The 72,089-nt window shown below is 34.6% G+C and overlaps 1 protein-coding gene across 1 annotated transcript; it reads left to right on the top strand.

Moving 5' to 3' along the window:
- The first annotated feature begins 29,536 nt into the window (after positions 1-29,536).
- LOC102803374 (cilia- and flagella-associated protein 337-like) lies at positions 29,537-68,468 on the top strand. Its single transcript, XM_085505343.1, has 31 exons — positions 29,537-30,052; positions 32,355-32,451; positions 33,700-33,795; positions 34,792-34,845; positions 35,003-35,068; positions 37,187-37,221; positions 38,769-38,892; positions 41,817-41,919; positions 42,926-43,013; positions 44,091-44,221; positions 45,204-45,302; positions 45,399-45,501; positions 46,512-46,576; positions 47,400-47,464; positions 47,813-47,896; positions 49,101-49,334; positions 50,164-50,328; positions 50,486-50,601; positions 51,641-51,713; positions 52,364-52,546; positions 53,211-53,402; positions 54,161-54,458; positions 55,082-55,233; positions 55,385-55,447; positions 55,668-55,733; positions 57,612-57,638; positions 58,291-58,408; positions 59,452-59,570; positions 60,764-60,796; positions 61,297-61,429; positions 68,209-68,468. The coding sequence occupies exons 1-31, from the start codon at positions 29,967-29,969 to the stop codon at positions 68,466-68,468; spliced, it is 3,528 nt and encodes a 1,175-aa protein (XP_085361469.1). The 5' UTR covers positions 29,537-29,966.
- The last annotated feature ends 3,621 nt before the right edge of the window (positions 68,469-72,089 follow it).

The following is a 72,089-nucleotide window of genomic DNA, read 5'->3' as shown; positions in this document are numbered from 1 at the left end:
CACTAATTATGTATGCAACTAATAAGTATTCTAATTATATAACCCACAGCTCACCAGAATTACACTAATTATGTATGCAACTAATAAGTATTCTAATTAAAAACCCACAGCTAACCACAATTACACTAATTATGTATGCAACTAATAAGTATTCTAATTATATAACCCACAGCTCACCAGAATTACACTAATTATGTATGCAACTAATAAGTATTCTAATTATATGACCCACACCTAACCAGAATTACACTAATTATGTATGCAACTGATAAGTATTCTAATTATATAACCCACAGCTAACCAGAATTACACTAATTATGTATGCAACTAATAAGTATTCTAATTAAAAACCCACAGCTAACCAGAATTACACTAATTATGTATGCAACTGATAAGTATTCTAATTATATAACCCACAGCTCACCAGAATTACACTATGTATGCAACTAATAAGTATTCTAATTATATGACCCACACCTAACCAGAATTACACTAATTATGTATGCAACTGATAAGTATTCTAATTATATAACCCACAGCTAACCAGAATTACACTAATTATGTATGCAACTGATAAGTATTCTAATTATATAACCCATAGCTCACCAGAATTACACTAATTATGTATGCAACTAATAAGTATTTTAATTATATAACCCACAGCTTATTAGTAGTATAATAAGTATTTTAATTATATAACAGAAGTACACTAATTATGTATGCAACTAACGAGTATACTAATTATACACCCCAGTGACGAACAAACATATTCTAATCATAATTCCTATGAACTTATTATATGACCTAGGAACTGAAATTAAGGAAGTTAACAATCATATGCCAAATGTATTTTGTCCGTAATTTTGAATGAGAAATTTTCAAGTCTAACTTGAAAAATAAACCAATAAAAATGTGCATGCCTTGATTGCTACAAATTTGAAATATTCCAATGTATGCCAACATTTTATGTATAGCATTGTAAAAATTTGAAACATACCAGTCAAAAACCACTGAAAAATATTGAGAACAATTTTTCGTTAATGTTATACCAAGTTTATACATTAACGAAAAATTGTTCTCAATATTTTTGCAATATATATATATATTATGTATATATTGCAATATATTGCAGTATATATTGCAATATGATTGTTATTGCATCAAATTATAATTGTATATGCGCCAAATCAAGATAATTTGTTTGCGAATTTGAGATACTACTAAATGTGAATGCATTGTATTTTAACATGCCAGACAAAATACAGCAATTTCAATACATACCAAATCAATGTTAATTTGTTTGCGAATTTGTTTGTGAATTTGCGATATTACCAAATGGGAATGAATTACATTTTAACATGCCAGACAAAATAGGGCAAATTCAATACATACCAAATCAATGTCAACATTTTAAAATGCCAAACAAAACATGACAGCTTCAATATATACCAAATCAATGTTAATTTGTTTGTGAATTTGAGATATTACCAAATGTGAATGCATTATATTTTAACACGCCAAACAAAATAGGGCAAATTCAATACATACCAAATCAATGTCAACCCAAAGAAAAAGAAAGAGAAAGTAATAATTGTTTATGACTTTGTATGTTTTACCAAATGTGTTAAATTGCAATATATTTGTATATGCGCCAAATCAAGATAATTCGTTTGCGAATTTGAGATATTACCAAATGTGAATGCATTATATTTTAACATGCCAAACAAAACATGACAGCTTCAATACATACCAAATTATTGTTAATTTGTTTGCGAATTTGAGATATTACCAAATGTGAATGCATTACATTTTAACATGCCAGACAAAATACAGCAATTTCCATACATACCAAATCAATGTTAATTTGTATTTGAATTTGAGATATTACCAAATGTGAATGCATTATATTTTAACATGCCAGACAAATGAAACAAAAATACACTGATCATTGGCGACCAAACATAAGGAAAGATGATAGCAAATTACGTACATACTCAAAATTTAAGAAAGATTTTGGTTATGAACAATATTTATCAAATGTTGTAAATATAAAACAAAGAATCATTCTAACAAAATTTAGGATAAGCAATCATGACCTTGGTATAGAAGCAGGCAGATACACACGCCCCAAAACAACATTACAAGATAGAATTTGTCTACATTGTGATTCACATAATGTAGAAGATAAAGAACATTTATTAATAGTTTGTCCAAGATTTGTTCTCGCATATAATATTCCCAAAAGAAATCAAAACTAATAATTTATAATGTCAATAAAAGACAAAACGTCAATTAAGCATGTTGCACAATTTATCTTCATGGCATTCCAACAATGCACAAAAACATGTGATTTTGAACTTATTACATTTTATTTACTTTTTAAAATTCTTACTAACTTGTTATATTTTATTTTATTTTTCTGTATTGATTAAATATTCCTATTTAATGCTATTTAATGAAAGAAATGTATATTTCTAAAGATGCAATAAACAATTATTATTATTATAATTCCAACAATGATGTACAAAGGCCAGAGAACAAAGAAGATTCATGCTTCAACCATTGCCGAAGCCTCTTCATACATAGGTAAAACCAAGAATCACAGCCAAGTGAATTTATTGGTATTACATGTTGGCACCAATGATATCGCAAAGAGCAATGCTTAACGAAGTAGTAAGCAGTTAATCCTGTTACTTGATAACACCAAGAACAAGTTTACCAATGCAAGGATTGTAATATCAAGCCTATTACCATGCCATGACAGTGAAAAAAATGTGAACACAAAATGAAATTAACCAAAGCATGAAAGATAATGTGAAACAGCTGACTGTACCTATGTAGAACATAGAAAACTAAGTCACACTAAAGACATGTATACAAGTGATGGGGACTATTTGTTGCTGATATCAAACGTACAGTGAGAAATATTCACTTCTATCAAGCAAGAAATAGTTCCACACATGGACAAAATATTAATAGACAACCTGAGCGCAGTAACTACACGGGGCAACACAGAAACAGCAATGATAGTCATAGACACAGCGACAGATTCACCAAGAATTCTGAACAACCAAAAAGACAGCAAAACATATTAAAAAGGAAGTTTTCCACTCTTCCGTCAATGCCCGATATCAAAATAATCAAAATCATCACCACAATCAACGTGAATACCAAGGTGGACGTTATGCGAATCATACAAGCAATACCCTCATTGGTTAAATCAAAAGGAAGAAGCTGGATGATATCCTAGTGAACATTACAATGACATTCAGCATCCAAATAGATATTATAATGACAGATACAGTGACAATAATGATAACAAACATTCTCATTTGTATCAAGATAGCTGGTATAAATGGGAACCAATATATCATAGTCAACCGTGGTATCAACAGGAATGGTAATGTATAAACAAGCAGCCTGTCGGCTGAGATAGCTCCGCTGTTAGCAATGCACATTACAATTAAAGAACTGAAGATATTAGAAAGTAAACAATATGTATAGTATCAAAGCAATCACACTTGCTGTTTTCAACAAGAATTCGAAAATATCACTTTTCACCAAAAATGACGAAAATAATCATCAAAATTAGAAAATTATCGATATCATCACAAAATTATCAAATCTTAGAGAATTCCAGATGTACTGGATTCTGCCGTAAATTTGCCCATTCGAAAAAATCACCCTGAGCAGTTTCACGATTGGTGGGCTCATTTCTGATTTTCAACGTTTTTCAATGCTGGCAAATACAATAATTATTATTTTGTTTCATTTTATTAGTAACAAAAGTATATTCTAAAAAAAGTTTCAAATCAAAGAAAGCTTAGAAAGAACTCCTGTGTGCTGAGAGTATTGGAGACACATTACAAATTAATTCAAAATTAATTAACTTGTACTTGAGATATTGATGGTAAAGCTGAAAATTATGCAAATCAGATAACTAATATGAACAGATTTGAGTGTAATACTAAGGTCTGCGCAAGGTAAAACTAATAAGGTCTGCGTAATGTAATATCTATGTATCAAGTTTCATTGGAATGTGATTAGAACCAAAAAAATATGAATTGTTATGCTAATTAGAGAATTATAAATATAAACAGATTTTAACTCAAAATCAATTAGGCCTGTCTATTGTCCTAGAGAATTTTATTCAAATGTGATGATCAGTAATTAAGATATCAGTGTTAATTAATTATGTTAATTAGGTGATTAATAAGCATAAATATTTACCAAAAACTAATTGGGTCTCTGCATAGTCTTAGGTTCATTGAAATGTGATGATGAGTACTCTTTAAAAGTTTCATTAAAATCCAATGAGTGGTTCTTTATATATCAGTGAAACAGTCATGGAACAGCAAAAAATTAACTAATTATGCAAATAAGGTAATTAATACGCACAATTATTTATCCTAAAACTACCCTGAAAACTATTGGTGAAATAATTGGTGTTGGAAATCTGACATGTTTTTAGAGTGCAAAACTAAGATGCATTTTCGAACGGTCAAATTTTTCAGAATAGAAATCAGCAAATGAAAAAAATGGGGATGATAGACAGTGTGCTTCGTTAGTTTTAAAAAAATGGAATGTCCGTCAAATTGACGTAAACTTTCACGGTAAAAGCAAAGGTCGTAGCTGAGTTGTAGGTTAAACAACTCAAAATCAAAACAAAGTCATCAATCAGTAAGTATTATGCCAAGGAAAACAAAACATCAAGACGCAGAGAAAAGGTTAGCACAAAACTAATAGGTCAAAAGAGTTGTTAATGTATTGGCGATCCGCTCCGCTAGGATTGCCCTTATAATCACTTTTGTCGTTTTGTGTGTGTGTGTGTGTGTCTGTGTGTGTAAATTTCCAGTCTTTTCACGTATGATTTCTTCTGTGATTTTTTTGGCTAGGCCGGTTTCTTTCAAACTTGGCAGGTAGGTCACACCTTCACCCTAGTTATTAGGAAAAATCTGAAAAAAAATTTTGGCCCACCATTGCCATAGCAACAGCCAAAAAACTGATTTTTGGATAGCTTTGCGCCAAATGTATCTCCTCCTACAAATTTGGGATAAAACACTTCAGACATAGCTCATTCTACTCAGCTTGAGTGTGGGCACAAAGTTATTATTTGAATTTTTGATATCTGTTTTCATTACCGAGAAATTTGACCCCAAAGTTAGGGTAACTTTTCACCAGCAACGGCTTTTAACTCCTCTGATTTTTTCGGCTCCACTGGTTTTGTTCATACTTCACAAGTAGGTCGTGCCGTCACTAATTGGAAAAAAATCCTGGCCCACCACTGCCATTGCAACATCCAAAAACTGATTTTTGAATACTTTCGTCCCAAATGTATTACCTCCTACCAGTTTTGTACACATTCAGCTGGCATCGGTGTCGCTGGGTGTATATGATGAAGGGAAGTTGTCCAACCAAATTTGACGAGTTTGCAGTTTTTCGCCAATAAAAAAATAACTAATGCAACAACTCACGGTTTTTCAGCATTTTTGTAATAAAGACATTATTCTCTATCAATAATCCACCCAAAACAGGAACATTTCTACTAATTCTTGTGTTTTTTCGACGTTTTTCGAAAAAACTGCGATTAGGCTGCGAAAGTAGAACATTCCGGAGGGGGCAAAACGGAAGAGCCAAATTTAACGCGTAAAAATAGAACGAGTATTTTGACCTCTATGCGGTCGTTGCCAAAGAGCCCTGTGTCCATCGCCTGGCGATGCTCTTCCGTTTTACCAGTTGCGTTTTTTTGACTAAAATTTGGGCAGTACTGTCAGTCACGAAAATTGATGAATAAATTAATACACATAAAATATGAATCACGGGCTAATTCAATGGTCACCGAACACTCCACTACTAAACAATCTGTGGCAAGATAGTAGTGTATCGTATATTTGACTCAGATTTGACAAGCGTGGTACAGTTTTTTGCGCGTGTCCGTAATAACGCGCACAAAGGATTTGGCATTCTTGACTTTTGACTGCAGTTCTTTTTTATATTTTAGAGTAAATGCTTCTGATATGCTCTTAGGTTGCTTAATATTCGTCTGAAATTCTGGACTGTGGTCATATTTTTCGATTAGGAGTCGTATATTTAAATAACTCACCATGACTAGTGTTTTGCATTATGATGTATATTATTATGAAGGTCAACACACTGTACTTTAAGTAAATATTTACCATTTCGTTAATTCATTATTTCGCTTTCCAGCATTTACAGGAAACGCTTCATTTAGTCCAGTGGATATGTGCTGAAAAACATCAAAACTGTTCAGTTTATGTTAAAAGGATGAAACTTTGTGTCAAGGTACTATGACTTCTGCTGATCATTTTAAGATTTGGAGCCACTTCTAAAAATCGATTTTGACGTCACAATGACGTCATCAATACCGAATTGAATTTTGTCCTTTAAACAGCAGAAAAGCTACATGTATTGCTGTTAGTGATTACTGTAGTATTGTCTGCTCATTTGCGACACATATTGCAACAAAATATAGCGGGAAAAGTCAATAATTTGTTTGCGCATGCGCCAATTTTTACCACTTATGAGAGTCGTATAATGCTGAAAAATATTATTTTCTTCTTCATTTTAGATTATTGGAATTGATTTTATTACAACATTTTGGGATTCACAAATCTTTTAATTTAGCTGAGTAGTGTTCTAGTCTGACGTCATACTATCGGTTGCCATAGTAACAAAATGGTGGATGACCAAGAAATCAGCAGAAACATGTCATGCATTTGAATGGTAAGCTCATCCATGGATTTTATTAATTTGTATTAACTTCATAGATCGTCTTATATTTAAATTAAGTTTTTGAAGAGTATGATCATTCATTAGTGGACAATTCACAGATTTCAACACAAACAATTGAATCTTATTTATAGGTGACAGGAAGTACATTCGATTGAAATCTGTTATTGTGGAATGAACAAAAACTGCTAAATTATGGAGTTGCAGCCTTTTGATTTAAGTCATATTGATTGGACATTGTGTGTTATTTGCCAAGAAACAACTAAAGAGAAACTTCAATGCCCCACTAAAGAGTCTTATCGTCGCTTGGACATTGGAAGCGGGTATGCTTCACTAGCAAAAAACCTTATGGCATTTAGTAAACTTGGGGTTAAGACTTCACTAACAAGAAATTACCAAGAAAATCTTGAGGAAATTTTAATATCCGGTGAAGGAAAATGGCACAAATCATGTCAACTGCGATACAATGCAACAAAGCTTAATAGAGCACGCAAAAGAACACGTGCTCAAGATGATGATTCAGAAACAAAGAGAAAGTCCACAAGAGCAAGTTCATCAGATGGATCAAGAAAAGAAGCTGTTAAGACCCAATGTTTCTTTTGTGAAAAAGGTGCCAATTTAAAAGAGCCCTTACACGAAGTAACTATGCTTCAAGTTGATCACCGAGTGAGGCGAATTGCTACAGAAACTCAAGACACACGCATTTTGGCAAAATTGAGTGAGGGTGACATGATAGCTATTGATGCTGTTTATCATTCAATATGTCTTAGCTCATACTATAACAAAGAACGATTCTCTAACAGATGCGATGGCTCAAAATCTGATAGTGTACTTAAAGGAGTTGCACTTGCAGAGGTTGTATCATATATAGAGGAAGAAATAGCAGATAAAAGAAATGCTGTATTCAAGATGACAGATTTAATTAGATTGTATACGAATCGTCTTGAACAACTGGGCATCATAGTGGATACTCGTGTAAACAGCACGCATCTCAAGGATCGAATTCTTGCTCTTTCACCAGACCTGATAGCTGAAATGAAAGGACGTGATATGTATATAAGTTGTCGAGAAAGAATAGGTGAAATGCTCCAAATGGCTTATGCAGATTGTGGTGATGATGAAGGAACATATCTCGCAAAAGCGGCAAGCATCATACGAAGGGATATTTTTACCACTGCAACCAAATTTGATGGTACATTTAGCAAAGATGCTCAGATGGAATCTGTTCCTAAAACGTTGCTCACTCTGATGAGCATGATTTTAAATGGGTCTGATCTTACAGCAAAGAATAAGCATGATATGTTATCTCAAAACCAAGCATGTCTCTCTGTTTCACAGATGGTCATATTCAATTCCTGTAAGCGTCGACGAGACTTGAATAATACGATGTATGATCGTCATAGCAAAGACCGAGAACCACCACTCCCTGTACATGTTGGCCTCAGTATTTATTCACAAACTCGTCAGGCCAAGTTAGTTGATGAGATGTTTCAACTCGGCCTATCAATTTCCTATGACAGAGTTCTGGAAATTGAAAACACTATAGTACGTTCATTGTGCACAAAATTCGATGAGGAAGGGGTTGTCTGTCCTGAAAACCTTGTAAAATATGTGTTTACCACATCAGCTTATGACAATCTGGACCATGACCCTACCTCAACGACTACAAAGGAAGCTTTCCATGGAACAGGAATTTCCATATTCCAGCATCCTGATGAGCATAACACTGGTCAGGCTCGTGACGATGCTTATTACAAAGATGATGGTTTGAGAAAACAAAGAGCCAATTTGCCAGAAGAGTATTCGACAATCACACCAATAATGATGAAAAACAAGACTCCTCCTATTCCTAAAAACACATCCTGGAAATTAAATGTTGGTTCTCTGAGTGAAGTTATGAAATATGGGAAGACATGGCTTGAGTTTGTAAGGTTGCGAAAGATGGAATGTCCCCCACCCATGTTATCTTGGTCGGCCTACCACGCCAGCCAACATAATGACCTAGTAATGTTAAAAACCATCTCATCAATGCTTCCACTTTTCAAAGAAGATTCCCATTCCGTAGCTTTGATGTGCCATAGCATGAAGTTATTAAAAAAAGTGACAGCTTTTCTCAACCCAGGACAGACATCTGTTATGACATATGATCAGCCGCTCTATGCCATCGCAAAGACAGTTCAATGGACATGGCCTGAGACGTTTGGAGAGAATAAGCTACAAGTAATGTTAGGTGGGTTACATATTGAAATGGCGTTTATTAGCCTGATCGGATCCTGGCTTAAAGACAGTGGGTGGATTCAAGCTCTAGAAGAAGCCAGAATTACAACAAGTGGAAGAGCTGCAGCAATACTGCAATGTAGTCATGTAAAAAGAAGTCGATATGCACATGAAGTTAGTGCTGCTGCACTATATTCACTACTTAAAGATGCTCATTCCCTTCACGAAGATGTAGATTTTGAAGTCTTCTACCAGCAGTCTAAAAACATTCCTCAGTTCAGATACTGGTCAACTGCGTTAGAATTGGAAATATTACTGCTCACATTTGTAAAATCACTCAGAGAAGGGAATTTTCAATTGTATATTGAAACACTTTGCCTGATGGGACCTTGGTTTTTTGCAATGGACAAGGTCAACTATTCTCGATGGCTTCCTGTTCACTTAAGGGACATGTTGAGTTTAAGCGAACATCATCCTGAAGTTTATCAACATTTTGTAGATGGGAAATTTGTAGTTCACAATTCAGAAAATAGGTTTTCAGGAATATCGATTGATCATGCCCACGAACAAAACAATAAGAAAGTGAAAGGGCAAGGTGGAATAATTGGCATCACAAGCAATGAGAATGCCATGCATCGCTGGCTCATATCAGGTCCCCAAATATCTGCATTGACAGAGGCATTCAAGAGCAGCATTCCCAAAAAACAGGATGGAGAAGATGCAAAGAAGCACCATGAAGAAACAGCATCATTCCAAAAGAGATTTTCTGCAGATGTTTGTAACTTGCATAGCACAATAACTGAATTTGGGAATCCATTTTTAGAGGAGTCGACAGATTCATTGATTGTCTTACACACTGGGAATATACACCAAGGACTTGCAGTATCAAATCTAGGCAAGGTTGAAGAAGTGGGTCAAAAACAGTTTGAGGGATTCATCACTAAAAGGCTGCTTGAGAAGACGGACTCCTTGTCTGAGACTATCACGAGAAATAAATTGAGCATCTTCAACTCACCAAAAGGGCAAACAAAGCAACAAAAGCGCATGACATCTTTGAAGAATGACGTTTCATTGTTTTCCCGTCTCTTTATTGCATGTCAGAATAGGGATGGCAATATAGAAGAGTTTTTCCGGCATGAAAATCAGAGCACACCTCCGTCAATCTCACAAAACAGTGAATTGAGATCAGGCAACAAAGCAGAGCTGCTGAAACAGCTCGAGAGCATGGATTACTCGATTTCTAGCTGTGATCCTCCAGAAACAGAAGTGATAGTCCTTGATGGAGCAGCACTGATAAATGGATTGAAGCCAGAGACCAATATGACGTTTGAAGATTATGCCTCCAAGACAGTTCTTCCACGATTGAGAAAATTGTCAACCAATGCATTGAGAATCGATGTGATATTCGATGTCTACCTGGAGAGGTCACTAAAGAATTCTGCCAGAGTTCATCGTGGTCTGGGATCTCGTCAGCGTGTGAAAAGTAATTTACAAGTTCCTACGGATTGGAAGTCTTTTCTGCGCCATAGTGATAATAAGACTGAACTATTTTCGTACCTTGCACAGTTCATACACGAAAATCTGAGACTCGAAGAGAAGACCATCATAGTGACAATTGGGGAGAATGTGCTATGCTGGCCTCAAAGAGACACATCCCTGATCAACCCATGTAACCACGAGGAGGCTGACACCAGGATTTTTGTACATATAAAGGATGCTCAACAAGGACAGGGAATGAATCGCACAGTCATTCACACAGTTGATACTGATGTTGTAGTTCTCGGAGTCGCTGCTGTAGTAAGACTTAAAAACTTACAGCTGACAATTGCGTTTGGATCACGGCAATACTTTAGATACATCAATGTCAACAAGATAGCACAACTACTTGGTGAAGAAAACGCCCGTGCATTGCCAATGTTTCATTCATTTACCGGCTGTGATACAGTTTCCTTTTTTGCAGGGAAAGGAAAGAAATCTGCAATGAAAACCTGGAAAATTGCTACTAATGTCACACAGTCTTTCCTTTCTGTTATGCAAAATCCATCTGTGATAACTGATGAAGACATGGCTATTATAGAGCAATTTGTTGTATATCTATATGATCCCACAAGTGAATCATCATCTGTGAATACTGTTCGACTGGAGCTTTTTGCAAAAAAGAATCGAAGCATTGAAAATATTCCACCAACTAATGTTGCATTAATATACCACACCCATAGAGCTGCCTTGCAAGCCAATTGTTGGGAACAAATGTTGGAACCTGTCCAGTCATTGGTTAGCCCAGAACAATGCGGGTGGATTTACAATGAAGGTGTTTGGCAACCAAGGTGGACAGATTTACCCGAAGTTGCTGCTGCTCTTCGTATTCTAGTTAAATGTGGTTGTAAGAAAGGTTGCAAAAATCCTTGTAAGTGCAAAAAAGCAGGACTAGAATGCACCGCACTTTGCTTCTGTAGTGGTTACTGTAACTAGGATTCAGGGCGTCATAATATGAATATTTTAGTGGATACATTCATGTGTTAATTTCCAATCAAGCTGATCATTGAATGCTGATTGGAGAAGTTCGCACATTGTCTTATTTGGTAAACTGTGCTCAGTCATTCAAATGCATTTATATTTGTTCATTTTCATAGTTATGATTTTCAAAGCAAATTCGTCCTGGCGTTGCGTATCTAATGAAATTGTTCATTTAGATAAGAACTAATTATAGATAAATAAAGAAGACATTAAATAAAATTGGTATGATTATTTATTCTTTCTAAAGGTAGCTTATTGATGTTCAATGTACATTTAAAATACTGAAGATTGCCTAATTATTCTAGTATATTTTTTCCAGCCAATCAGCCAAATGACACTGTGCCACGGTCTGAATGTTCTTATTAAAGTTGTTAAAAATACTCCCGCTGCAATAATATTCAGTACACGAAACTTCCTAATAAACTTACCCATTGACTTCCCCAGATACTTTCCTAACATAACACAAGTAATGCCATTGATGTACATATTTTTGTTGATTTGATTTATGGTCAACAAGCTGAGGAAAGTGCCAAGGAACAGTGCAAAGGTCGTAGGAAAGTTCCCAGATGATGAGTGGGTATAGTGATAGCAATACTTTTGTTTCGGAAGTAACAACATTTTGAACCCGTCTGCTGATTCTCTGTGATTAATCTCCAAGGTCAGATAAATATTTAACACTTTTTTGTCATTTTTGCTCACGTGAATGTTATTTTCAGTCATACATATGCGCCCTTGTGGGATATATGAAACTTCTTAGGGCTTCGGCAATTTTTTTCGATAGTATGACGTCATAATGACGTCATCAATGTGTTTTCTGAGGTGGCTCCAAATCTTAAATTGATCAGCATATAAAACTGTATATGTTTGCCAAGTGTCATGCTTTTAACACAAACTGAACAATTTCAGCACATATCCACTGGACTAATTCTAGAAAATCCTATCGCAAAACAGTTGGAAATAATAAATGTAACAGCAGAATACGTCCTAGCACAGTCATTCTACTAGTAGAGTGACTGTGGTCTTAGTAATAAACTAAGTGACTTCTAAAGACTGAATGGTGTTTGCAAACTTCGTATTAGTTATAAACCGACGTTAGCGTCACGTTTATGTCACCATGGAAACAGTCAAAAACATATTGCTTGTTTTTGAGCGGAGCGGATCGCCAACCAGCCTACCGGCTTGTCAAGTTACCTCTTATTTTTCGTGGAAATTATTTGCTTGTTTTCAATTAATTTTAGGGTACCTCTGCAATTTATTTTAGCATTGACAGTTGTTTGCTTCATTGAATTAAACAGAGTTCGTCCGGTTACGAACAAAGCTGTCTCACACCACCTAGAAAAACTTGCGAATGTCGGAAGTACAGGTACCCATTGGACAAAAGATACATGGAAATTTAGCAACTGGGACAGTTTGTATCTTCCCGGCCCAGTGGAATATATCCGGTTACAATCAAAGCTCATGTGTTCTTATTTGAGGGACCAGATTCTGCAGTAAATTCGCGCTTGGCTGTTAAACGGCAGTTTGGATTAAAAAAATAAAATGGGATTTAAACAAAAATAAAATAGGACTTTTAAGGTGTATTTTGGCATCAATTTTAGAACATTTCAATCTTTCCTGATGCCTAAAATAGAGTAAGTTTTACTGTAGTCATTGACACCTATTCAAGAGTGTGATGTTTATTGTGATTAATGCTTCAATAAATAACACAAGACACAAGGTTTTGGCAAAAGTGGAAGGGGGAGCGAATTGCAGACGCAGGCGTCGCAGCGAACAGCTCCATGATGCGACTCGCCTGTGAATTGCATCATGACGCCGAGCGCGTGGTACCTGGTTGCAACCTTCCACCAGCAGAGACTGTACAGGCGGGCGTCATGGCTGGCGTCCCCCTGGCGGGAGCCTGCAGATAGACTCACAACCCCAGGGGGATGGACAGCGTGGGTACCCGTGTAAAGTCTGCTTGGTCTGTGGTGGAAACCCCCTTTCCTGTTTATTGCTAAGGTTGTTCATGAGCAGATAAACATGAGTTACACTTGAGTGAGATCGGTAATGGTATAGAAATTGATATATAGAGACCTTTGCATGAATGGGTGGGTGGGAGGTCTGCTGAGACGATGTGTATCGTACGCTGCGGCAAAATGAACTGATGCTTGAAGAGGATGCGAGCACGGATAAGCGAATGAACAGTCTGGTGTTAATTAATGTAAATCCGACTGAAGGACGAAATGTGAGCAAATATTGCATGAAGTACAATGTGGCATGGGAGGTGTCAAAATATGAAAGGGGGATGTCAGCTTGGTCAATGCATGTCATAATTGAGCATTAACACAGATTATAAATTATATTCATAATCATACTATTAATGCTTCAATAAATGACACAAGACACAAGGTTTTGGCAAAAGTGGAAGGGGGAGCGAATTGCAGACGCAGGCGTCGCAGCGAACAGCTCCATGATGCGACTCGCCTGTGAATTGCATCATGACGCCGAGCGCGTGGTACCTGGTTGCAACCATCCACCAGCAGAGACTGTACAGGCGGGCGTCATGACTGGCGTCCCCCTGGCGGGAGCCTGCAGACAGACTCACAACCCCAGGGGGATGGACAGCGTGGGTACCCGTGTAAAGTCTGCTTGGTCTGTGGTGGAAACCCCCAAATTTAAAGGCAGGATGATGTGTTACAAAGTCTATCGCGATAGGATAAAACAAAGCATGGTTAGACCGATAAAACATTAAACTAAATACACTGCAAATACATGTAACGAAAACGAAATGAAATCTCAAGACAAATGACGAAATTACAGTTAAGGAAGAGCAAGTGACAAGTGACCCGGAACTGAGCGGATGATGCTGGGGTGTGTGCGAATGTACGTCTGGTAGGCGTCGCTGCGCCACCTGCCCAGTGCCTTGATCAACCAGTCCGGAAGATTTGCGTCGGCAGCTGTCGTGGCTGCACCACTGCGGAAACTGTGAGTAGTGTAACGGTTAACATCTGGTACAGATGCGCGAGTGAGAAGGTCTCAAATGTGGTTGCTAACAGCTTGCCGCGTGAGGAAATTACTGTTGGCGAACTGGAATGCGGGTAGGTGAGCGACGGAACTATGTAGTGCTTTGTACGCCTGGTATGCCTGCACAGCGCAGACCGATGACTGTGAGGGTGCGATGATGATGTTACATCCCCGGCGGAATGGGTCTGTCTTAGACGCCTTGAGCGCAATGACGAGGTCTGTGTTGCACGTGATGTCTGCCGTCAGTAAAGTGCGTTGTGGATCGAAGGTCATTGACGCGGGTGCGACAAATTCGCTGACTCTCAAGAAGCCGAAGAACGCCAGTGTAAAGGCAGACCACAACATAGCTTTGTCATGGTCGCAAATAGTGGGATGGTTTGCGACGGTGTTCTTAAGCATTCGCATTAGTGCAATGGTGATTGGGAGTTTTACACGATTTGGCACGCCGTGATGTCTTTTAATGCCTTGCATAGTGAAGTGAAGCAGGAGGTCGTCGCGTATTGATGAGGTGAAGCCAGCTTCGATGTGTGCACGGATGATAGCTGCGAGGTAAACTTTTAGCGTGCCATAGGTAAGTGACGATGTTGCGAGATGTGTCATAAACAGAATCGTTGAGCGTTGCGTTAGTGGATAAGGATTCATTCCATACATGCGACAGAAGAGAAGATAGCGAGTTTGGCCCGCATGATATGTCCGTCGTGTACCTGGTGCAATGCTCAGGTTGATGTAGTGGCAGGCTTGTTGTGTGAGGTTGACGGGACTACGTCGCACATCGGAGCCGTTAAGAGGGTGCACAGGTCCGGAGTTTTGGTTGGGACCCTGTCTGCCTGAGGTGCCAGTCGTTGAAGGTCCCCTGGGTCACAGGTCAACTCGCACCAAAACCAACTCGCACCAGACCAACTCGCACCAATGCTAACTCGCACCAATGCCAACTCGCACCAAACCAATAATAATAAACCAAACCACTAATGTATTGGGCGATTTAAGATTTAACTATTCTAAATACCTTAACTGGAAGCAAAATTACATAAGATTTCCCACCAGGGTCGATAAAATCGACAATTTCCAATGTCAACCGAAAACATACGCCGCCATCTTGTTCTTGGCGTAAAACTAGTTCCAGTATTGTAGGTTCAAAAAAAGGTATTTGTGTTGAAAACTGCAGAACACCATAAATTTGTAGGCGGGTGTCGAATCCTCGGTCTATGCGACTTTTCAGGACTGTGGGAACCGAATGAACAGCGGAAGGAGGCCAACCTACAGGACTGTACTCGGGGCTATCGCTATATAAATGCTAAAACTACGTAATCCTTGTGTAAGTGGCGCATTACCAAAATTGCAGTTTCAAATACCGACATATTATTTCGCCGTTAATAATTTCAAGAACTCCGATGTTATGTAATTTCTATCGTATATTATTTCGCCGTTAATAATTTCAAGAACTCCGATGTTATGTAATTTCTATCGTATATTATTTCGCCATTAATAATTTCAAGAACTCCGATGTTATGTAATTTCTATCGTATATTATTTCGCCCGTTAAGACACATACATTGAATAAACATGTTACTAGTTTTTGAATGTACTACAGTAGTCTTCCATTGTCTGTCGTCGACCCCCGCCACCACGCACTCCATCAGCGCCCCGATGGCGGACTTCTTGTCGGGTTTCAGTCAGTTTCACTTTTGATCGTGATTAATTCGATATAAATGCAGTTCTTTACCGGAAATCGCCAGTCCGTTTTCTTTGAGTTTAAAAATGACCTACAGTAGGGTCGGCATGGTTGGTCAGTCGCCGGTACCTTCGCCTCTCACTCATAGACGGTTGTACCGGTTGCCGCTGATTAACTAAGCAGACCCTACTTTAGGTAATTTTTTATTATCCAAGAAACGTCCCTAGCAACAAAGGGACAAAGCGAACCACACAAATGCTTAGAAATACGATCGTGGTGCGAGTTGGTTTGGTGCGAGTTGGCATTGGTGCGAGTTAGCATTGGTGCGAGTTGGTATGGTGCGAGTTCGTTTTGGTGCGAGTTGGATCGAAATCGTCGTTGAAACCGCAATATCTGTTGCCGAGAGTGTGATGTTTATTGTGACTAGCATGAATCACGGCACGAATGGGTTTCGACAATGAGCTGTTGTCACTGTAAACAATGTTTAAGTATTCTTCAAATGCTCAGTTTATTTTTTGAAAACAACAAATTATTTGATTTAAAAAAAAAATCATGCCATTTTCCCTTTAAAATCCAAGTCAAAAGATCAGACTACAACATCAGCAAGTCTCTCTCGTGTTGCGTTCAATAACATTAACATATTTAAATGAGCTATATGGTAATTTGAACACGTTGACATCATCCAGTTTTTTGATTGGTTAATTAGCGATTTGACATGACAGAAAGAGAACATGGCGGATCCTACAGCATCAAGCATTTTTGCGGTAATCAGGTCTCTGCATAGTCCTAGAAGATCTATGTCGCAAGTCTCATTGAAATGTGATGATTAGTACTTGAGATATCAGTGGAAAAGCTGAAAATTAACTAATTATGCTAATAAATATGCACAAATATTTACCTCAAAACTAATCAGGTCTCTGCACAGTCATTAAGTAACTATGTACCAAGTTTCATTGAAATGTGATGATTACAACTAGAAATATCAAAAGCTGAAAATTAATTAAATATGCAAATTAGGTAATTAATATGTACTGATATTACCCTAAAACAGGTCTGTGTAGTGTCTTATGACATCTATGTACCAAGTTTTATTAAAATGTGATGATCAGTACTTGAGATATCAGTGAAAAAGCCGAAAATTGATTAATGATTATGCAAATTAGGTAATTAATATGCTTTGATTTTTACCAAAACCAGATCAAATTTGCGCATTGGCCCAGAACATCTATGCACCAAGTTTCATCAAAAATCAATGTATGATTCTTGAGATATCAATGGAACAGACGGATACACAATGAATATCCCATGACTGAACATAAAAATGTTTGCGAAGCCAAACCATACCTTCCCCCGATACTAAACCTAAGCTTTGCAAACTTGACTTAAATTTGATTAAATATTAATATAAATTATGAAGATAGTCAGGGTCGTCACAATGTAGGTCCTGTCGTCACAAGTCTTTGTAAATTTAAATAATAATAACTTTATTGCCTCCGTGTAAAAAGATTTACATAGGATACATGTAAGTACAGCATAAAAGAGTTTTAAAATAGTAACAAGATGTATGTAAGAATTGTAAAAAAAACAATACAAAAGAACTTATTACTAGTATTTAAATGTTAAATACATCTTTGTGTTATGTAAATATAATTGGCAAGTTCTATAATTATGCCAGGATCTTTGCTTGAGAGTATATATGTAAACTGTATATTTTTATTTTTGGATGAAAGTAGTGTCATAATTTGTTGGATGAAGTTTTCCCTGTGTGTGTTATATTTTGGAAAATTCAATAGAAAATGTTCTTCATCTTCAATTAAATTTGTGTCACAGTTATTGCATATTATTTTGTTTATAGGTTTCTTAGGAAATGAATATCTATAAATGATGTCATTGTATTAGAACTTCGCTCAGAAAATGGAACAGGTAAAACACCAGGAAACGGTCTTACTATTAGTAATTTGCGATGGACTTCGTGGTATTTACTGATTTTTCCCCTACATCTTGCATGCATGGAAATACATTTATTTGTACATTTCTCTCAAAGAAATGTGGGCACTACGCATGCATCTGAAGTTGGCGATGACGAGTAGTTCGCTTTACGGGAGTATCCAACAAGTTATCGGGAATACGTTCTACAGTGACATCTTATTGTACTCGTTAGACCTGAAGAAAATGGCTACCGCCGGAGCTACGTGTGGTCCGAGCAATAAATCCCGGGAAAATTTTAATAAACATATTATCGATTTGCGATGTCATCTGGGATCGCACGTTTGTGTTGCGCAAGTCTATATTATTATTATTATTATTATTATTATTATTATTATTATTATTATTATTATTATTATTATTATTATTATTATTATTATAACTAATTTAATGATAAAAAATATCAGAAATGCCTAAAAAACCATCACAAAGAAGAGCTATGGACCCACAGCTAAGAAAAACCAAGCAATCATATTGTCAAGTTTGGAAGTTGAAAAAAACTCACAAGGAAAAAAGGCGAGAAAAAAATTACTGTCAGTCAAACAATTGCCATGTTAGTGTGCAGAAAACGAACAGGCGGTGACAATTGAAATATTTCACTATAGTTATTCAACAGTGAAACATTTGTTTTAAGACCTGATATTGGTTGATGATGCATATAGATGCCTTTAGGGTTAGGGTGCAAATGTTTCAATTGGGTGGCAGTTGGAATTTCAAATTTTCTCGCCGTCAACAGAAATTTCAATCATCGGAGCTAAAAAGAAACGCTCAGTTTTGTGTGTGTGTGTGTGTTTAATGCAGTTAATATAGTATACGGGTAGGGTAATTGCGTATATTGTAGGGTGATTGTTGAGTGATCGTTGAGTAATCGTTTCTCGATCTCTCAAAGACGGACTGACTAAATAGCGTTACCGCCGAAAAACAGACTAGAGTAAAACTATGAATGCAGCTTATGTTTTCAACAAACTAAATTACGACAGAGGCTGATCAAATAGAAACAGTTTGTCATTCAAGCCGAGGAACCACGAAAAAACACGTCTTTCACTTACCAGATAATTCGTGTAAGGGAACGACGCATGCGCGGTTATGTGTTATATAACCTTGTATACTGTGAATCAAATGCCTGGACGCAGATTTGAGTCCGGTCGATAAGCCTGCGACTAATTGCAACAGAAAAACTTATCTAAGTAACAGTTGCGAAATATCCCCTTAACCACCTTACCAAGTCGGGAAAGTTTGTTAAATAAAATCGTGTTGTATATTCACTATTTGCTTCAACGTTACTTACGGATTTTTCTCGTCAGTGGTTATGTAACAGTCTTTAACATAGCAATGAGAGCACCTGTGCGGACAACTTGCATAAGAAATGGCATCTTACTGCGTTCTCTGTTCAGATACACAGATATTTAGAATTATAATTTACTTGTACCTTTATCATACTTTTCAACAAAACTAGAAATGTATTGTTTCTACGGTAGTAGTAATGAAGAATTATCTTATCTTATCTTACACAGTCGTCAGTTAATGATGGCGGAGTCGCAGGGACTGCTTTTGGAATTGTGCTCACAGTATATGCAGTATTTTATAACTAAAAACTATCTATGTCACTTACAAAAGTCAGTGTTAATATTACTTTAAACTTGGTTCATATGCCTCAGCCAATAAGTACATATTTGGGTTCCTGACGTTATCACGACAAATTTGAAAAAAGAAATAATCAAAAAAAAAAGTGTTCTTGAAGCAAAAATAAAAAAATGCGAACAAGATGGACAGTTAGATATTACCTAGTTTTCTACGCATGTTAAGCTCCGGCGTGTCTGTAATCCATTTAAGATAATGTATATGTCCACATGTGTATCTAGTACGCCGACTACGAGTAACTTGCGTCACGTTACTAACGCCAGTTCAATTTCCAAACTGAGTCGGAGATACAACCAAGTACAACTTATCTGCGTACCTACTGTGCCAAACATACACCCAGACCATGGACCATGTCCAGACTAACGTGTGTGTCTGCGTAAAAGAACACTGATACTTGTTTGCAATGTGTTGTTCCCTGGGTATGTACATGAACATATCTGTAGAGACGAGCAAACAGTTGTGTCATTATATACTGACAGTAATGCCTTTTTTGAAAGAAATAAGAAAATTGTAATGCCGGAATGTGTTGATGCGACTTGATGCGAAATCACCTCAAACTGATTTGACAGGTGAATATAAAACAATAATCGAATAAATTTGAGAATGAAAATGTAATTTATTGTTAATCACTACTAGTAAATGTATTTTTAAATTTGGATGAACATTTAGTGTGGAATGATACAGGTCTGCCTTGTGTACTGATAAACCTTTCGTATAATTTAGGATCTCAGAACAGGAAATGTTTATTTAAAAGTACATTTAATCGTGTTTGTGTTTGTTTTTTATTGAATCTCCGCGATAACATCCGGGACAAAAAAGTGATTCATTTTGTTTTGAATTAAATTTCCCAAAATACCGTAAAAGAACTCTATATAGTTACTGGTCGTCATCTTTCCAAAATGTTCTGCGTAATCTGTGATATGTTTTAAAATAAATATACAGGTTCAAGTATAGATGCAAATGGACTTCACGCCGGAGTAATTATAAGTGTGTATTGTTATTGTATTTATCAGGATGTTGTCTTCGTCTGCCAAATTTGTAAATAGCGCCACCAAGTGTCAACCATTGATGAATACTTTGATTAAGTTTGACAAGTTACACCCCTTACCATGCTTCCAACAAAAACACCTACATATTTATGCCTTGTAATGTAGAAGGGACAGTTATGTAAAGAGTGTTATACTTAGATTTCAAATTTGCTTTATTTCTAAATAAGGGTACAATGATTTAGTATTGAAGACCATAATAGTTTTATATTGGTTATTGTAAATATCGCCACCAAGTGACAAATATGAATACCGCAATCGTTGAATCGTTTTATATTGTAAATGTCGCCACCAAGTGACAAATATGAATACCGCACTTTGAATCGTTTTGATTGTTTTAGATTGTAAATGTCGCCACCAAGTGACAAATATGAATACCGCAATCGTTGAATCGTTTTATATTGTAAATATCGCCACCAAGTGACAGATATGAATACCGCACTTTGAATCGTTTTGATTGTTTTAGATTGTAAATTTCGCCACCAAGTGACAAATATGAATACCGCAATCGTTGAATCGTTTTATATTGTAAATATCGCCACCAAGTGACAAATATCGATGCCTACTTCGATTAAGATTGCGTTTGATAGTTACTTGTATTACGTTTCAATGCTTGCATACCTTTGTTTTTTCTACATTGACGCATCTTGGATTGTCATGTTGTAACGTAACTGTAACTATTGAATTTGTGTTTGTCTTTTTTGTTTTTAAATTACCAAAACATGCATGAAATATTTTGGACTTATTTCTATTTTTGTTCGGATTATTTGACCATCATGATTTTAATCCTAGTTAGCAATAAATCATTAAAATATTGTCTGAGTTTGATGACGCAAGAATATTAGATCTCAGAAGAATTGGATACATAATTAATGAGAAAGTTATGAATTTTCTATGCTGTGTAGATCCGTGGTACCGTGACGAGGATGACCTACAATGTACACTTTTATAGTTGTGTGGAAAGACGAAAAATAGTTGTAATGAGGGGGAGATTAGCTGGAAAGTCGAAAATGTTAACCATCATTATAAAAAAATAAAAACATTACATACTACATTACATACTACATTTTAATAAACGAGGTGTACTCTGGGAATACCGCCATATTGTTGATCTCCGTTCATGCAGTAGTGTTTAGTTTTACATTAAATTACAGCTGGGTGGCACCCTAACTATTCTGCGTGGGATTTATACACTCGTTTGAATTCTTGGATACTACTTGTCTGAGAAATAGTTTTCTCTTTGCACAAAGGTGAGTTCTTTTCGATAGAATTTCTAACGGCGGAGAGCAGGAGGTAAGTTTATTACACAACAGTTTTATTATTATTTTATTATTGCATCGCCTCACTTCTAGAACATAGAATTAAACGTGCTTTGTATTTGATGGTATTTAGTTTGATTTGTATGGCAATCGGGCTAGTATTAATGTTTTCTACGCCGTATTATTAATTATCAGGAAGCTTTAAAGCGCGGTGGTCGTCGCGCAGCGCGTGTTCGAATATCATGTAAATAAACAATGTATTTTACACGCGTTATATACGTCGCTATGAGTCCCATATCGAACAGGACGCGGCACGACGACTGCCGCCCTTTAAACAAGAATCTGTCTAGCTTGTTAACCACACTCTTCAATTATACCAAGATTACATCCAGGGACGTTACTATACGCATTTCCACACATGACAAGCTTAATATTGTGAATATTATGGTCCATAGAACTTTAATTTCATGCAAAATATGTTTCCGTTTTTTCTAAAACCTGACAACAAAATATCTAGTTACAGAGACCGAATACTGATTGAGGGTGATTGTTGGTGACATGGCAACAAACACGATCCTCTCGATTGGTCAGACTCTCTGGATCGGGTACAATCTTATAAGTGGCTTCGCATTGACTTCAAATGTGAGCTTCTCGCAATCTTACAATGGTGGTCGTTTGTTTTCAAAAATGACAATTACTGAGAACTTGTTTTCGAAATTTTATACATGGCTTTTTAACCCGTATTTAAACTATTCTCTTAAAAATATATCATTGCCTAACAACTTATGTGTATTTGTTTTTCCGATATAAATAATCTTTAGTAAATTTGATGTGCACTAATCTAATACATTACTTAGTAATCTGTCCAAGACATGCTGTGGTTACTTGACGTTCTGGCTTGAATAAAAAACTACTTGATGTAGTCGCATATGGTCCAAGTTCTGAATTTTGTTTACATTTTCAATGACTTCACCAGCAACAGTTGTCAAGCTTTTCGATTCCATGAGTATGTTTTCATTGAAAGCATTAGTCTACAATTAGTGTGACAAATCTAAAGAACCACTTGAAGCCCAGACACTTGTTCTAGAAGCGTTATATCAGGCGCCTATTCTGACTATTGGATAATTTTAATAACACTCATTCAATTGTGTGGTTTCTTGGATGACATAGCGCTGATATTCCAATTACATAACTTATTCTGATTCTACAACAATCTAACAATTTGAGATTAATTTCACTTGCAACTAATGCAGATGATTTATTGCTTCTTTCAACAAGTAGGAGACTGCAAAAAGGTATCGATGCCATCAAAAAATACTGCGACAATTGGAAACTAAAAGTTAATATTAATAAATCTTATTAATAAAGTTATTGTTTTCAATGGAAAGGGTAAAAATCGTAACGCCCGGGAATACTACACAAACACAAGGTGGAAGATTTGAATGCAAAATTATGTTCTTTTATTTATGGACTCCTCACAGTAAAATTGTTTATTAAATCTTAGCATTACATTATCAAAATAATAAAACCACAACAATATGGCACTTTACAACGTCAGGAAAAACATATCACAGAAAAATATCAGAATTAACAAAAGCCGTCACAAGAGGGCACTGTGCTCAATTCCATGTCTCACACATACTTTTCAATTTCATTTAAAGGAAATTAAACTAGAATGTGTTAATTCATTTAATCATTTTGGCTGTTTTTATCCAAACAAATGACAAATTTAATTTGGCTATTTCAAGTTTATGACAAGTCTCAGAAGGCAATATGCCTGGGGTGAACTTGGCTGTTATTCACATGTGGTTGATTATTATTATGAGGTTATTACGAGGAAACCGAAAAGTATGAACGAAGACAGTACAGGAGAAGTATCGACCGAAACGCAGCGGCGGTCATTGCAACGGCGTACTGTATGAGTGCATACTTTTCAGTATCCTTGTAATAACCTTATCATTATATATATTTAGAACAGATTGAGCGATTGTTTTGTGTGGGGTCGGGTCAAACTCTAGGAGCTGCCATGTTTGTGTTTTTATTATTAGAGGACACTTACGCGCGTAATCGATCGATATTTTTGGAATTCATATTTAACTAGTGACAGGTGTATAATAACCTCATATTATCAACAGTTACTATTAAACTAATAAAACAACACTGTAGTTTTGTATGCAACTTTTGAAAATTGAAAAAACTCAAAATTGGATAATTTGTACAGTTTTCTTATAAATCTCTTACAAGTTACACAACTCACTAATTGGAATTTAATAATAATAACTTTAATGAATTATTCAAATCTATCAGGATGAACGGCAAAAAAAACATTAAAAAGAACACAGAAATAAAGTGAATTATTAAAAGAAAATGGTATAATGAGATTCATTTGGATAATACTAAAAATATAGAATGGGATTAACAACATTTCAGTGAGTATCTGTCCTTCACATGAAGGAGTAGTAGCGCCCTCGCTGGCCGAACGGCATCAGACCGCGTGTGTGAGAAGTGTTGGGATTGGAGCACTGCGGGGGCGCAACTCACGCGACTCGTCAGGCTGGTCCATCACGTGCTTCCAATTGAACAATGCTGGTACAATGGCACAAAGAGACACAATGGATTTTGTAACCTGTATAACTGCAATACGATTCGAGATGAAACTCTTCACATTTTTGTACTGTAACTAGTAGCTTCCGGATGAGTTGCTTTCACAGTGAGTGGCTTTCGCAGTAACTGATCCTTTTATCGGAGTTGAGAATTGATGTTGCATGTGTCTTTAACAACTGGTGCTATTCTGGAAATACCACCTTAGGAACTGTTAATTTGCCCTTATGATTTGTGCAGTTGCTCTGACAGGAGTTCCTAAACAAGGCCCATGTTTTGATATTATCACCTAGTTTCTAACTTCGACCAAGAAACATTTGACCATTTACAGTGTGGGTTTTGCATCATGTATTCTTGTTATACTGCTTATTGACATGCTGTAAGTAATTATCTTATTGGTGTTGCAGAAGGATAGTTGATTACTGAAATAATAATTACTGATAGTTTATTGAAATAAATAATCCCCAGAACAATTTTGCAATATAGATAAATTACAGAACGAAAGAAATGTATAACTTATTCTCAGTAATGAAATAAAGGAATGTATATATATTTTAATTATTAATAATGTATTGCAATACAACCGATTAAAATTGAAGGAAATTATAATATGAAATATTCTATCAGTGACACTTCTCGATGGGTGTATTTTGCAGTGTTAAAATAGTTGTTCACAGTCTTATAAACTGGCTTGGCAATGTCCACTACCATTAAGATATGTGTACATATTTTAATACATACATGTACTCTCACGAATTTATTATATAACCTTAACAAAGAAAATCATTATTTGTCAAACTTCGTGTGGTAATCCTAATAAATTAGATTTAAAGTTCACAACTGACGGTTTAGCCATATTGTCAATTTGTCCGTGGTGGCTGCAGGATTTGAAGAAAAAAATGAAATGATTGAAAATTGTATTTACTGATATTTATTTGGTAGTAACATTTGTATGTACATGTATACCATGGGGACCATAGTATATATTTTTTATTGATTTGACAAAACTATGTACTTGTGTTCTGTGTTATCCAGCATAAATATCGGAATGTTCGGAAGCATAAAATTGTAATATGAATTTCCTTCATCAATACTGTATGTTGACGCTATCTTCCGGGCATACCTGTTATTCAGAGTCCCGTATTGAGGGGGGGGGGACAAGGGGTAGCTGAAAATCAAATGGAAGTTCCATTTACAGTTAGGTTTTTACACTTTACAGATAAAGCTAATTCAAAATTACGGGCGAATAAAATAGCTGATTACATTTTATTCATTTAAATTACATTATTATGAAAATAAAAACAATTGATTACAGTTTACGAAAATAACCCATGCCGACCCTCCATCCTCTATCATGTCTTGGACCGTTTATTTACTTGTCAGTGTCTGACTGGTATATGCATAATGTGAAAACGTCAAAGTAGTAAAAAAAGAAAGCTAAAAGTCAGTTGCCAGTGCCGAGAGAGCCATAGAACCAAAACAATATGACTGTCGTCGATATGATTTTACACATTCTGGACAACATTTTCTGTGCATTTAAGCTGTTGTTTTTAATTTGCATAACTAAACACACGCTATTTACCCCAATCAGATAACCAGGGTTGTTCATCAGATAGATAAACATTGACAAAGCAAATAAACCAATGCATATACAGAGATGTTATATAATGCCTGCTGTCCTATATGCCCGTACTTCATACAGCGTGAACACTATACTTATATCTGTAGGGACGAGTAAACAGTTGTGTCACTATATAACAGTAATACCCTTTTGAAAGAAATATGATAACTTATTTAGCACTGTGTTGCCGGAATGTGTTGATGTGACTTTTAATTTGTAAACTTTTGAAAATCATCTCAAACTGGTGGCCTTGATGTACTAGCTATAACACATTGAAGACATCAAATGCCGAATTAGGAGTAATAGCGCCACCAAGTGACAGTTTTAGCGTGTATTCATTTTCATGTTTTCAAGTCAAGTAATCGGAGAAGGTAGTGCCATGGAAGGTAGAATGTCCGAGTACCTTCTATGGTAGTGAAAAAAAAATGTTGGAGTTACAATGGGTCTACTAACTGGTAATGTATGACTTTATTCCTGTATTCCTGCCTTGCGCCTCAAATGTACAAATAATAATAATAATAATGTTTTTTGTATTTCTTTGTATTTATGTTCCTTGCCATTCAAAACCCCTCTGAAAGTTTTAGTAGTGTAATAAAGTTATTATAATATATATTGGAGAGACGTAGTTGTGGAAATGTACCGTTAAAATGTAGAAAAAAGTTTCGTTCTTGAACTATGCTTATGCTTAACTCGGCAAGTTCGAGTTACTGTTAAACAAAACAAAAGAATATATGTTGCCCGTAACTCAAAGTTTGGTTAACTTTTATTTAAAGTTCGAGTTACTGAATGTGGACGTTGAACAAAGAACAAAATGTATGTTACCCGTAACTCGAAGTTATGTTAACTATTAATTGAACATCGAGTTACAATTTGGGTATGGTTTCACAAAAGTGGGCGTGGTTTCAAAAATATGGGCGTGGTCATTTCTGTAACTCGAACAATTCAGCAAATCAATTGAAACAGTTTTTGAACTAACCATGAATCACGTGACCGATTCTAGACAAAAGCTAATGTTTAACAGAGATTAAATATCGTTCGATATGGAGTCGTTACGACCACGAAACTGACTTCTTTTTTCACCTCCATGGATAAACGGAGTTTCGCGTGTCGCACTAAACGAAGTCCGCTTCTGATTCATACTACGATCTAAACTACCGTTGTTTGTAACAGGGAAAATTGAAAAGAGGTATTTCACAAAGTGTAGAACAAAATTCATCACCAAACAAATATTTTTTTACATTTTTTTGCCACCAATCGCCCTTAGTTACCCCTTAGTTACGCATACATGGAATGAAATAACCATCGAACAGCCTCAAAACTAACGACATTCAAATTATTACATAAATAAATTAAATTAGTGGAATACATTAAGTTAACAAACAACAGAGAAGGTATTGTTCTAATGTCAAGACCAAAAATTAAGGTCATGCTCAGATAGTTCACATATAAAAAAAAGCAAAACGCGAGCAATGTAATTATAGATAAAGAAAAACTAAAAAAAAAATTAAAAAAAAATTGTAAACAGATTATAGACAATGATAACAAAGGAAAAAATATCACAAAAATAAATTGCGCACTTACAGCGAACTGAAAACATACTTTGGCTTTGAAAACTACTTACACGTAGTCAAAAATACTCATCACAGGTCATCAATGACAAAATTGAGGATTAGTGTTCACATACTACAAATAGAGACTGGAAGATACAACAACACAGATATATCTGACAGAAAATGTCTATGTTGTGAAAAGAACGCCTAGGACGAAAAACATGGGAGAAAATAAACTTTATCAGCTGTTATCACCCCCACATTTAGCAAAAACTAAAGAATAACTAAAATATGTTTTAAATAATCAAGATGAGAAAACAATAATACAAATAGCAAAATACACAGAGAACTGTTTCAAAACAAGAGAGGAAAAACTGAAAACAATATAGTCAGCTAACTCAAGATAAGGTCATATATATAAACATTAGTAAACCAAATATTCACCAACACAAATATGGAAAACTATCCTATTTACTTTACCATTATTATTTTTTCTACTTTTATTTGTTTTATTTTCTTGTGTGTATTTTTATTCTCACTTTAATTGTTTTGTTTGTTCTTCTTCGCATCTGTATTCCATTTTATTCAAAATCCTAAAAGGGATACGAACGCAATAAAGATAATTATTATCATTATTAAATTGGCAGAAATTAAAATTCGAATATTGATATTTGTGGCACGTGACCAAATCTAGGACGCAATACGCTCATTACTACGCGTGAAAACTATAAAACAGAAAGACAAGAGTTGGATGAGAAAGTGTGTGAGAAAGTTTGTCCAGAATTATGAAATCAATAAACAAATAATGTTCAAGTTGTCGCCAATCGCTTTCATTAAATCATAAGTTCTATGCTTAAATTATTTTTTCCAGGCGTAACCAATTACAGATAGGTCGATTATTAGTCAATTCTCATACCAATTCTATTTAGTTTATGTTTTCCCGTATTATTTTTGTTTCTATTCCTCTGTAAACATTTTTTTACCAGAATAAAAACCGTGTTTTCTAAATGGATGAAATAAAATATACCATTCATTCGTATGATTGATATTTTAGTTACTAGTAACGCTAATTCAAACAAGTGGGTTCAAGGTCTAAGTTAAATATTAAGTTACATCTCGCCCCTGGTACGAATCTTATACTGACACCATATTGCAAAGGGTGTCTTGTTTGCCAGTTACCGTGAATGGTGCGTTACCGCGAAATCCGTCGTTCGCCTTTTATATATCTTTATACACATTCACATAATATTTTTAAGAGACTGTATGCAAGTCTAACACCACACAGAAATGTTACGCTAATACAATCCGGGTCTGTCCCGGACTATTAGTCTGCATTTAAAAAAAATAATGATAATTATTCTAAATTTCATATTGTCTCATAAATATATAATATTTTCGAATATATTTTTGTTTGACTTGTAGCTATTTCTTTGTTTTATGAATCATCCGTATAAGCTTTTTCAATTTCATTCTCAACTGTTTTAGAATGCACATAGCAAATACTAGTATTTGCTGTTGTTGTTTTTTTTGCCACCAAATGTAATTCTAATAAGGATCGGACTGTGATATCTCATAGCACACCATGAGGCCCGGACGCGGTGACTGGGGTCACCAACCTTTTATTCAACGTGTAAACAGTAACCAGGCAACAGTACGCACTAATTTGCATACTTGCTGGAGCTGCTGGTGTGTAATGGCGGCTTCGTTGGCTGGCTGAGTTTCTCTTCAATTATTCATATCGCTGTTAATGCTTTATTTCGTGCTCCAATTGTTTTAATGACGAGATTTTACGCTTTGATGTGATTACCTGACAGAACCGTGGGTGCGTTTGCGGTTTCAGAAGCCGACTGTATTGAGATTGGTATGCTGTAATAGGATTTTACACCGATCAAATCAGCGCTGTTCACGGGGTTTGTTGATATTGTTTTCTAACGGGTGAAATCATCGTACCTTAATCGCTCGTTATAAGTCTAAGTACTACCAGACATGATATTATTAGACTGCCCCAACTGTTGAGACATATATGCTGATTTGACAACTTTGGTTTTGTCAATTTTGTTGACGACGATTTGACAGGCTCGGCCAATCTGCTTGATTAATGTTATGGCATCGAGTGCTAAAATGAGTAGTCCGTCCAGAGCTAGTCTGAAGGAGAGAGATGACGACAAAGAAAGAAAGAACGCAGACAAGTAAGTTTGCACTTGACTTTTATAATTCTGCAAACATTTTGTATGACGGGGAGACACCTTCTTTCCGACGTACGATTGTTGTACCACTATACTAACCCATTCTCGGTGCATGGGCCCATGTATCACAAATTACAAACAGCCTGGTAAACTCGAGTTATTGTAGACTTGAAATAGAACATATTAATTAATTAATTATGAAACATTATTTGTCAAGTTATATTATTGTACACTTTCAACGTCTAGGTATTATATATACATATACTCAGACAATAAATTTATTAGTTATCTGAGATATTTATTAAGATTATTACTACGCTGGTATTTATAGTTTACATTTAAAGGCTCATGTCAAGTGACCTGCTCGTAACCTTGCTTATTTGTGGTGTGTTTGTGTATTTTGACTTTTTGATGACGAAATCTCCACATGGACAATTATGTTTATATTTTTAGCCTAAAATAGTTACTGTACTATTCATAATTTCATATATCCAATTTTGGGGTATGTATAGTGACTATAAATTTAACAAAAACTATTTGACCGAAACATGATGGGAGATGTATTAACAGCTACAGTGTAGAATTGAAAGGAACTGAATTGCATTGTTAGGTTCTAGTTGTAAACTTTATATGTCTAATTGTCACATATCTAATAAGGGGAATGATATGGGCCTTTAATAACTAAATAACCTTTATTACATCTTTTAGAAATACATGATTCTACAGAAACTTAAAGGCCGCAAACCAAATAATTGATTTATTAGGAAAAATATTAATAATAAATAGTAATGATTGATTCATGTTGATTGTGGCAGTTGATAACTGTTCGATCAATCACAGAAACTGTGACTTTGATATCACTGGTGAAGATGAATATTATTTAGAATGACCTTAGCCTCATGCAATCAGCCTTGCACAAAGAGGGCAGTACATATCAAAAATCACAACCTCTTGTTTGAATTCAAATCAACATTTGTAAAAATTTCCAATTAACAACATCCATGGGTATTGAATCCGAAATAAGAATATCTAAGTGTATAGTAACAGTTGACAAACTGAAGTAATCATAATTATGTGAAGTGTCAGATTGTTTATTATATTTGAGCATATCATATTTACATAACAAACCCAACATGTGCGAGATATATGGGTCTCATATAAACGAAGATAGCGACTTTGACTGGTGCGCAGATCAACGAGTACGAACTGAGACGTTTCCAAGCTTTAATTAGGCAATTTTCATGTGATTGGAAGGTATCGAAGAAGTCACCGTCGATAATCAGTGCAAGTCGCGACCAGGTCAAACCTCATACTTGTGATTTCCATTTGAAGAATGCATTGGATTGTGGGAAAATCAATGTTTATCAACACCGCGCTTTAATGATTCTTGGCTAGACAAGGATATAACACAACTTCCAAATACATGTACTCACTAATTCAAGATCTTACTAATTAAAAATAAAGTATATTCTAGCAAAGAGATCGTTGACACTTCAGCTAAATTTGTTATTTCATTTAGCTATTTCAACATGTTTTATAGTATATTGCAGCTTGCTATTCTTATTTCGGGTTGTAACTATAGAAACTCATGATAAAACAGACAGTGCATTGCATAAATTAAAACAGGGTTTCCTGCAATCACAGTAATGTATTCACGCCACTGATACACTGGTATAATATGACTTAGTGTGAATTGCAAATGAATAATTCTTGTTATTCGGTCTGAAACTCTTGCTTCGATAAACATGTTACTGTCACATGATTTGTTTTCCCCATGTACCAGTACTGATTGAATACTACTTAAAGCTTAATTATTAGCATAAAATGATGGTCTATCATGAAATACAGTAATTTAATAATTAAAGGTTATTTCATGACAAGCCCTGTCATATTTCATCATACTGAGTCGTTTTTTGTGAATATTAAAACTGTGCAATATTACAGGATTGACATCTAATAACCTCTTAGACATGGCTGTGAAACAAATAAGCCAGTTTTGATTGAATGATAAATGATTGTGTACTGCAAAATGGTTACGGGGTAATTATTCACTGGGTTTTAAGTTTGCTTATTTCGCTTACTGGAAAATGCGCTAAATTAAAATACAGTGAATATTTATGTAAAATTTAGCATAGAAAATATTATCTAAATGATAAAACCGTGAGTTTAAAACCTACTGAATATGCCTGAAATGCTAAATCAGTGAAATTTAAACCCAGTGAAATTTAGTCATTTTATAGTATTTACTTGTAAATTTAATGTTTACATTGAATTATTCTTATAACTTGATGTTGTTTATTTGCAGGAAATCCGTTGGTGGTACATCTGTGATGTCATTTTATGTCAAATTAGAAAATCGTTTAAATATGAGAGACTTGCAAGATTTACAAGTAGCATTCATGGTAAGATATGTGTAGGACATCTCAGTCCAGACATGTACATGTAACTTATAAGTGGTCTAATGGATTGCTAGTTTATGTACATTAATACTTCTATACACATTATTTCTGGAAGAAAATGATGATATAATAGTATCAATACATGATCACATACAGAAAAAAAGTGACATACAGTATATAGTATATATTTATATATATAAAGTGCTTCTTGGAACCTTGGAATCCTATAATTGCTGTATTCTGGTCATCTCATGACCTGACAACCATCACTGGTAAAAAACAAAAGCCCCAAACTCTCAATACGCAGTATTTTGTGCTAGTTGTTGAGACCCTCTACATGTGCAACATATAAGTTTGCTTATTCGGGACTGTCACCTAGTTGAGTTTTTGCTGTTTTCTCTGGATCCTACTGAAGTTCCACAGCAGCTTGCACCGAGCCATAGAAATACATTGTACAGTAGTGCGCGTCTTAGCAACATAGAATAATCTGTGACGTAGCTCCATCCCCAAGAAAAGGATTTAATTTTCACTTTTAATTTTTTAAGTTTCAACATTTTCACTGTTGCACAAAATTTACCAATGTTTGTCTATCACAAAATTGCAGCAACAATTTGCACTCCAAAAGATGAAATGTTCGTGAAAACTTATGATAAATATGTGAAAAATATACAAATATAGATTCTTATTGTTTTGGATACTCTCATTTGGAATTACCTCTAGATGTGGTCTACGGTTACCGTATTATTCTCCCAAGAAAAATATTATGAATTAATTTGCATAACATTATAGTATGTTAATTATCTCTATTGTATTCATGGTTATGCTAAATTGGCTTAATTGTTTATATTTCCTAAATGTCCAATCAGCAATTCAAAAAAAGATTGCCCTAATAAAGAATCACAACCTTTTTTTAACTCCGCTGTCATCAAATATGACAGAGTGGAACTGTTCATATAGGTGATTGTTCATTGTCCATCCATCAACAATTCTATAAAAAACTTGTACATTTGATACTTGGTATCTCATTGTACAAAACATTATCCACTTTGTTTTAAGGAAGACACTCTACAAAGACAGCGGAGGTATTTTGACTGTTAGGTTGTTTACTTAATACTTGCTCACTAAAATCTGAATTTAGAAATACTTTCAAAAATTACTGTTAACAAAATCTATTGGTTATATTCCAAAATGAGACTATCATATGGTAGTGAAAATTTAATGAATACTAAGTGTGTATTTCTGTATTTGCAGGCTGAGGGAGATGGCTATGATAATAAACTAAGTCTGACCAGAGATCAGTTTGTTGAAGCTTTGGCACTTATATTGACAAAAGGATCCAAAGAAGAGGTAAGATATTAGTCACACTATTGACACTTAAAAACACTTGTACTGTCTATGCATTCTGTGATGAAAACCCAAATGTTGTGCCTGCTTTAAAAAACTGTTTGTTATTCTCATGAATAATTTACTTTTCATCACCCAGTACAGACCATTTTCAAGTATCTTGACAAAAGCAAACTGTGTGAATAAGTTAAATTTTTTACTCCATCAACTATCACAAACATCTTGTTAATTTCATCCAGTCACTTCAACCTTTTCACCACCAGTTCCCTCTTTTCATCACAAATTCACAAAATAGTCCTGTTTATTGTCTGCACTTTTCTTCAGAAGATTGGAATGAAAATAGTCACATTTTTGGAGTAAAAATCAAAAATCAACTCTAATTATGCCTGTTGGCTTCAAAATTAGGGTTCATTTCCAGAAATATTGAAGAATATAGAAAAAAAGTGCAGAAACAATTTGGGCAAGAAAGTCTGGTGGTGAAAAGGTTATTCTGCGTTCACTACACGCTATTTGAAGTTGTCTTTTTTTTGGGGGGGGGAGTGCATTAAAGCATAGCAGAGAACGCATCTGTTTACAGTGGTGAGACACATTTACCATAGTTGTGAGGGTTTATATGTGTCATTTATATTACTCAACTCTTTGAATCACATTTCTTACATTAACCTGAACATTCAGTTGTTACATTTACTTATGATTGACACTAGCTGCTGATGGTGACAATACCAGTTTAGATAATTGGAATTTTAGATATTAAACTGTCATTGACAAAATAAAAACAAATTTAGATAGTCTTGGGAAATAATTTTATGTTTAACAATGTATTTTACACACATTGCATGTGATCCACATTAAACACACAAACGATGAATTTTGAAATAGTTTCAAGTTAAACCTAAAGTCATTACCTGAGTATGTCTGAGATTGCATGATGTCATTTTAGGTTGTACTCTTTCTGCAAAATTTTTTAAAAATTAAATTTTTTTGTTCATTATGTTTCAGTTTGGTGAACTTTTTGACAAAATAGATGTAACCAAGGATGGGAAAGTAGATTGGGTAAGTAGTGATAGTAGTTGCTATGGAAACTTTGGATGTGACTTCACTTATTGATATGGTAGAGATGAAGTATACACAGTGTGATATTACTCACTATCAATCATTTTCATCTCTATGGTGACTCATTTCAAGTTTTTTTCCTTTTTCTTGATTTCAGGATAAATTTGCCTCTCATCTGTTGCTAGAATATCATGAGAAAGATGACAGAGTGAAATCAACCCAGGTCAGTAGCCAAAGTGAGCAATGGTCTTGAAAAATGATTTTATACATACAATTTTAGTATAGTACCGGTTTCTGTTGTAAATTGGCCCAGGGTCGTTAAACGGCTGTTTGGTTTTTAAAAAAAGGATGATTTTTCAGCAGTTTTTTAAGGTGTTATTTTAATCATTTCTCATGCCCAAAAGTTTAGCAGTAGTCAATGACGCATATTCAAGAGTATTGATGTTTATTGTGACTAGCGTGAATGGGTAGCTCCGTTTCGACAATGAGGTGTTGTCGCTGTAAACAATGTTATTCTTCAAATGCTCAGTTTATCTTTTGAAAACGACTAATTTGTTTATTTAAAAACAAATCATGTTGCCTTCCCATCAAAATCCAAGCCAAAAGATCGTACAACAACATCGGCAAATCTCTTCCGTGCTGCGTTCAATAACATTGACATATTTAAATGAGCTATGGTAATTTGAACACGTTGGCATCATTCATCATTTTCATTGGTTAATATTTGGGAGAAAGCTGCGCGGTCTACTTTTTAATCCAGCAAGAACAAAATGTATAAAATTTAATAAATTGCAATAGTGTCTTTTGTTTTGGGTGGACCAACTGCCGGCATTGAAAACCCCTAATAAGGGCCTACCAGCTGTGAAAATGCCCAGGGCGATTTTTCGGATAGGCGAATTTACGACAGAATCTGGTAGATGTAGTCAAAGTGGGCTTGAAAAAAGTCTTTATCCGTACGATTCAGGTGTAGTACATGTAGTCAAAGTGGGCAATAGTCTTGAAAAATGATTTATTCATACAATTTTGGTGTAGTACATGTAGGCAAAGTGGGCAATAGTCTTGAAAAATGACTTATCTATATGATTTAGGTCTAGCACATGGAGGCAAAGTGGGCAATAGTCTTGAAAAATGATTTATTCATACAATTTTGGTATAGTACATGTAGTCAAAGTGGGCAATAGTTTTGAAAAATGACTTATCTATATGATTTAGGTCTAGTACATGTAGTCAAAGTGGGCAATAGTCTTGAAAAATGATTTATTCATACAATTTTGGTATAGTACATGTAGTCAAAGTGGGCAATAGTCTTGAAAAATGATTTATTCATACAATTTTGGTATAGTACATGTAGTCAAAGTGGGCAATAGTCTTTAAAAATGATTTATTCATACAATTTTGGCATAGTACATGTAGTCAAAGTGGGCAATAGTCTTGAAAAATGACTTATCTATATGATTTAGGTCTAGTACATGTAGTCAAAGTGGGCAATAGTCTTAAAAAATATTTATTCATACAATTTTGGTATAGTACATGTAGTCAAAGTGGGCAATGGTCTTGAAAAATGATTTATTCATACAATTTTGGTATAGTACATGTAGTCAAAGTAGGCAATAGTCTTGAAAAATGATTTATTCATACAATTTTGGTATAGTACATGTAGTCAAAGTGGGCAATAGTCTTGAAAAATGATTTATTCATACAATTTTGGTATAGTACATGTAGTCAAAGTTGGCAATAGTCTTGAAAAATGACTTATCTATATGATTTAGGTCTAGTACATGTAGTCAAAGTGGGCAATAGTCTTGAAAATGACTTTATCCATACGATTTGGGTTTAGTGCATGTAGTTAATAATCATGTAAAAATGACTTTATTGAGGTTAGTTGTGGTTGCCTTAGTTGGCAAACATCCTGAGCTCTGGTTGTGTCCATAGAAGTTAGGTTTAGTTGCCTTAATGGGCAGTAGTCTTGAGCCCTGGGCAATAGTTTTGAGCTCTGGGCAATAGTTCTGAGCTCTGGGCAATAGTTCTGAGCTCTGGGCAATAGTCCTGAGCCCTGGGCAATAGTCCTGAGCCCTGGGCAATAGTCCTGAGCCCTGGGCAATAGTCCTGAGCTCTGGGCAATAGTCCTGAGCTCTGATTGCATGCATTGAGGTTTAGGGGTTGCATGCATTCTTAATTATTAGGTGTTATTGTCGTAAAAAGTTCTAATCAGTAATTTCGTCTTAATATTATCATTAGTTTACTAGCTGTATGACAAAGTAGTACACATTCAAATACAAGTGGTAGAGACTATTAACTAGCTGGGATTGACTTATTCACAACTATGATTATTTTATTGCAGGTTCCACAATGGAAAGACATCAAATACTTGTCAAGGTATGTACATGTATTGTAATATTATTCCATTAGTATTGTCAGGTGGGATTAGTAGTGTCAGGTGAGATTAGTCGTGTCAGGTAAGATTAGCAGCGTCAGGTGAGATTAGCAGCGTCAGGTGGGATGAGCAGCGTCAGGTGAGATTAGCAGCATCAGGTGGGATTAGTAGCGTCAGATTGGATTAACAGTGTCAAATGAGATTAGCAGTGTTAGGTGGGATTAACAGCGTTAGGTGGGATTAGCAGCATCAGGTGGGATTTGCAGCATCAGGTGGGATCAGCAGCGTTAGGTGAGATTAGCAACGTCAGGTGGGATTAGCAATGTCAGGTGGGATTAGCAGCGTCAGGTGAGATTAGTCGTGTCAGGTGGGATTAGCAGCATCAGGTGGGATTAGCAGCATTAGGTGGGATTAGCAGCATCAGGTGAGATTAGTAGTGTCAGGTGAGATTAGCAGCGCCAGGTGGGATTAGCAGCGTCAGGTGGGATTAGCAGCGTCAGGTGAGATTAGTAGTGTCAGGTGAGATTAGCAGCGTCAGGTGAGATGAGCAGCGTCAGGTGAGATGAGCAGCGTCAGGTGAGATGAGCAGCTTTAGCTGAGATTAGCAATGTCAGGTGGGATTAGCAGCGTCAGGTGGGATTAGCAGCGCCAGGTGGGATTAGCAGCGTCAGGTGAGATTAGTAGTGTCAGGTGAGATTAGCAGCATCAGGTGAGATGAGAAGCGTCAGGTGGGATTAGCAGCATTAGGTGGGATTAGCAGCATTAGGTGGGATTAGCAGCATTAGGTGGGATTAGCAGCGTCAGGTGGGATTAGCAGCATCAGGTGAGATGAGAAGCGTCAGGTGGGATTAGCAGCATTAGGTGGGATTAGCAGCATTAGGTGGGATTAGCAGCATCAGGTGAGATTAGCAGCGTCAGGTGGGATTAGCAGCATTAGGTGGGATTAACAGCGTCAGGTGAGATTAGCAGCGTCAGGTGGGATTAGCAGCATTAGGTGGGATTAGCAGCGTCAGGTGGGATTAGCAGCATTAGGTGGGATTAGCAGCGTCAGGTGAGATTAGCAGCGTCAGGTGGGATTAGCAGCATTAGGTGGGATTAACAGCGTCAGGTGGGATTAGCAGCATTAGGTGGGATTAGCAGCATTAGGTGGGATTAGCAGCATTAGGTGGGATTAGCAGCATTAGGTGGGATTAGCAGCGTCAGGTGGGATTAGCAGCATTAGGTGGGATTAGCAGCGTCAGGTGGGATTAGCAGCATTAGGTGGGATTAACAGCGTCAGGTGAGATTAGCAGCATTTAGTGAGATTAGCAGCGTCAGGTGGGATTAGCAGCATTTAGTGAGATTAGCAGCGTCAGGTGGGATGAGCAGCGTCAGGTGGGATTAGCAGCATTTAGTGAGATTAGCAGCGTCAGGTGGGATTAGCAGCGTCAGGTGGAATTAGCAGCGTCAGGTGGGATTAGCAGTATCAGATGAGATATTGTTATTTTTGATATTTATTTTTTTCTTCTATATATATTTTTTCTTATTTGAAATGTTTTTGTCACCACAGTCCTCATAAAGATGTTATTCAGAAGCTTGCCTACTTAAAGAATACAAACCGTTATATTTCCATCAGTAAGGAGGGATGTGTTTCTACTTGGGATCAACATTTAAGAATACAGAAGAGTATTAAAGTAAGACTGCCTTTGTAGTAAACACTTGAAATGGAAATTGAAAGCATTTATTTAATATTTTGTGTTTTTCTGAAACATTTCACATGACATTGATATATACCTGGTTGGCATGGAAATCAATGGTTTGTTTACCTGTCACATGATAATGAAATCCATATTCTGTTTACCTGTCACATGACATTGATATATACCTGGTTGGCATGGAAATCAATGGTTTGTTTACCTGTCACATGATAATGAAATCCATATTCTGTTTATACCAGTCACATGACATTGATATATACCTGGTTGGCATGGAAATCAATGGTTTGTTTACCTGTCACATGATAATGAAATCCATATTTTGTTTACCTGTCACATGACATTGATATATACCTGGTTGGCATGGAAATCAATGGTTTGTTTACCTGTCACATGATAATGAAATCCATATTCTGTTTACCTGTCACATGACATTGATATATACCTGGTTGGCATGGAAATCAATGGTTTGTTTACCTGTCACATGATAATGAAATCCATATTCTGTTTATACCTGTCACATGACATTGATATATACCTGGTTGGCATGGAAATCAATGGTTTGTTTACCTGTCACATGATAATGAAATCCATATTTTGTTTACCTGTCACATGACATTGATATATACCTGGTTGGCATGGAAATCAATGGTTTGTTTACCTGTCACATGATAATGAAATCCATATTCTGTTTACCTGTCACATGACATTGATATATACCTGGTTGGCATGGAAATCAATGGTTTGTTTACCTGTCACATGATAATGAAATCCATATTCTGTTTATACCTGTCACATGACATTGATATATACCTGGTTGGCATGGAAATCAATGGTTTGTTTACCTGTCACATAATAATGAAATCCATATTTTGTTTACCTGTCACATGACATTGATATATACCTGGTTGGCATGGAAATCAATGGTCTGTTTACCTGTCACATGATAATGAAATCCATATTCTGTTTACCTGTCACATGACATTGATATATACCTGGTTGGCATGGAAATCAATGGTTTGTTTACCTGTCACATGGCATTGATATATACCTGGTTGGCTTGGAAATCAATGGTTTGTTTACCTGTCACATGAGATTGATATATACCTGGTTGGCATGGAAATCAATTGTTTGTTTACCTGTCACATGACATTGATATATAACTGGTTGGCATGGAAATCCATGGTTTGTTTACCTGTCACATGACATTAATATATACCTACCGTAGTTGGTGTGGAAACTAGTCTGGTGATTTATCACATGACATTAATATACTGTGTTCACATTGAGCATTCATAACCTTCCTCTTCTTCCCATATCTCCATGCAATTATCAATCCAGATGTCAAATTTATTGTCTTCTGGTATTTTTAAAGTAAGTTGCTTGCATGTTTTGTTGTATAATATTATGCCTGGCTTCCACTACCTACTACAGTTACTGTTTTAAAAGCATCTATGATAAACAATCACTAAGTAGTTAAACTCCTAACATCAGTCCTCATAGTAATCATTCAGTATTTGAATATTTGTTGTTGAGGTAGGTTGTACGTACACCAAAGCACCTGTTTTTTCACACCTGTAACACATTGCAGAATGAATGCACATAGATATGTGTGGACTCAACATCCACATAAATAAGACTGTTAAAATTCAAATATTCCAAATCCAGTATGTCATTTTTGGGAATTCATTATTATTTTTATCATATCTTGTAGCTCATAGATTGTTGAAGAAGCTTGAAGCATGTTTGCATGTATCATACTTTACACAGAGATTACGCAATGCATTACTCATTGAAATAAGTTTTAATTCCTCTGATAGATAATTTAGATAATTTTTAGAATAATAAAAAACACACACCATATTTCTGTGTAATACAGACCACAACAACTTATATAAAAAAAAGCTGAACAATACAAATACATTATCTTGCAGAATATTTTAGTCATAACAGTTTCTGATAACATCATATGTCAACATTATGACAAACTTAGAGTGATTGTATCATAAAATTGAGAAGTAATACTGAAGATGTTCTCTGCGCATGTAGGAACATTGTAACTCAATTGAATATAATAATTCCTCTAGCAACTCATCCATGACTATGCATTATTTATATATCAACTAGTTTCTAATTACGGGTCTAAATAACTGCATTTTAAGCTGCCACCTATATATGTATTTAATAATTACTGTACAGTTCCCTCAACAGACAGCTGAGTGTCTGTGACTAATTAATATTATGTAAGGATTGTGTTACTCTAATTAGGACAAATAAAGTTAAAGGATGGCAGTCGTCGTGTCACGCATGTGCAGCATTTGTATTGATAAACATTGATTTTCCCATAATCCAATGCGTTTTTCTAATGAAAATCACAAGTATGAGCTTTGCTCTGGGCGCCACTTACTAATTACTGCCGACTACTCCTTCGATACCTTCTCAACACTAAAAAAATACCTAACTAAAATGCTAAAGCTTGGTATTCTCTCAGTTTGTACTAGTTGGTGTGCACAACATCGCCATCTTTGTTGATATGAGACCCATATCTCGCGTATGTGTGACACAACAACTACTGCCCTTTAAATGTCTCACACTACAATATTTATAATTTATTTTACTTGTACACATTATGATATTTACATAAATAATTCACTAACAAATGAACTTTCAAATAAAAACGGTTTGTGTTACAAAATACATTTGTCGAGATAAAGCTGAATACATTCACATGAATATAATGTTTGTTTTTTTTCTTGGCACTTTCACTTGTTCTGTTTCTTTTGCTTTACACTTATATTTGCACATTGTCATTTTATCTATTAACAATTTATTTTATGCATGTTCAGGGCCACTTTTCAAATATGGACAATATTGTATTCCCATTTATTTGTGTTTATTTGTAGTTGAATAATGATTCTGTAAAAGCAAGAGATTTATGGGTGACTAGTTTTGTGGTTCTACAAAACATCAACAAGATTGCAATATCATTTACCAGTAAAGAAATAGGTAATTTAGTTTTAATGTTATCTCAATATAACATCTTCTTCCATTATTTGCATAATTATTATTATAAACCATCACAGTCTCAAAATTTTACGGCATTTTCGACGACAGAATTTTGGGAAAGTCACAGGCACTTCATGTTGTAGGACACCACAGCAATTTTCACTGGCACATAATTTTGCGATTCTCACAAAATTCTGAAAAATTTGTTGCTTTCATTATTTGCATAATTAATACTGTTATCCGTCACAGTCTCAGGATTTTACGACATTTGTGACGACAGAATTTTGGGAAAGTCACAGGCACTTCATGTTGTAGGACACCAGAACAATTTTCCCTGGCACATAATTTTGCGATTTTCACAAAATTCTGAAAATTTGTTGCTTGCAACATTGAAACAATTCATAGTGATTCTCTGATTTCTATTCAAAGAAACAATGTAGGGAACTTTGTATGCTATATGTCTAGCAATGAAAAAAAATAGAACTTAGAGATCTGTAAAAACCATATTTGCATTCGTTCAAAATGTATTTGGGGTAAACTAATCACCAATATTGAATGCATTCCATGTTATTCATGTCATGTTTGAGCACTTTCATATGTTTACAATTTGAATGCTAAAAGATGTACAAAATGATTTTCATTGCCATTTTGGGTCCGTGTCTCTACATACATGAAAAAGCAGTAAACAATTACATCAGCCTGTGCTATGCATCTACCAATATAATCATGGTACTGCCTTTATACGTACTTTGCAGTATTCTCATAAACTCATCATATTTCAGGCAGGTTTGAACATATTTATTTGATAATGCAACTTAGTAAAACAATATTATGGTATGAATAATTGTAAAATAAAAAACCAAAATGTTTTGATTGCATACAGTATTCCTGTTGGCTAAATCATTATCTCCTTGTCTATTCTTTTATACTTTTTTTATTTTCTCTAATCTTTACCCAATATCCATCAACAATGATGACATGCTTACGTTATATTTATTCATTACAGCCATTTATGATTTGAGTTCCAAGCTTGAGTTCAATTGTCAGTATAAAGTCTATGGATTAGAGTCCACACCACTATGTATGGACTACTGGTAAGTACCATGTATAAAGTAAAAGACATCATTACTATTATTATACATCTGTTACGTAACGCCATAGGTTACAGCGTGCCGTAATTTTGCGGTATTTTACGGGGCATTTTCATCCTACCATATTAGGAAATGCGAATTCCAAATATGGAATTATTACGCACGTGAGCGTCCTCTAATAATAAAAACAAACATGGCTGCCACCAGAATTTAACCCGACTCCATACAAATAAGTTTGCTGATTCTATTCTAAACTTTTTAGATTTCGGCATTCCCATGATGTATCCTTGGTAGGAAAACATGTATAATAATAAGGTTATTACGAAGATACCTCAGAGTATGCACTCAGACAGTACGCTGTCGCATCGACCTCCACTGCGCGTCGGTCAATACTGTCGCTGTACTGTCTTCGAGCATACTTTGAGGTATCTTCGTAATAACCTCATATTATACTCTTGTGAGATTATAATGTTATAATGTTATTATAATGTCTTTATTAGTGTCATTATTCTGAATAATAAAACACTTCAGTTCCAAAGTGACTGTTATTTATCATGTAAGCTTCAGGTTAAGTCAGTAACAGCCTCTTAGAGATGATACTTTGTGTGCTGATTTAGGCTTCATTTATGCTGCCTAATTTACGTCATTCATTCTATTGTGTAAAATTACACAAATTTGTGTATATCAGGGGTGCAGCTATGTCACAGAACGTTCTATATTGGTAAAGACACGCACCACTGTACCATGTAGTTCTATGGGCTGTGTGCAAGCTGCTGTGGAATGCCGTTCAAAGAGCTGGTGAAAATAGCTAAAATTGAGGAAACAGCACAAATTTAACTTCTAAGTAATTCTTAGCAACCAAATTTATATATGTTACACATGCAGGGGTAATCTTGTTACACCGTACAAGGAAGTATCAACAACTATCCCAAAGTACAGTTTTCTTAGAGTTTTTCAGCCTTTGTTTTCACCGTTATGGTGAAAATTTCTGGTTTTCCATTCCTGAGAATTGGTGACACATTTTGAAAAAAATATTTCATTAATTCATTCTTACATTGCTGCACCATTATTTGTTTGCAGGAATGATCCGAATAATTCCAATGAAGCTATATTGGTATTTGGTGATACAAGTGGACGTGTCAATGCATTCATGTTTGTGTCAGCTAATATTGCATTATTTGATAGGCCAGCACAACCTGCTGGTGAACAAGGTAAGAAATAACAACAAATTATCACATCTCACTATTGTTACGCATGTTGTGATTGGTTGAGACTCTTGTCACATGACATTGAATAAAAATGGATATTACATGGTATATTGCCCGCCAAGTGGATATTACATGGGTATATCACACGAATGACGTCATTTAAACTACTGCGCATAACAAATTGTCGTTAGCTGCATTGGTGCTGCCCCAGTCGCTGTTTTTGGCTCTGGCATCATCAATATTATGGTCATGACCACCATCCCTTGGGCAGGCAACAAGCATGTGTTATTATTTAACTGACACCCATACAAGTTGACCTAACTATGCAGTTGAATGCTCTCCAAGCCTTGATACTAGTTTTGGGATTACATCTGTGACTTTTCAGTGATTATTAGCTCTACTGTAGACTTTGTCAAGCAGAGCTTATCATATGAGTAATTGTCCATCGCCGGCATCTGCATCAACTTTTTACTTTTTTTACTTTTGACTTTTCTTGAAAACTACAAGTCTGATTGCTTTGATACTTGGTGTATATGTAACTTGGGTAGACCTCACTTAGATTTGTTCATTTTGTGATGATATCTTCAATTCTCTAATTGAAATGTGCATTACTAACAGCCGAGCTATCTCAGCCGAGAGGCTTACCAAATCCATAACATTTATTATAAATATATATGTTGATATTTTAGTCTTTGTTTACTTATTAGTTAGCCTCTCATGTAAAGCTTAGTGATAACATTAAAATGAATGCTATTGTGCTTTTTTTTCTTCTGAGAAATCCAAGCCCTAAATATATTTATGATTGAATAAAAAACATACTGGTATAATACCATGGCTTATATCCACACAATTATGACTGGTCATTTGGTCATTCTTTTCCTCTGGGTGAACTGTTATTTTTTTTTTATTACTCAATGTTGAGGTATATGCATAATATTTCATGGCTGTGGTTGTTCACTGTCTTTAATTTTTTTTCTATCTAAAGAACAAACCACTTATGTTGATTTCAAGAAACTTTTGAAGGGAAAATTCAAAACTTGTCGTCTTGTACGGCATGATGGACATACAGAATGGACAAGACAAGGTATGTATTTTTGGGACTATCAACATTTGTCAAAATATCGAAAGTTACCATGAGATAGTTTAATTTACTTTTGTTCATATTTCATTTTGTTTATAGTGAAATATGCCCAACATTTGGAATGTTTCATATCCTGCTCTACCAGTTATGATAATGCCATGGTGTTGGGATGGGTGGAGAAAACCAAATCTAGAATGAGAATGTAAGTATATCATGTGACTGTAATCTACCAGTTATATTCAAGACAGCATACCCACATGACAGTGATCTACCAATTATATTTAAGCTAGCATAACCACATGACAGTGATCTACCAATTATATCAAAGGTTGCAAAATCACATGACAGTGATCTACCAATTACTGATTCAGAATATAATAGTTTATCAAGATGGAGTACTCACATAATCATGATCTTAGCAGTCAATAGATAATCAATAAATTACTAATCCCCTATGTGCATCTGTCTGTACATTCACCCATACCTGTATTTCGGACATGCATTTAGCCATCATTTTCAAATTTCAAACATACATTTTGGGGATACATAATGCACATATATTCATTTCAAGATTTGATTCAAAATGGATTTGATGCATGTCACTTTGTTTTGCAGATCTGTTTTAAATTGACTGGTGGCCATTTTGTTTCATGGAATGCTGTTCCAGAACCATATCTCTGACATGCCTTGACTAATCATGTTTAAATTTCATACATGCATCATACATTATGTCCCATATATATGCACATGTATTCATTTTGCTTTGTGATAAAGATGACCTTATGTCATCCATTTTAGTGCTGAAAATGTAATCATAGTCAAGCATTTCCAGAACCAGATCAGATTTCAACAAACACTGTTCTAAAGACAATTCTCCAACATTAATTATAGGACATTTGTGCACTTCAATATGAACTTACATTGAAAACAGACAGGGACTGTGTCATTTCATGACATCACATGATATAAATCTACCAATCACTAACTTGAATTTAATAATTTATTCAAGATGGAGTACTTAGTCATAGACTAACAATCAGAATAAACCAAATTATTCAAAATAGAGATTCACATGACAGTAATCTACCAATCACTGAATCAGAATATTATAATTTATGCAAGATGGAGTTCTCTTATGATGGTATTCAGAATGCACTCTTGGCTCTTGGTCATCATATATAAGGTTACCTTTTCAATAATTTTTTTCCACAGGAATAAGTTTAATATCCTGCAAGGAGTAAATGCATTTGATTATCATGAGCGTTTGAATTTAATAGGTAAGTAGTTGCATGATTTGGTGATGTTTGGATATATATCTGAGTAAATGTAACTGGCCTACCATAGAACTGACTGATAATAAGATTGGTCTACCATAGATTTGAATAAATGTGATTTTTCGACCATAAAATTGAATAAATGTGATTGGTCAACCATAGACCTGAATGATAGTGTGATTGGTCTAACATAGATTTGAATAAATTTGATTGGTCAACCATAGACCTGAATGATAGTGTGATTGGTCTACCATAGATTTGAATAAATTTGATTGGTCAACCACATACTTGAATGATAGTATGATTGGTCTCCCATAGATTTGAATAAATGTGATTGGGCAACCATAGACCTGAATGATAGTGTGATTGGTCTACCATAGATTTGAATAAATTTGATTGGTCAACCATAGACCTGAATAAATGTGATTGATCTACCATAGATCTGAATAAATGTGTATGGTCAACCATAGACCTGAATGATAGTGTGATTGGTCTAACATAGATTTGAATAAATGTGATTGGTCAACCATAGACCTGAATGATAATGAGATTGGTCTACCATAGATTTGAATAAATTTGATTGGTCAACCACAGGCTTGAATGATAGTGTGATTGGTCTACCATAGATTTGAATAAATGTGATTGGTCAACAATATACCTGAATGAGAGTATGATTGGTCTACCATAGATTTGAATAAATGTGATTGGGCAACCATAGACCTGAATGATTGGTCTCACTGGATTTTATTTTTCTGATTTATCTCTTCAGTGAAAATAAATTCCGAGTGAAAATAAATGACTTTACAGTAACTATATTTGTTTTCAGCCACTGCTGGTGTCAATCATCATGTTTGTCTATGGAATCCATATGTCATATCAAAACCTGTTGGAGTAAGTACAACCACCAAAATATTATTCAGAAAATTTAATAATAGACAAAACCTTAATGTTTCAATTATTTTAACCTTTTCACCACCAGTTCCCTCTTTTCGTCACAAATTCACAAAATACCCCCATTTATAGTCTGTTTATAGTCCTTCAGAATATTGAGTCAGAAATAGACATTTTTTCAAAAAAAAACCTGAAAATTTACTAAAATTTTGTCTGTTGGCTCCAAAATTAGGGTTCATTTCCAGAAATATGGAAAGAATATTAGAAAAAAGTGCAGACAATTTGGATGAGAAGGTCTTGTGGTGCAAAGTATATTTATTTGTTTAATGATCATTTTTTTCACTTCAGCTTTTGCGAGGTCATATGGCTCCTGTTGTACAAGTGCAGTTCAACTATTCAAGAGGACAATTATTAAGTTTTTCGAAAGATAAGGTGAGACTCCCTAGTTTTCTGATAGAAATCGACATTGAGCAATACCTGTGTGTTGTCTGCAATACTGCATTATGTCTCTGACACTGACATGTGATCTCTCTGACACTGACATGTGACCTCTCTGACACTGACATGTGACCTCTCTGACACTGACATGTGATCTCTCTGACACTGACATGTGATCTCTCTGACACTGACATCCTATCTCTCTGACACTGACATCCTTTCTCTCTGACACTGACATCGACATGTGACCTCTCTGACACTGACATGTGACCTTTCTGACACTGACATGTGACCTCTCTGACACTGACATCCTATCTCTCTGACACTGACATCCTATCTCTCTGACACTGACATGTGATCTCTCTGACACTGACATGTGATCTCTCAGACATTGACATCCTATCTCTCAGACACTGACATCCTACATGTATCTCTCTGACACTGACATGTGATCTTTCTGACACTAACCTCTCTGACACTGACATGTGATCTCTCAGACACTGACATGTGATCTCTCAGACATTGACATCCTATCTCTCTGACACTGACATCCTATCTCTCTGACACTGACCTCTCTGATACTAACATGTGATCTCTCTGACACTGACATGTGATCTCTCTGACACTGACATGTGATCTCTCTGACACTGACATGTGATCTCTCAGACACTGACATCCTATCTCTCTGACATTGACATCCTATCTCTCTGACACCGACATGTGATCTCTCTGACACTGACCTCTCTGACACTAACAAGTGATCTCTCTGACACTGACATGTGATCTCTCTGACACTGACATGTGATCTCTCAGACACTGACATCCTATCTCTCTGACATTGACATCCTATCTCTCTGACACCGACATGTGATCTCTCTGATACTGACCTCTCTGACACTAACAAGTGATCGCTCTGACACTGACATCCTATCTCTCTGACATTGACATGTGATCTCTCTGACACTGACATGTAATCTCTCTGACACTGACATGTGATCTCTCTGACACTGACATGTGATCTCTCTGACACTGACATGTGATCTCTCTGACACTGACCTCTCTGACACTGACATGTGATCTCTCTGACATTGATATACGTGTTCTCTCTATGACACTTTAAATTTACTTCACACATATATATTCAAATTTGTTTTCTAATGAACTGTTATCCTTTCCTTCAATTTGTTGATGAAAATAGGTATTAAGAATTTGGGATGTACAATTACAAGTGTGTTTACAGCGCATGGCTGGTATGTTTCCAAAGGGTCCTGATGTCTACAGTACATTGTTCTTCCATGAAGACAAAACTAGACTCTTCATCACATTCAATTATCAGCTAACTTTATTGGAAATGAAGCCTGAGGTCAAAGATCGTGTATTAAGTCATGACAAACCTGTCACCGCTGTTGTCTACAGTAATACATATAATCATGTAAGTTGAGATATAGTTATAGCTGTTGTCTACAGTAATACATATAATCATGTAAGTTGAGATATAGTTATAGCTGTTGTCTACAGTAATACATATAATCATGTAAGTTGAGATATAGTTATAGCTGTTGTCTACAGTAATACATACAATGTATAATCATGTAAGTTGAGATATAGTTATAGCTGTTGTCTACAGTAATACATATAATCATGTAAGTTAAGATATAGTAATAGCTGTTGTCTACAGTAATACATATAATCATGTAAGTTGAGATATAGTTATAGCTGTTGTCTACAGTAATACATATAATCATGTAAGTTGAGATATAGTTATAGCTGTTGTCTACAGTAATACATATAATCATGTAAGTTGAGATATAGTTATAGCTGTTGTCTACAGTAATACATATAATCATGTAAGTTGAGATATAGTTATAGCTGTTGTCTACAGTAATACATATAATCATGTAAGTTGAGATATAGTTTTAGCTGTTGTCTACAGTAATACATATAATCATGTAAGTTGAGATATAGTTATAGCTGTTGTCTACAGTAATACATATAATCATGTAAGTTGAGATATAGTTTTAGCTGTTGTCTATGGTTAACCTTAGACCAGTAAATAGAATAGTCATTGCTGTTTTGTACAGTTGTAAAACTATTGCATGCAGTTAACAGGCAGTGGTTTTGATAATGAACAATCTGCAGTCTTCTTTCTAACAGGATTGTTTTTATTCAGGTTTTAGGAATGTAGGAGTAATGGCTGTTTTGTAAATGTAAATTATCTCGTTCTAGACACAAATATTGAATATTTTAAACAATTGTTACAGGTTGTGACAGCATGTGCTGCTTCTACTGCTTATGTGTGGATGTTAGACACTGGACAGAAACTAAAACAGTTGTTGAAATGTCATGGTACATCTGAAATAACAGCACTTGCCTTGGATCAGAATGAGACTCGATTGTTTACTGGAAGCACTGATGGCACTATTAAGGTAAGTCATAGGGTTGGTATAATATGTATGGCTGTGTAAGGCTGTTCTTACTGAGATTGATCCTAATATGTTTCGTCACTTTATTGAAGTTTTACAAACTGACTTTCCTCCATGTGTGAAAAATATCCAGATTATTCTCATCTTTGTTTTGGTTTAGGTTTGGGATTTTAACGGTCACTGTCACCACACATTGAATGCAGGTGGAGGTAGTCCTGCTGATATTAGCAATATACTTGTTTTAAAACGAAGTATTCTTGTTATGGGATGGGACAGGTAAGGATATTATAATGTATAATTAGTTAATCAAGGGTTTTGAAAATAATTTTTGAGAAAGTTGGTCATAAATCATATGTCGATATTCATTGGTTTATTATGTAGAATGATAGGCTAATGTATTCTTTCGTGTGTTACAGTGACATACTTTATCTTTTCTTTCCTGGAATATTCAAGGACTGTTAAATAAACTAAATAACAATTCATTTCAAAAATGTAGATATAATTTGTACAGTGGAGACATGGCTTGATAAAAATACATAACCAAATGTGATTATACCAGGTTTTAATACATTTCACTTAGTGAGAAAAAATACTGCACATTTTGGTAGAAGTGGGGGAGGTGCATCAGTGTTTGTTAAAAAGTGGTGTGAACCAGGAGTGACCAGTGATATATTTTGAGAAACTTGTCCTATTAGTTTTTCAAAATTCACTATTTTTAGAAAAATTCCATAGAGCACAATGTTAAAGAAAAATGGCATTGTTTGACATTTTTTAAAACCCAGATTTTTGAAATAATTGAAGACAACAAAAAGGACCCCATTATTCACAATATACCTTACTACAATTTGAGATTTGGCTTAATAATTTCTTGTATTTTCTGGTATTATTGTCCCTGCATCAACTGTGGTTGATCCCATGAAAGTACTGTCAAACACTTTGATATAGCTATACATGCCATTCAGTGAATTTGACTCAATGCATGAATAAACAGAATCTTAATTTAGCTAAAGTGTCAACAATTGTGAGAATTATTGTGAGAATATACTTTATTTTAAATTAGCTTCATTATGAATTAGTAAAATTACAGATTAGCCACTTTAGCAAAAATTACATGCCAGCTCAACTCCTAAGAATATGATTTATTTATTTTTGGTGGTAAATAACAAAATACAATATTACACCATGGCTATTTGTTATCTTTCTCATATGATAGATATAGTAAAAGCAGTATATTATAAGAGGATCTTTGTCCTCATCTTTGATGTTGCATTTTGTTTTTTTGGCTACACTAAATTTTTTGTATTTTTGTTCTCAGGTTTTTGACTGTATTCCGTGATACCCAGTTTTCACAGTTTCACATTGAGCCATCAGAATGGAAAGGAGGACAGGTAATATTTATATTCTGTTATTTTACTCTGTCATCTTAACAAAGAGTACTGTTCATTCTTATACAAAAATCAACCATTTCTGCCATTCTGAACATATGTGACAGGGGTGTTCAAACTTGGTATACTTTATTGGACCCTTGGTGCATGTCATCTGGAAACCATTTTGTTTCCAAAAAAACTGACATGTCTGGCCATTTTTAGTGATAAAAATCATCAAAATCAATTATTTATTTGCATATGTGCATTAATTTTCACAATGCACATGATGTGAATGAAGGGGAAGGTTGTTGTCATTGACAACAGTATTGTTGATGCTGTCCCAATGGTGGTTACAATAACTCAAAACATTTATATATATTTGACTGATTTCAAATCCTGAGAAGTCACACCCATTGTTTTTGAACAATTAAGAACCAAAAATTCATCATTTCCCATATGTGTAGATGCTCTCATAGAAGCCGCATCCCCTCTGTTGCATTGTACCATTTTAATAGAAGCCATAACTTCAAATACAGATTTTACAGTACTACTAATGTACTAATGTGAATGTGATATCATAGACATGCTCCAGTTGGCACAGGTACTATACCCATACTCATATTTGGATATCAAGATGTTCATGATCTTTCTTTTTTATACTCATTTCATAGGAACATCAAGATGATATTTTGGCATCTGCATTTATGAGTCCCAATGTATTATGTACTGGTAGTTATGATGGTGAAATTGTTATATGGAATACTAATTCTGAAGTGGCTTCCCGACATCTTAGACAAAGATTTATTAGAAAGGCTCTTAAGTCTAGGGGAGAAACACGTGTGCAAACCAGAGGGGTAAGTTCAGTTATACTCTAACTGTTCTGTGAAACAGCCTCCTGCTTTGTAAAACCCAAGTTTTTAAACTTACTATTAACAATAATTTAAAAACAAAGTATAGTTGTACTCTCTGTTACCAAATGATCAAAGATCAAATAATTTAAATAGGCATGTGTTCCACTTTGAGTATGGTTTGCTGTGAATGATGATGTATGTCTTCTGGAGTATGTGCACTTAGAATTGTCTCTTCTGTCTCTGTTAATTACATTGTTGCAATTTAGTACTTCCCAAAGCAATATATCATACAGTATCTTCTGTATATGACTATTTGAGGAAATCTGCCAAATATAACCTTCCTAATCTATGTCATTTTGAAGTTTTAGGATTTACTTAGATCATAGCCTTTCTCTGTCAGGGAGTGCACATACCAATATGGCAACACTCAGATTTTACGGAAGCCATTAGAGATGTTTGCTGAGATGCCCATCGTAAACTGATACCTGTCAAAATAGTCAAATAGTTTTGGGCACTTTTAAAAATGTTTGCTTTGAAATTAGGTGCCCTAAGAATACCTATAGGTTTACCAGTGGAGTGCAGTGGGGAAAAAATTAATTAAACTGTAAAACTATCAGAGCCTTCACCACTAGTTTTTGTAAACAACAGTTACTGTATTTTTGTATAGGCTGACTCCAGTAGACAAGGAACTCAGGGTGGAAGACGACCATCTATGCAAGTAGGTAGAGGTAGTCGTCCACCTACACATGGCAGAGTGTCTGTTGTACAAGCACCACTATCTAGAGGCAACACATTGACTTCTATGCCAGGCAATCTATCAAGGGAAGCTACAAGAATATCTGGGGGTGGCGATGATGAGGTATGAAATCATTCTAGTTTTTATTATATTATTTGCTTTAATTGTTTATATTATTTAATGTTAATTGTTACTTTATATAGTCTATTAAAAGCACATGTATTTATTTATAATCAATCAATCAATCAACCAATCAATAAAATATTTATTTTACCTAAAAATGTACATTAATTTGTAATTGGACATGTACCAACCAGCATTGTCAGTGATTATAAGTCTCTGTTCAGATGAAGTCCCAAACTTATAGATTCATCTGTGTGTGTCCATGCATGCACCCATTCATGCATTTGTCCATTTCTACCCTTTTGCAAATGAATTTAACGTGGATAAATTTTGTTCAAATTTGGTACATACTAAAAGATTTTCCAGAGCCTTTAATTTATCTCATGTCTTAAATGATTGTATTTACTTCTTGTGAATACTTATGATTGCACATATATTTTGTTACTGTGCACATATAGTATATAATTTTACAGTGAAAAAGTACAATGTCATGTTATGACTTGTTATAATATTTCATAGAAACACCATGTACAAGTTTTAGATGTATATAGACACTTATAAGATACTCCCAACTCATCTCAACCGGAGATTGAATACATTTTTAAAACATCTCAGAACAGAATATTTCCTGAGATGTTCATTGCTGGATTATTCCTGTAGTTAAAATAACCATTCTATATAATTACAAGCAAATATAGATTCTGAATATGGCATTTCATATTACTGTATATTTGACATTATTTATTTTTTTACCACAGGACTATGGTCATGCTGTTACCAGACTTGCTTTCCTAGAGGCTAGAAAGAGCTCGTCTGCAGCTGGCGGGGCTAACCTAGTGTCCTGTGGTGGTAATGGATGGGTTAGATTTTGGAACACTGCCAAGAATGCCTTAATAGGAGAGTTTGTTGCACACCAACATGTAAGCAGTATTATTATGGCTGTTGATGAACAATCTCATGTTCTCATTACGGGAGATACTGAAGGTTTTGTTAAAGTCTGGAACATTCAGGAATATTGTCTAAGAAGCTCTAATGAACTTATTACAGAACCTCCACGTATGTATACAATTATTATATTAGATTTATATCTATGCATTGGATTCTAATAACACATCACCAATGGCGATAATAATTTAGATTTGGCCACAATAATTTGTGCCACTTTTGCCACCAATGGCTACCTGTAATTTCAAACCATGAATTATTCTATGAAAATTGTTATCATTTAAAAGATGACGTCATCCACAGAAATAAGACATCAGGAATACATAATGCATGATATAAAATGTATTTAGCATATTTCAATTTCTAATTTTTTGACAAATTCATAATTATTGAACTTGCTAATACAATTTTAAATTACATTGGTTTCCACTAACCCTTTGCCAGTCATCAGTGGTGAAATTTATCTAGATTTGGATATAAATTGTGCTACCGATGCCTAAGAGTATATCAAACCATGAATTATTCTATGAAAATATCATCATTTAAAAGAATGTCATCACCCACAGAAATGTAATTAAACATCACAAATGCATATGAAGTATATGTAGTAGATTTCAATTTCCAATTTTCTAACAAATTCATAATTTTTCATTAACACCTGGTCCATTATCTTTCTTGTGTATTTAAATCACAATTATCAAATACATTATAATTGTGTTTTGTTCTCTTTATAGAAATGATGGTTACCTGGCAACCACATGCAGACACAATTAATTCCTTACAGTTGTGTGTACGCAATGAAAGACTTCTTATCATTTCGGGATCTTCTGATTGCAGTGTTGCATTATGGGATATATATGGCAATCATATTGGTGTCTTTGGTCAGGTGAGTTGCTGTGTTGCATTATGAGTTCTCTACAGCTGTTATAATGGTGTACATTAGAACTATTTGAAATGCAACATTATACATGTTGCCCTGCCTCAAATTGACTAGTTAACTAAATTTTATTTTGACTAAAATACTTATTTATTTTTAGGAAGACCACTGGAAAATCCTACCCTATGAACCGCCGCAAGAAGAAGAAGAGATTGAGGAAGTGGTAGGTAAAACTGACCAATCTTTGGCAACTATGGTCAACATTATTTAAATAACTATGGTCACATGATCTATATTATCCAATAACATCATTTGGTTCTCTTTAATGAATATTTCAGCCAGTCAGTGATGTGTAGTTTAGTTATGATTTAAATAATATTGCATGCTTGATTTTCTTTCATCACTATCATCATAATCGCCATCGTCATTTTTATCGTCATCAGTGTATTTCACCATCTTCACAGCCATTATCATGTAGATCATCCGTAATTGGTGACCAATATACAGAGGTACAAAGTTCAGAGTTCAAAGTTCATATATGCACAATATCTGCACCAAGTAATAACACCAAATGACTTGCCCAGGTTCTTTTTCGTTTCTACTTGCACCTTACTCGGCTCTTGGCAAAAGCCAATGCTGACTAATTTGAGTTCAAAGCCTTGCTTTCAGAAACCCTGATTTGCTGCTAATTCATTCCATCAATGTGAAAGTGAGGCTTGGATTACAAATAGTCAGTAATGGAGCAGCATTATAAGATTGAATTTCTGTAAAGGCTTTATTTGACCTATACAGATTGTGCCTACAACATTTTATTAATGATTTATTGTTTACCCTTATTAGTAGAACTTCTGGGCGAGTTGTATTCCACTTTCTAAATAATGCACGCCAATCTCTCTATTTCTTATTGTACCTACATATCATAAGGTAATCTAAGTATAATATTGTACTTTGAGTAACATTTGTCCTTTGCCAATGCCACAAATACTCTTCTCCATTCTTTTAGAATCAGATGAGGTTTCTGATTCTCTGTCCCCAAGCTTTTTCATTATAGATGTGGTAGGCCAGAATCGTCAGTATAAGCCAGTATGTCCCTCTGCATGCCAGACTGCTACATATGATATTCCTGGATGCACTTTACAGGGCACAATTACAACTGTACCTTTCCTCCTCACTTGGGTGACAGACTATACAGATAATACATTGTTGCATGTTGTTGACAACTCATTCTAGTTTCCAATTCTCAGGAAAGTCTGAACCATCACTTTTGGCTTTATTGGTGTTTTTTTAACATATTCTGTCAGGTTTTGTGTCTCCAAGAGGTGGTATGTTAACAACGTGGTGAAGGGTTCTTTTCTTGCTAGTAGCCAGGTCGTATAACTTCCTGTAGTAGAACTGTTTGCCTCAGTGTAGGCTAGCTTACCTGCACCTGACTGTCAATTTGCTGGGGTAAAGCATTATTTACTTGAATGTAGATCTAGTATTAACCTGGGTGAATGTCATGAACTACATCTCACATTTTTTTATTCCAATTTGATCATCAACATGCTGGGATGTCTTGCAGGCCCACTATGGATAAAATCAAGTGAGACTAAAGAAGAATTCTCAAATTCTCGCTGTTTTATTGACAATATTGTTTTCTGGCCATTGTATTTTCACCAATGATGCTAGTTGCATTAGATTAACTATTCTTAGTGTCAGTTTCTCACTTTAGTCTCACACTTTTATAGTAGATTGTACAATCTCTCAAATAAAAGACTAATTTTATGTTTTTAAGATAGCTAACTCCCAGGATGCCTAGCTTCCTTCTGGGAGATTCCATTGATCGATTGGGATGTTTGGTAGGGGTGTTCAAATGTGGTCATATGAGGGTACTTCAGAGAAATAAGTAATTTGCATAAACATAAGCCCAATGTTAATAGATCTATGCGAATGACACTTTTACCTTCTGAAGGGAAAAGTTATTTTTTGCTAGGGTTATTCTGTTGTAAAATAATGACTTACAAAATGTATATGTGAAGATTTCCTAACAATGAAGATATGCATTCTCTTGGGGTGAATATCTAACATTCACTTAGCCCTGACACTCCCCAATTTGCTTTTAATGTTTTGATTAATTAGTCAGTTGAATGTTTTAAAAAGCTAGCCAATCATAATGGTCAACACATAAAGTTTTCATAGTTGTGATTTGTCAGTGATTTCACCAGTCTATAATCAATAATCCTATATGCTACTGTGTCATTGCATGTTTACCTCATCACCTAGCACATATTGTATCCATACCCATTGCACAACTGATTTTAACATTCCAACTTTTAACCTTTAATAATTTCTTGGTTCACTACTTATATAACATATTGTTGTATCTTTGTTGCTGGTAATGCTATCAGTTAGCAGACAAGGATGGTATAATACAGGTATTCAGTTGAAATGTGGTGTTTGTCTTGTCACATGTGTGAGATATGAGTCACATATTAACAAACATGGTGCTCATCAACAAATCCCCCAAAAATACTGTATTTAACTAGGTAATTCCTGGGATGATTGAAATGCATCAAATAACTCTAAGTCTCATCAAAGTCAGTGTTTAGTGCACATCATGGTCAGATCAAAACTCTGATTCATGCTTGCCATATCGGAAAAACACATTGGATTGTCACCATTTATCCAAACTCACACATGTGTGGCACGACAACTACCGCCCTTTAATATCATAACTGTATAGTTATATATAGAATAACTGGTCAGTGCTATAAAGAAGAATTTCATGTTGACTTATATATATGTAGCTTGAATCTTGATACTGTGTATGTTCATTTAAACATTATGGCCGACCAGTGACCTTTTTTTTTGTATTCATTTTAATTTATGTTTAATGCACCTTGCCATATGCACAACTGTTCTAAGTATGGAGTAGACAAGTTTTATTATATCCAGTGTAATGAAAGTTATGGTTTGGATCAACATTACTGTATGAATCCTTACTTTAAACGCTTTAGTTCAGTGATTTATTTGATTTAATAATGTCAGAGGAACTTAAATTAATGACAGGGACTATGTCATTCACAGAAGGAGGATGAAATCATTGAGTCTGATGAGGAGAGTTTCACAACAGAAGACAGTGAATGGGAACCTGGTGATTATGATCCTGATTTTAAAATTAACACATGGGATGAAACTAGACTTGGTATGTATTACCGGGGTATAAACATTTATAACATACATTACATTACAGTGTGGTTACTTAGATCAATATCACCAGATATATGATATCCTACTATTGTGAGGTCACTTAGGGCAATATCACCAGATACATGATATCCTACTATTGTGAGATTACTTAGGGCAATATCACCAGATATATGATATCCCACTAGTGTGTGGTTACTTACTTTTAGGGGAATTTTTATATAAATCATTCATTTTAAGAAATGAGCCTTTGGATATAATACCTTGACTCTTTTTTTTCTATTTCTTACGTTATCATACTTTGATATTATTTTAATCACTTATATATTTATTGCTGTAAACCAATAGAACATTTGTAATTCTAAGGATGCAATAAAGTTATTATTATTATTATTATTATTATTATTATTAGGGTAATATCACCAGATATATGGTATCCCACTAGTGTGAGGTTACTTAGGGCAATATCACCAGATATATGATATCCCACTATTGTGAGGTTTCTTAGGGCAATATCACCAGATATATGACTAGCCAACTAGTGTGAGGTTACTTAGGGCAATATCACCAGATATATGGTATCCCACTAGTGCGAGGTTACTTAGGGCAATATCGCCAGATACATGATATCCTACTATTGTGAGGTTACTTAGGGCAATATCACCAGATATATGATATCCTACTAGTGTGAGGTTACTTGGGGTAATATCACCAGATATATGATATCCCACTATTGTGAGGTTACTTAGGGCAATATCACCAGATATACTTGTATGATATCCCACTATTGTGAGGTTACTTAGGGCAATATCACCAGATATACTTGTATGATATCCCACTAGTGTGAGGTTACTTAGGGCATTATCACCAGATATATGATATCCCACTAGTTCAAGGTCACTTAGGGCAATATCACCATACACTAGCTGTATCATACTGACATGATGGTGTCTAGAAACTGTGTAAAGTGTATTATTTGTCATTGTATTAACGTTTAAATCATTGTGATATATACTAGCCTATTCTGCTGCACTATTGCAGGTAAAGAATATAAAGAACTAAGAGTAACCAAAAGAGAAAGACGTCAGCCAACTACTATACCTGATTTACCATATTTACATTGGGAGACAACTGGACAACCTCCAGCTGGACCATATGCAGTAAGTTAACACATTACAGTCTACTTCCACTCTTGATTATATCATTTTGTCTTTTTGATATTTTAATATATTCATCACAAAAATATTGACTGTATTTGGAGACTATCACCTCATATCTGACAGAGGATTTATACTAGTTCGCCTGTTGTGTGATTTCAATGTTTCTGCAATATTTGCCATTAAATTAATTGTTAGATTCTAGTATGCATGACTTCATAACAACTTGCACTGTTGTCATCATCACTAGTTTTTCATGTAGTTACAATAACTTAAACTAATATAAACCATATCTATATATTATCTCACTTGTTGGCACAATTTCGTTTGCATATGTTTAAAAATGTTGTTTGAAAAAAGCCATTAAAATGTACAATGTGTTATAGTGGCGTTAAGTTACCTTTAGTTATTCTGAATTCTCTATGTGTACCTACATGTATATTTATTGTAGATATTTTGAATTACATGATTACTATTATTATACATCTGTCACTGAAACGCCATAAGTTCCAGCGTGCCATAATTTTGCAGTATTTTACGGGGTACTTTCATCCTATCATATTAGAAAATGCGAATTCCAAATATGGAATGATTACGTGCGTAAGCGTCTTCTAAAATAAAAACAAACATGGCTGCCACCAGGGTTTGACGGGACTCTACACAAAGAAGTTCACTGATTCTGCTCTATACTTTTTGGATTTCGACTCGAACAGTACGAAGTGCATGGGTCTACACTCCTGCTGTACTGTCTTTGTGCATACTTTGAGGTATCCTCGTAATAACCTCATAAAATAATGCTGAATATGTCTATAGAAATATTCAGCTTTAGTGCCAGGTCCAAAAATTAATATGTTCCTAGATTTGACGCTTGCAGAATTTCTAAAAAAATTGTACTGGTGGTTGTGGAGGGGGGTATATGTAACTTTGTGCTCAGCTTGGCCATTGATGTCTCTGTTGTGTGATACAGAAATAGGAGATCTGAATTTTCATATCCATGTGTGAAAATTTTTCAGAAATTGTTTTACTTTCTACCGCTGGTTTTCATTTTAAAAATATGTGGAACAAGTCTTATTATTGTCTTGATATGATATAAATCATGACTTGAAGGAATTAAGATTTCAAGACGTATATCTTGTGAGAGAGTGTGATCAATGTCTTTGTTATTCTTACTGATAAATATTACTTTTCACAAGCAGCGGGATAAACACAAACCAACTTTATGGACACAGGTTTGTTAATATACTCATGTCAGGACTATATGTATAGTATAATCAATTATAATTACTTATTTTAATCTTTATTTTAAAAAGCATGTATTCAGCTTTGTTATTGCAAGATTGTATGCTTTTCTACTATTTGCTGTATGGCTGCTTTGGTGTCATCAATATTATTGGTCATGACTACCATCCTTTGGGCTGGCAACAAATCGTGATATTGCTATCACAAATGTGTTGTTATATCTTCTCCGTAGGAGACAATAGATAAGTGTTCTAATATTGACAAAAAGTCTGCCATTCAATAAAATATAATCATTTTCTTGTAAAATTGTTGATAACCAAAATAATTTTGTGTTCACTTTCTTAAATTGACCAGGAAACCATAGTTATTGTAACATTGGTAAAATCTGGATGTTTTCATGTATGAGCAAATTTCTACTCTAACAGTAAATTTCATTTGGTGTCAAACTGTTAAGATGTGAATTGTTATGTGTTTTCTATATTTTTTGTAGGCATTGGGTACATCAGAACTTGATGATGTTGCTGTTCTTAGTAAACCAGACTTTGTGACCCATCCACATAGATATTTCAGTGATCCAGATGACCCATCCTTTAAAGTGGAAAAATTACCTCATATTGCAGATAGTAAGTAGATTTCACATATTACAGATAGTAAGTTATTCCAATCACCATTTATTGTAGTAACAAAAAGAAGATTTCACATATTCCAAATAGCTATTCCAGTTTTTCATATTAGTCGTATGATGATGTTGTAGACACTGATTTGCATATTAGCCATATATGGTGATGTTGTCAATACTGATTTGCATATCAACTACTATGTATTGATATTGTAGACATTGATTTGCATATTAGACATATGATATTGTAGACGTAGGTTATTATAGACATGTTATTATAGGTATTGATTTGCATATTGGTCACATGGTGAATATTGCAAATATTAATTTGCATATTATCCATATATGGTGATATTGCATATTTTTAATCAACCATATATGGTGATATTGCAAATATTAATTTGCATATTAGCCATATATGGTGATATTGTCTACATTGATTTGCATATTAGTCATATATGTGATATTGTATACATTGATTTGCATATTAGCCATATATGGTGATATTGTAAACATTGATTTGCATATTAGTCATATATGTGATATTGTATACATTGATTTGCATATTAGCCATATATGGTGATATTGTAGACATTGGTTTGCATATTAGCCATATATGTGATATTGTATACATTGATTTGCATATTAGCCATATATGGTGATATTGTAGACATTGGTTTGCATATTAGTCATATATGTGATATTGTATACATTGATTCGCATATTAGCCATATATGGTGATATTGTAGACATTGGTTTGCATATTAGTCATATATGTGATATTGTATACAATGATTTGCATATTAGCCATATATGGTGATATTGTAGACAATGATTTGCATATTAGTCATATATGGTGATATTGTAGACATTGATTTGCATATTAGCCATATATGGTGATATTGTAGACATTGATTTGCATATTAGCCATATATGGTGATATTGTAGACATTGGTTTGCATATTAGTCATATATGTGATATTGTATACATTGATTTGCATATTAGCCATATATGGTGATATTGTAGACATTGGTTTGCATATTAGCCATATATGGTGATATTGTAGACATTGATTTGCATATTAGCCATATATAGTGATATTGTAGACATTGATTTGCATATTAGTCATATATGTGATATTGTAGACATTGATTTGCATATTAGTCATATATGTGATATTGTAGACATTGATTTGCATATTAGTCATATATGGTGATATTGTAGACATTGATTTGCATATTAGCCATATATGATGATATTGTAGACATTGGTTTGCATATTAGTCATATATGTGATATTGTAGACATTGATTTGCATATTAGCCATATATGATGATATTGTAGACATTGGTTTGCATATTAATCATATATGTGATATTGTATACATTGATTTGCATATTAGCCATATATGTGATATTGTAGACATTGATTTGCATATTAGCCATATATGATGATATTGTAGACATTGGTTTGCATATTAGTCATATATGTGATATTGTATACATTGATTTGCATATTAGTCATATATGGTGATATTGTAGACATTGGTTTGCATATTAGCCATATATGGTGATATTGTAGACATTGGTTTGCATATTAGTCATATATGGGATATTGTATACATTGGTTTGCATATTAGTCATATATGTGATATTGTATACATTGATTTGCATATTAGTCATATATGGTGATATTGTAGACATTGGTTTGCATATTAGTCATATATGGGATATTGTATACATTGGTTTGCATATTAGTCATATATGTGATATTGTATACATTGATTTGCATATTAGCCATATATGATGATATTGTAGACATTGGTTTGCATATTAGCCATATATGTGATATTGTAGACATTGATTTGCATATTAGTCATATATGTGATATTGTATACATTGATTTGCATATTAGCCATATATGTGATATTGTATACATTGATTTGCATATTAGTCATATATGTGATATTGTATACATTGATTTGCATATTAGCCATATATGGTGATATTGTAGACATTGGTTTGCATATTAGCCATATATGTGATATTGTAGACATTGGTTTGCATATTAGTCATATATGTGATATTGTATACATTGATTTGCATATTAGCCATATATGTGATATTGTATACATTGATTTGCATATTAGTCATATATGTGATATTGTATACATTGATTTGCATATTAGCCATATATGGTGATATTGTAGACATTGGTTTGCATATTAATCATATATGTGATATTGTATACATTGATTTGCATATTAGTCATATGGTGATATTGTAAACATTGATTTGCATATTAGCCATATATGGTGATATTATATACAATGATTTGCATATTAGTCATATATGGTGATATTGTAGACATTGGTTTGCATATTAGACATGTATGATGATAATATCTTGATACTTATACTTGTTGCCAATGCCATGAACTAAAGGATGTTTTCAAATTGACAAAGGTATTTTATTTTGGATCATACCCCCTCCTTTGTACACGAAAGTATTAAGATAATTTTGACAGACTGAAAACACACACAAAATTATTTTTAACTATGAAAATAAAAAATTTGACCTTCTTCCCAAAAACAAAATAATTTTGGCACATATTCAACAATTTGAAAACATCCCTAATTTTTTCTCTATATTGTTTACATAACATATTTATTTTAGTTTTTTTCAGATGGAACATGAAGTCTTAACTTTTATTAATTTCTTATCTCTACAGCTAGCACTCTTTATAACTGTGTTCATTTCCAATGATGTTACAATTTTCCCAGCATCCTTTCCTATTATGCCGTACTTGTTGTTCCCTTAAGGTGCACTGTACTGCTATGGGGTAAATAAGATACATGAATACCCAGTTGAAACCCACCCAACCACCCACTTACACCCTCATACCAACCTAGCCAGTTAAGGTAGAGATGCAGTTTACCTGACAGGTATTTTAATTAGTTAATTAGGAAACCAAGATGACCTCCCTTGTCCACAAAACTATATATTTTCAGAAAGCTTATTGTATGAATTTTAAAATTTTGTTAGTATTTTTTTTTCTATGGACACTGTAGTTTGAAATATGCACAAAAATGTGCTCTTTTGGTCAAAAGCGATTTAAGAAAAATTAGCTTTTAAACCATGCTCTTGTTTCCTGTCAAAATTGGTTTATTGGTACATCTGTTTACTATGAAGAAAGTGCCGTCTTGAAAACTGTCTACCAGTTGTCAATTTTGCAGGGCAGCAGCTTAAATTTCACTACTTAAAGTTTATGCATAAATTAACACCCAGGCTAGTTGTCTGTACGATTGTTGTAACTCTGTTCAACCAAAAACAATGCCCTGACGGCGGTTTGAAGATAAACACATTGTCAATCGTTTGTGAAAATTTCAAAACAAAAGGTCAAAGCGTCTGAGAGCTATTTTTTTTAAAGTTCTGGGATGTGCACTAAAAAGAAGCTGAGATAATTGCTAATTTACATAACAATTCACTCAGTAAGAAGTTTGCTAAAAATGCTCATAATTAAAATGGCTGTAACAGTTTTGTTAAAAGTTAAATATAGTGCATAATATGGAAATCCCGTCATTTCCTTTTTTCACCATGTTTCTTTTTTATTATTTATGTACAGCGTTGCTAAATCTTGCTAAGCATTCAAAAAAAAGAATGTTTGTACCTGTTATCTATATTTTAAAATCGTTTTTTGAGTATGTTCCACTATTCACAATTCTACAAAATTTTAACAGTCTATAGTCAAGACTGTTTGGATAATAAAAAGCAAAAAAAAAAAAAAAAAAATTTCACTCCCAAGTGCCCATGAACCTGCATCTCTACCTTAAATTCATAACTCAGTTCACTCTAAACCCACCAAATCCCACCCACTGACATCCTCATACCAACACAGATCCACAATGGAGTTCACATTCAACCCACCAAATCCTAACCACTAAATCGGGTGACCCGGCACTTCAGAACCTGAGCATTCAGTCAAAGCACTAAGGTTATATCCTCAAACCAAATAAGCTACCTTCTTTCCCAACAAATGGCTTTATCTGTTTATATTTTGCATAATTATTCTATCTTTAGTTAAATTGTTACCTTTTGCAGTCATATATAACACATATTTAACATTTAGATAATGGGTAGTAAAAAATAGTTTTGACAACAAATTTAAACTGAATCCTATCTACTTTCATTAAAAAAGTAAATAGAGCTATTTTTTTATTTAGTAAGACAGACAGTTGGTCAGTAAATCAGTCACTCACTCATTCAAATCTAGACTACAACATAGTGACTGTAATATATGTAGGAAGTGTAGGGCACTATTGATCAATCTGGTCACATGTAGTGCTTGCAACAAATTAAATTAATTCCACTTTCTATAACCTCATGGAATACATCTCTACTTTTAGCAAAAATATAATCATCATAAAATAATTAATAACTAGTATTATTGGAAACTTCCAAATAAAATAATAAACATAATTATTGAAGGTTGATGGTGGTCAACTTCAATAGAACAGCAGCTTTGATTGTACAAACAAATTGCAACAAAATAAATAAAAACAAAATTGTTATTTATACATGCAATGTCTTGTTATGGAATGATTCATATAACCTCAATTAATCACCACAATACATTTATATTCAGGAATCCCAGCTCTATATCGTGCTAGTGGTAGGAATAATGGGAACTAATTTCCTTCAGCTTCAAATTACTAGTATTCAAAATGATACAATTGTTTGATATTATAATTATAATTACTGGACTGCAGAAAGTGGCAACATCAATGCAAGGCAGAGTGAGAAAATATCCAACATGACAAATACATCATGTGTGGGTATTAACAATCATTTCTCAGCCTAAAATTTACTTTATTTAGTTTTCCCATTCCATTTAATTTTGATGAGTATAATATACTTCTACATGTATGACATAATTTACTGAAAATAAAGAAACATTCTTATAATATTTAATTTTCAGTTTGACAAGTAATACAATATACAATACTACTTGTAAGTTATTACCTTCTTGCTTGAACACATATATTTTCCTCATAATTAAAACTTCCTGTTTGATTTTTTTTTTAACCATGATGTTGTTTGCTGTCCATGTCTGACACCATTATTCTGTGCAGTAACACCCGGGGAAGAAGGTACAGAACCAAGTCAGTTTCAAAAACTTCAAATATATTATGAGATTTGGAAAGTTCTTCAAAGCTCAAAATTGAAAAACTTCCACAAACTATTTTCCTATGTCTATTTGAGCTTTGACAGATATTTCCAGCATGGCTGCTGATAGTTTTGCATGTATAATGGTGGTACACATGACTATATTTATTCTGAGTGCCGTGGTTTTATTACTGACACCTTTTCTTTTGTTCATACTGCAAAACAATCTCATTACATTGCATTGCATGATGTCATAACTGAAGTTTATACATTCCTCAAAACATACATCTTATTTTCAGAACATAAGGTCACATCAGGTCAGATTGTACAGGTGTAATGATTGGATATGAACCCTCACCTAAATTTGTAATAAAAACAAATGACATCTGACCCCAATGATCGCATTTGCTGGACTGTTGGGGGAGAAATATTCGCTGGATTTCATTTTAGCAGATTTGATGCGGCTCGAATATTCATTTCAATTTCACTGGTTTAAAAGGGAAACCATACATTCTATTGTTAACTTTGAATGTTTCAATTTAACACTAGTTCAGTGCTAGTTTAAATAAGTGATAATAAAACCCAGCCAATAATTGAGCTGAATACAATGTATGTGGGGCGGACTCTGAACATCATATAACTTTTTTATGTTACTATATACTGTGTGTTATAATTGTGTTAAAGGGCGGTGGTCGTCGCGTTGCGTGTGTTTGAATTTCATGTAAACAAAGAATTTATTTCAAGTTACATATTGAACACAACATAGCGTGATGACCACCGCCCTGTGTGACCTGTCAAAGGCGATCAAGAGTGACACCTTTATGATATTATTAATTTATGATGACTCTTTACACCTTATGTAGTCTATGTTGAATAAATGACTAATTTATATACAAACCCTCTTATTTTACTCTAATCTCACAAACTGGTAAGGGTCTGTGTAACTTGTGAGTTTCTGTAGACACATTATTAACCTGAAAGGGTCTATTTTATTAACCTGCAAAAGTTTGTTTACACATTATTACCCTACAAGGGTCTACTAACCTGCCAATGTCTTATTGCACAGTGTTAAACAATCAAGGGTGTGTTTGCACATCATTAACCTGAAAGGGTCTATTTTATTAACCTGCAAATGTTTGTTTGCACATTATTAACCTGAAAGGTTCTGTTTGATCTTTAATAACCCACAATTGTCAGTTTGCATGTTATTAACTGGCCAGGGTCTGTTTTGGTAGTATTACATTGCAAATATCTATTTGCACATTATTAACCTGCAACAGTTCATTTTCAGATATTAACAGATCTGTTTTGGTAATATCAACCTGTAAAGGTGTTTTTGCACATTATTACCTTGTAGTGACTTGTCTGCACACAATTACCCTTAATAAATCACTATTAACCTGCCAATGCTATTTTTGCACATTATTAAACTGTCACATTATTAATCTGCAAGTGTCTGTCTGTGCAATACCAATCTGTGAGAACCAGTTAATTGCACAATACTATTTTCTTCAGGGAAAATTGTTTTTTCGTTTGTTTCCTGTGACTAAACTTAGACACTGGTGTTGGCTGTACTACCATGATTTTGTTACTAACACACCATACCATTCGTATCTAGGACTCAAAGCTACATTTGATGAGAAGACTCTCTTCCCTAAGTACATTCTGGAGTTTGAAGCCAAGATGAAACAAACACACAAAGAAGAATTACATGGTAAAACAAAATCTAAACGAGTGGGTCTTAAAAGTTGGAGTACGATAGCGAATGCCACCAGTGCCATTGCAGCTATGAGAAGGGCTAGCGTTATTGACAAACCAAAAGTACCACTAGCAGCAATTAACGAATTGGGTAAAAAAGCACCAAATAAGGTCAAATGAGAGTTGGCACAGTGCCAATAAAAGTTGTACAGGTTGTTTGATAGAAGCATACACTTTTGTTTTTACTTCTTGATAAATACAACTAGTGAAGCTAGCAGAACAACATAAGTAGAGTAGATTAGATATTACTCTGATATTGCTGATAAAACAGATTATATCATTGTTTCTAGCATCTGATACAATGAAAGGTTAAATATCCAACATTAATTATATTCAGACTCCAGGGCCATATGTTGTTGTTCTAACTTGTGTGATTCACAATCATTATGTAAATATAAATAACATTTTTAATAAAATTCTGTGAATTACAGATTTAAAAAAAGAATCATGTTTGGATTTTAGAAGTTATACAGATAACTCAATGTGATTGGTGGCCTTATTCAAATTTATGAATATGCAAATAATTTGAAATGCCAATGACAGTTTTCTCAAATTTGAGTATGCAAATAATTTGAAATGTTTTTGAAGTATTTTTGTATATTTTGGTAAAATACAGAAAATTGTGTAACATAATGCAAATATCAAGTGATTGGAGGATATATGAAAATGGTTCCAACCAATGCTTGCCAAATAAATATATAGTATATACTATAGTTAGTATTTTAATTAAAAAGAATGTGACAGTTTGTGAGTTGTGTGACCCTTTACATTAATTAGATTAATAGCATTATTCAGGTCATTTTCATAGATAATACGAGTTAATTGGTGCTAGTGTACATGGTTTGTTCATCACAGTAGGGAAGCTCTATACATTGAAGTATTCGATTACTGACCATTGCAATAGTATGCATGTTTCTAGAATTTAATGTTTGTGTTGCTTGCTGTGATTAACATGTGTTGCCATGGTGATGAAACAGTTCATAGAAACTTATTTATAAGATATTATTATAAGATATTGATTAATAGATGTTTTGTAATTGCTTGGATGGGATTGCAACATGTCCTGATTCTATCATGTTGAGTGGTGCTTTATCAGAATCTGATGTAAAGTTAGTGCCCAGGTTCCACACAACAGTATCAAAACTGGTTTCATTTCAATGTGGTGAACGTAAAGATGATTGGTTAGACAGTGTCATGTGACCATTCATCTGTCTGTCCATCATCTATCTGATTGACTGTTGTAATCTTGTCCTCCTAATACTCACCATGGCAAAATCTTTGATTTTTACACCAGCTGTTTTTTTGTCAATGTGGATGTTTTCTCACATACTAAACAATGATATGTTGCATGAGTTCACAGATGACATAAGATGACATGTGTCCTGACAGATGACATAAGTGACATGTGACCTTAGTTAACAGATGACATAAGATGGCATGTGATCTTAGTTAACAGATGCCATAAGATGGCATGTGACCTGACAGATGACATATGAGACATGTGACCTTAGTTAACAGATGACATAAGATGGCATGTGATCTTAGTTAACAGATGCCATAAGATGGCATGTGACCTGACAGATGACATATGTGACATGTAACCTTAGTTCACAGATGACATAAGATGACATGTGTCCTGACAGATGACATAAGTGACATGTGACCTTAGTTAACAGATGACATAAGATGGCATGTGATCTTAGTTAACAGATGCCATAAGATGGCATGTGACCTGACAGATGACATATGTGACATGTAACCTTAGTCAACAGATGACATAAGATAGCATGTGTCCTGACAGATAACATAAGTGACATGTGACCTTAGTTAACAGATGACATAAGATGGCATGTGATCTTAGTTAACAGATGCCATAAGATGGCATGTGACCTGACAGATGACATATGTGACATGTAACCTTAGTTAACAGATGACATAAGATAGCATGTGTCCTGACAGATGACATAAGTGGCATGTGATCTTAGTTAACAGATGCCATAAGATGGCATGTGACCTGACAGATGACATAAGTGGCATGTGACCTTAGTTAACAGATGACATAAAATGGCATGTTTCCTGACAGATGACATAAGTGGCATGTGATCTTAGTTCACAGATGACATAAGATGGCATGTGTCCTGACAGATGACATAAGTGGCATGTGTCCTGACAGATGACATAAGTGGCATGTGACCTTAGTTAACAGATGACATAAAATGGCATGTTTCCTGACAGATGAATAAGTGGCATGTGTCCTGACAGATGACATAAGTGGCATGTGATCTCAGTTCACAGATGCCATAAGATGGCATATGTGTCCTGACAGATGACATAAGTGGCATGTGTCCTGACAGATGACATAAGTGGCATGTGACATGTTACCTGAGTTAATAGATTACATGACATGAGTTAAAAGATACAATGTAACATGAGTTGACTGAAGAACCTTAAATGACAACACAGGTTGAAAGATGAAATGAGTTGACACATTTAACAATTGTTTAACAATTGTTTTTGATGAAAATGTAGTCCAGTGCCAGTATTCATATTGCCAGCCATTAATATTGTATATGCACATGTCACATTAATATCCAACCTTAACGTATACTGGGATAATTCCTAATATTTTATAATGCATGTTTCACTTTAATAAATCACCTGTGTAAGTTTTTATAATGCATGTGTCACTTTAAATCACCTGTGTAAGTTTTTATAATGCATGTGTCACTTTAAATCACCTGTGTAGGTTTTAATAATGCACATGTCACTTTAAATCACCTGTGTACCTAACGTTTTATAATGCATGTGTCACTTTAAATCATTTGTGTACCTAATGTTTTATAATGCACATGTCACATCTTGTAATGTGATGATCAGTAATCGAATCCCATGTCATCCCAGGTTTTCCCTACTGTGAGGTTTCTCTTAACTGCAACAGTAAATGGGTGCATCCTGCCATCATATTTCATATTCCAGTTAAATTAAATTTTCAAAGCGTGAAAGTTGTTTCTGTACTCTGTCATATTTATATGGAAAGATAAAAGTTATCTTTCAGAAACTAAACTAGGTCATGTGACTGGTCAAAGGTCATCACGGAGATGTTCAGCCACAGAATACTTTTTTATTGACTCTGAAATATAATTTTTATTGATTCATAACTTTTGTTTTACAGTTTTAGTAATAAAGTACTGTCAATTTTATGCAAATCTTGAAAAGTATTATATTTGTTACTAACTACCCTATGTGGACCCATGCTATGTACAGTTTTTGTGTTGGGTCCCATGTCTTTTAGACAATAAAGTGATATACACTGAAACAGTATATTAATTCACTATTGGTAAGTGAGAGATTGAAGCAAGAAACTTTTTGGCAATTTGATGAAATTAAATATCTTTGCCAATGTCAGTGTGGAATTTTTTCATCTCTTTATAATATCAAATTTCACCATTTTATCGGTAGATTTTCTCATTTCATTGATTGGCATTCTAACCAATTGTTTGACAAATAAACACCAAAAAAGCTGAGAATTTTGGATGTTATCTGTGAGAATATCAAGTGTTGCCGAACTGTGAGAAATTTTCTCGCTTTACTAATTGCGAGTTTTATTTTAATATTCTCTAGAGTGGTCTTGATGTGTTGTTAGATATGGGTATTTTTTATTTGTGTGTGAAGTACATTGTTCTCACAAAATTAAAACATACACTGTACAAAGGCCATCAAAATTTTATTTACTCAGTATTT

This window comes from Saccoglossus kowalevskii, chromosome 11 (genome assembly GCF_978046115.1).
Source record: "Saccoglossus kowalevskii chromosome 11, keSacKowa6.1, whole genome shotgun sequence".
NCBI lineage: Eukaryota > Metazoa > Hemichordata > Enteropneusta > Harrimaniidae > Saccoglossus > Saccoglossus kowalevskii.
This window is presented reverse-complemented; position numbering and strand designations above follow the sequence as displayed.

What these genes read in the sequence shown, in the direction of transcription:
- LOC102803374 (XM_085505343.1), top strand. Translation starts at nt 29,967, where the DNA reads ATGGCATCGAGTGCTAAAATGAGTAGTCCGTCCAGAGCTAGTCTGAAG. An exon ending in GAATACAGAAGAGTATTAAA is followed by an intron (nt 38,893 to 41,816) that starts GTAAGACTGCCT and finishes GTTTATTTGTAG; the next exon opens with TTGAATAATGATTCTGTAAA. An exon ending in TGAGCGTTTGAATTTAATAG is followed by an intron (nt 46,577 to 47,399) that starts GTAAGTAGTTGC and finishes ATTTGTTTTCAG; the next exon opens with CCACTGCTGGTGTCAATCAT.